The sequence below is a fragment of the Moschus berezovskii genome, chromosome 6 (genome assembly GCF_049115385.1).
Source record: "Moschus berezovskii isolate FMDL1 chromosome 6, NW_MosBer_1.0, whole genome shotgun sequence".
In the NCBI taxonomy this organism is placed as follows: domain Eukaryota; kingdom Metazoa; phylum Chordata; class Mammalia; order Artiodactyla; family Moschidae; genus Moschus; species Moschus berezovskii.
In genome coordinates, this window is record NC_142465.1 from 114,391,161 (window position 1) to 114,462,234 (window position 71,074).

General features: G+C 50.0%; 1 protein-coding gene and 1 long non-coding RNA gene across 5 annotated transcripts; one reads left to right on the top strand and one right to left on the bottom strand.

Annotated features, from left to right (window-relative positions):
* Window positions 1-2,591: 2,591 nt before the first annotated feature.
* Window positions 2,592-23,832, bottom strand: CBX7 (chromobox 7). 3 transcript variants are annotated; one of them, XM_088837497.1, is made up of 6 exons: window positions 23,526-23,832; window positions 21,311-21,354; window positions 13,320-13,385; window positions 9,268-9,334; window positions 6,266-6,440; window positions 2,592-5,900 (listed from the first exon to the last, which is right to left on the bottom strand). In XM_088837497.1, exons 1-6 carry the CDS (start codon window positions 23,592-23,594, stop codon window positions 5,743-5,745), a joined length of 579 nt encoding a protein of 192 aa, XP_088693623.1. In that variant the 5' UTR covers window positions 23,595-23,832; the 3' UTR covers window positions 2,592-5,742. The 3 variants fall into 3 exon arrangements, with proteins under 3 accessions (XP_088693623.1, XP_055250482.2, XP_088693624.1); XM_055394507.2 differs by having other exon boundaries at window positions 6,266-6,617; window positions 23,526-23,831; XM_088837498.1 differs by having other exon boundaries at window positions 2,593-5,900; window positions 6,266-6,338; window positions 23,526-23,830.
* Window positions 17,024-38,624, top strand: LOC148777736 (uncharacterized). Of its 2 annotated transcripts, none has more exons than XR_016037714.1 (3): window positions 17,024-17,113; window positions 20,992-21,275; window positions 37,185-38,624. It is a non-coding gene; the product is annotated as an uncharacterized LOC148777736 (long non-coding RNA). The 2 variants fall into 2 exon arrangements; XR_016037713.1 differs by lacking the exon at window positions 37,185-38,624 and adding an exon at window positions 30,514-35,621.
* Window positions 38,625-71,074: the final 32,450 nt, after the last annotated feature.

A 71,074-nucleotide genomic window follows, 5' to 3' on the forward strand; every position in this document is an offset into this window, starting at 1 on the left:
CGGCATCTACCTCAGTGACATGCCTTATCTTGGCTTTTCCTCCTTCCCCGTCCCTCTCTCCTTAGTCCTTACCCTGCTCCCTGGGACCGCCTCCAAAATAAAGTCTCAGACCTATACCCCAGCCTAGTCTCAGACTCTGTTCTCATAGATACAGTTTTCAGGAGCTGCTCTAACAAAGTTTTAAGACTGAATGGCTTAATGGTGATTGCAGCCATGAAATTAAAAGACGCTTACTCCTTGGAAGGAAAGTTATGACCAACCTTGATAGTATATTAAAAAGCAGAGACATTACTTTGCCAACCAAGGTCCGTCTAGTCAAGGCTATGGTTTTTCCTGTGGTCATGTATGGATGTGAGAGTTGGACTGTGAAGAAAGCTGATCGCCGAAGAATTGATGCTTTTGAACTGTGGTGTTGGAGAAGACTCTTGAGAGTCCCTTGGACTGCAAGGAGATCCAACCAGTCCATTCTAAAGGAGATCAATCCTGGGTGTTCTTTGGAAGGACTGATGCTAAATCTGAAACTCCAATACTTTGGCCACCTCATGCAACAAGTTGACTCACTGGAAAAGACTCTGATGCTGGGAAAGGTTGGGGGTGGGAGGAGAAGGGGACGACCGAGAATGAGATGGCTGGATGGCATCACCGACTCTGTGGACGTGAGTTTGAGTGAACTCTGGGGGTTGGTGATGGACAGGGAGGCCTGGCGTGCTGTGATTCATGGGGTTGCGGAGAGTCGGACACAACTGAGCGATTGAACTGAACTGAACTGAACTGAACTCTGTCAGTTTGGAGGCTGGAAGTCTGAGATCAAGGTGTTGGCAGGGCTGGTTCTTTCTGAGGCTGAGTTCCAAGCCTCTCTCCTCAGTTGGTAGATGGCCACTTTCTCCCCGTGTCTGTTCTTATCACCTCCCCTCTTTGTCTCGGGCCCAAATTTCCTACCAGTCAAATTGGATTAGGGTCCAGGCTAATGTATCATTTACATTTGATTATCTCTGTAAAGACTCAATCTCCAAATAAAGTCATACTCTGAAGCCCTGGAAGTTGGGACTTCAACCTATGGATTCATGGAGGTGAGGGGTGTGCGGCTGGTTCTGGAAACACAATTCCACCCTTAAGAGAAATGGAAGCTAAGAGAGGGTCATGGACATGGACCTCAGAGGCAGATCCATAGGGTGGGATGTGGAAACGGGTCCCCTTCATTCAGACCTCTGTGACAATCCCTGATTATGCTGTGCGGTGGGACGGGCGACAGAGATGAAGCAATGGATACAAGATGGGTCACCCTGAATGCGGAGTTGGCTCAGTGTGAAAGCTTGAACAAAGAATTGGCAGGCCCAGGTCAGCCCACTCTCACCTTGGGCTTTCTAGGTTTTTTCCATTTTTAATATTTATTTAGCCACGTCAGGTCTTAGTTGCAGCCCATGGGCTCTTTGTTGCGGAACTTGGACTTCTCTAGCTGTGGTTCTCGGGCTCAGTAGTTGCCCCGCAGCATATGGGATCTTAGTTCTGAGCTCAGGTATTGAACTCTCGTACCCAGCACTGGAAGGTAGATTCTTAACCACTGGACCACCAGGGAGGTCTCTCTTCTAGATGGTTTTTTTTTTGGAAAGCATAGTTATTTTTCATAGATGTGTGTGAGTGGTGTGTGTTCCAAGTCCCTTCAGTAGTGTCTGACTTTGCAACCTGTCAACTGTAGCCCACCAGGCTCCTCTGTCCATGGGATTCTCCAGGCAAGAATACTGGACTGGGTTGCCATTTCTTTCTCCAGGGGATCTTCCCAACCCAGGGACTGAACCCACATCTCTTATGTCTCCTGCATTTACCACTAGCACCACCTGGGAAGCTCCTCATGTATGTAAATGAATCATATTTTTTGCATTTATGACAGTGTTTAAAGGGCCCCTGACGTTCCACAGCCATCAGACATATCCTGCGGGCCGTGGGGCCCAATATTTAGTCGTAACAGAGGCAGAGCTGCAAAGGAGACTAAACGAACAGCCTCACAGGCCTCTTATGCTAAGCTGGGGGCCAACAGGAAGGACTCAGAACCCGAAGCCCTGGGATGAAAACATTAGGGATAAAGGATCTAAGAACCTTGCCCACGAATCCCCTGAACCCTCTGGCTGGCATTGTTAGCCTATGGACCACCTGGTGCCCATGTGAGGGCCCCACCGGAGGCAGATACCCCTCAAGATAACTCTTTTCCTTCTCAATTCACCGTCATCTCCCCTCCTCATCCCACCATTGACCAGAGACAGCTCACTCCTTCCCAGGAGGAAATGCCTTACCCGCCTGAAGAACTGCAAGGCCCACTGACACACACATAAGCAGGAGTGCTGAGACCACGTGTGGGGCTGCTTGAGAGTCTGCAACTTCGAGGGGAAATTAACCAGACAGGGAGAATGCAGATACGAGAGCACCTCCAGACCTCAAGATTAACAAGCTGACACAGACGCCTGGCACCGGCCCAGTGTTATCGCCAAGATGATCTGGGGTGGGGATGGGTCTGACAGGCCTGCAGGGCTCACCCCAGGGCTGCAGCTCTTACCCTGGCACGGCTGTGACACCATCGCAAGCAATGATCAGGCGTCCAAGAGCTTTTTTTCTAAAATCATCTTTAATGTAGTTTTAATAATTTTTTTTGCCTCATTTACCAGATAAATCATCTAAATAAATAGATGCTATACAGTCTCTTACCAACATCAGTAGAAAAATAAAACCACGCTCTGCATTTGCTCCAGCTCTCCACGCACACGCTCACTCGGAAAAGGCATGTGCTTGGAATCGACTCGCGCCCCCCCACCCCTCCCAAATACATTCATTTAGTCTGAACAAAGCTCGACGCTCATTCTGTGCAAAGGAAGCGTTCTTGTGCTGAGCCCTGGAGGCCCGGTGGGCCAGTTATAAAGCAAAGGCAAAAACCACCGGACCAGCGAAGCGCCCTCTCCCGGGGCAGGAGCCAAGGAGGAAGCTGGCGACAGGACCACCATCCTGAGAGCAGAGGTGGTCATCGAGTGGCCTGCGGCATCAGCAGTGGGGTGACCATGCCAGGGGCAGAGAACATGCCCTTTGCCCCACCCCACAGCAAAACAAAAGTACCAACCAGTCTCTACATTCAAAACAGGCAGGGCTGGGGGAAGGAAAGGCAGGTGGTCCAACTTTTTCAACGCCCCCTCCCCAAGTGAGTACTGGCCTTCTGGGGTGGCTATGGGGTGGGGAGGGAGGTCATGCCCAGCTTGTCCCCTCACCCCAAGCCCTGCTGGGATGCTCAGGGCTGCAGGAGGCCTGAAGGCCACTTCCAACCCCTCACAGAGGTCTCCATCCTGTGTCCTGGGTGGGTAGGTCCTAAGAGCTTTGGCTCCCAGAGTTCAGCCCTCCAGACAGCAGGGCACCCTGCGGGCCGTGAAGGGTTGAGTCAAGCAGTGTTCCACCACAGCAGCCACCTCATCCCACAAGAGCCCCCCACCCCAAACCAGCACATGACACAAACAGCTCTTCAAAATGAGGCTGGAGAAGGCCACCTGTCCCCAGGGATGGGGTGGGTGTGACTTCTATTGGAAGTTGCCAGCCAAGTCCAAAGCCAGGGCCAGCATCTTTCTGTCACAGCGAGGCCCCTGCCACCACCCTCCCCTCTGCCAGGAGCCCCTGACCTGGGACAGCAGCCCACTTTGGCTGCCCATCCCCTCCCCAGAGCTTTGGGCAGGAGGGTTCCCCACAGCCCTCGGTTCCCTGGTCCACCCCCACATACTCTAGACACAAACCCATAGGCTGGGGGTGAAGCAAGTCATGGGGTGGGGGTGGTGCCATCCCCCAATGGAAGCACTGAATTGATCCTGGACAACGGAGGACTGAGGAGGAAGGGGGGACCCACACGCAGGGATCTGGGATCTGGCCAGCAAGGCACCCCAAAGAAAAATGGGGTGCAGGGTGTCTTTGGTTTGGGAACTTGGGAAGAAGGGGTCTGGGGAAGAACTGCCCTATTGGAGGAGACTCAGCAGGATTCTGCCTACTTCCTGAGGACAAAGCAGAGCGTGGAGCTGGCCCTGGAGCGGCAAGGGGGCGTCGGGACCCAGTGCCTGGCCTGAGATGGGGACAGGGGAGGGAGCCAGTCTTGCACTTGCTCCCCCGGTGCCCACCTTCAACCTGGTTTCTCCCCTACAGGTCCAGGGTAGGGAAGATGTCACTCCTCACTACAGGGAGAAGCCACTAGTCCACAGGACGCGTCTGTGCAAACTAGAAACAGAGCGCCCCCTCTTCTGGCAGACACAGGCCCTGCCGGGTGGGGCGGGGTGGGGGGCAAGGGGCGGGGCTTGGACACAGCCTGACCCACCCTCCACTACAGCCCGATCACAGGAAGACATGGCAGAGATCCCCCCACGGGGAAACAAGGTTAGTCCCAGCTGCAGCATTGAGGGTGGATGCGGAGGAGACCCAGAACAGGAGGAGAAAGGGTGTCAGGAGTCAAGGGCTGCCCTGAGACGGTGGTGGGACGCTCTCTCCCTCCGTGACCACCCACGCCCACGTCTGGTTGGCTGAGTTGGAGGGGGGCGGGCAGAAAAAGAGAGGAGAAGGGCTGGAAAGTCACCTGAGTCAGAGAGAACAGGGGGCCCGGAGGGGAGGGGGTGCGCAGGAGAGGAATGGAATCCAACCGCCTCAGAGCCTGCGCTGCTGCAGGGCACACACGCACACACCTGCACGCCTGTGACTGCGCTGCTGCAGGGCACACACGCACACACCTGTGACTGGCCAGGTGAAACCACAAGAGGGCATCCCACACTTGGAGCACTGCAGGCCATCTGGCCGCCCCGCCTCTCCAGCCGGACCCCTGCCCTCCACTGCAAACACGCTGATTAGACAGATCCTGTCAGGTGAAGCGCTGGGAGAGTGGGGTGAGTGGAGGTTGCCTATGGCAAGCTCTTTTGTGCTGTGATTCACCCCCCATTCACCCATTCACCTGATCAGGGTTTCTAAACAGGAAGTTTCTAAGACCCGCTGCACATGGCTACGGACATGTGCGTGCAGTCACGAGGGGCAGTGCACACACCTTTGAGGCCAGGTGCGCACGCGACTGGTTTTCACAGGCCAGGTGGGGGGCGGTGTGGGAGGGGAGTAGCTCTCAGCGGAAGGGGCTTATTAGCTGGCAACCACCCCACCCGGGGAAGGAAGAGACCTTTCTGGGTTGTGCCCAGCCACCTCCAACCCTTCCCGGCGGCCCCTAAGCACTCAGACCCTGTCGCTTTTGCTCAAAGCCAGTCTCATCTCCCCCGAAGAGCTGGAGTGGAAAGTTAAAAGGAAAGACCCCTCCCCAAACACACACACAGAAGGGAAAAGGGGTAACCAACCAGGAAGGCGGGGGCAGGATGCTCGGGGGGAGGGTTCAGGTCTTCCCGTCCTCCTTTAGTCCCGGGACCAGTTGCTGTCTCTCCGGAGAAGGGAGCCAGAGGGGTCCGGGGGAGGCTGGCCCTGTCCCCATCCTGCCCTGGGGACGGCGCCCCAAGTGACAGAGCAGTGCCAGGCCTCCCCAGGCCCCACCCCACCCCAGCTCTGTAAACGCCCGTCTGTCCGTCCACGCAGAGAAAGGGGCAGGTGGGCGGGACAGTGTTGGGAGCATCACCCCTTCTCCTGGTCAGTGTTTTTGTTTTTTTTTTAAATAAAATAATTATCCCGCCCTAACCCCCTCCTCAACGCCAGAAGTCCCCACCCCAAGCCCGAAAGAAAACAGTTTGAGTTAAAAATGGCGGATCAGAACTTCCCGCTGCGGTCTCGGAAGAAGCCCTCAGCAGCCTGGGCCTCGCGAAAGGTGACGGTGATGGAGTTGGCGGTGATGTCGGTCACTGTCACTTCACTTGAGGGGAGCGTGGGTGTCCAAGAAGGCGGCCCCTCGCCCAGGTCTGCCTCTGCTGCAGCAGTGGAACAGATGGATAGACAGACAGACGGGGGAGGGGGGGGTCGGGCAGCGTTGGCAACAAGGTAGGGAAGGTGGGTGTGGGTTGCCGCGTGTGAACCCCCCTTCCACCCTACCCCGACATATTCCTCTGAGTCTCCAGCCAAGTCAGAGCCTAGTTCGAGGCTGGCCACACGGGGAGAGCATTTATCTTCCCTGGCTGGACACGCGCTCCTTCCGAGTGGGACCACGGAAAGAGCTCTGGGCTAGGTGCCAGGGTCCCCCGCAGGCTGAGGGGACCCTCTCTGGGCCCTGACAACTCGAGGGGCCTTGCCAGCTCTGAGGGTCCCTGGGTCTGTGCCGGGGGCCGGGCTGCCTTACCCTCCTCTTCGGGGGGCTGTTCGGCAGGCTCCCACTCGCTGGCTGCCTGCAGGGCGTCCTGGGCCGGTGACTCCTGCAGGAAGAGCTCCCGTCGATGGCTGTGACTCTCCACGTTGGGCCCGCGGGGCGGGAACTTCTTGCGTGAGAGCCGCAGGTACTTGTGGGCCTTGCGGGGCTTGCGGAGCGGGAAGGGCAGGGTGGGCACCAAGGGGCCCTTGTCCGCCAGCTCGGGCGCCCCCGCCTTGACCACCCCCTCGGGGCTCCCGCTGCCGAGTGGGCGCGTCAGGGAGAAGCAGAGCTTCTCCTTGCCCTTGGCCTTGTGGGAGCTCCGCAGGTCCATGCTGTACAGCCGCTGCGGGGGCAAGCCAGGGCACGGCGGGTCAGCCCCACCCTCCCGCCTGCTGCCGCGCCTTGGCTCATGCCGTCCCTCCCGCCCGGGGTCCCTTCCCCAAGTTTCAGGGCTCAGAACCAGCCCGCACCCCACCAGCACCCCAGCCTCCAAGCCAGGCCCAGCTCGGCCTTCATCTTGGCCCCCAAGGCATGGCCTCATCTGAGGGGCCAGGGCTGCAGGGTGCGTTCCTTCGGTGGATGGCGGAGGAGCAGACAAGAGGTACAGATGGAAAACTGACCGACAGAAAACACACCTGGGTTTCTGCAGCCAATAAATTAAGGAGCTATTCTTCATCATAGGAAAGGAATCTTTGTTTCTAACAGGCCCCAAAGCTGAAACGGTCAGCTGCCAGGGAGACAGGGGGAGGCACAGGGCTCTGAAGTTTCTTGGAGAAAGTTAACACAGCACTGGGGTGCACTGTGTCACCCACCTACAGGGACGGCGCGCTGCTGGCAGGCCGCAGACGCCCCTTGATTCCCCAGGGCCCTCCTCGGCTTGAGCTGCAGGGAGGGGTCTTGTCTGGGTCCAGACCCCTGTCCATGTCCTGTCTCATGCATGTTAAAAGGGGCTGGAGGGCACGTGCTTCCATCATTCAAAGGCTGAAGCTTTAAAAATTTGTGCATCTGTCTTACTGACTCCTGGGGGAAATTTATACAAATCCAAGAAAGATCCTCGGTGCTAAGATGCTGAGGGCCTGGGCCATTCTGGGACAGGAGCTCCTCTGCTGTCACCAGAGGCCAAGAGTTCCCAGAAGATAGTGAGGCCCACAGATTGGACCCGCATTTTTAAACATCTCAAGCTGGGAACAGAGGTCATCACAGGTGCAAGCTACATGCTCCAGTCCCACCTGCTAATCCCCATCACTTGGCATGGCATGCAGACTGTCATGACAATGGGAAGAGGGCTGAACTGGGAGGAGACTGTGAAGCTACTGCAATGCCTCAGCACTGCAGGGCTTATCCCATATGCAGCTTTATCAGAAATCACTCCTTCAACCTGGCTCACAGGCCGAGTAAACTCTCGTACAGTTCTGCTCTTCTCTACCTCCCCATGAGAGAATTATGGTTACTAATGGGTCTGGGAGTGCCAGGAGTCAGATCTGGGTTTTAGTCCAGTTGTATGACTTGGTACTGGCCTCCCTGAGTCTCAGTTTCTTCCACCAATGAAATGAAGAAACTACAGCAGCCAGCCTCCAAGATGGTCCAAATATCTGCCTCTGGGAATTCACACCTGTGTGGAGTCCCCTCTACACTGAATACTGCAGTGTGGGACTTCTGAGGCTAAGTCACTAAGGACACGGTGCTTTGTTCTTGCTCTCTCTGTTCACCCACCCTGGGAGAGGCTAGTGGCCCTACTATGAGGCCAGCCAGCAGCCCTATGGAGAGGCCCAGTGCTGAGGAACCAGGCCTCCTGTCAACATCCAGCACTGATCCACCAGGCACATGGGTAGCCATGTTAGGAGCAGATCCTCCAGCCCCAATCAAGCCTTCAGATGAGTGGATTTCCAGCTGACATCATGACTGTAACCTGAGCCAGAATCACTATGGAACCAGCTAAGGTACTCCCTGATTCCTGACTCACTGAGATGGTGTGGTGTTAAGTGTTTACTGCCTTAAGTTGCTCAGTTAAGGGTTAGTTTGTTACACAGCAATAGATGACCGATACACCTTCCCCGTGGGTTTGGTGTACAGATAAACTGTGTTCATCTGTGAAGAGCATGGAGCACAGAGCTCAGCATGGAGATGTCTGACATGCTATCTCTTTCTAGGACCCAATTAACACCAAACCCCAGGGATCACACCCACTGCAGGAAGGGATACCCACCTAATCTGGCAAAAGCCTCATGTGATCCGCAATTTAGAGTGGACAGGAGGCTGGACATGGCTTACACTGCACATGGACCAAGATGCCTGATGTTTTGGCTTTAAAGTCCCAGGTGGGCCTTATTAAATTAAGGACAGCAGGTATTGTTATCATCTGCGTTTTGTAGAAGAGAAAACTTGAGCTCAGAGATGTGCCTTGAATCACTGAACTACATCACTCTAGCCTACATCCTCTTTTCAGTGCAAACCAGCGAAGGGTAGCAGAGTGCACTCAAGACCTCAAGCAGAGGGTTTCTTCTCAAAGTGACACATTTCTAGGACATTCCAAGGCTATGATTCCAAAATGCTATGAATCTCCTTTTCTTAGATTCAAACATTCCAGACTCCCCTTGTTTCCTCAACTCTCAAGTTTATGCTCCTAAGGTTCTCAAATACTACAGCTTTGTATTTTGGGGACTCTGAGCATCAAAGAGGCTTATTTACAAGATTCTAAGCTTTCAAAATTCTAGGATCCCATGAGCCATACACCCACCCTCCCTCCCTCCATCGGATCTCCCACCCATGCTGTCTTCCCCTGGGCACTAGCCCAAATTCTGACTTTTCCCAACTCCACCCACTGAAACTTACCCACTAAGTGCCCCACCCACCCCACCCTCCACAGTGCCCTGGATGGAGCCAGAGGAGGGTTAGTGGTTTAGCAGAACTAGCTGGTGCAAAGGCACAGATGGTAGGGGCGGAGGGGAGGAGCAAGGGGCCCAAAGGGTGGGCACCAGAGCTGGTGGGGTTACCTGCAGCAGAAGCCGCTTGGGTTTCGGACCTCTCTTCCTATACCCCGATGCTCGGTCTCTCTCCTCCCTGGGGTGCAAAGCAGATGGCAGAAGAAAAGGAAAACACTGGTGACATTTAGGGTAAGTAAGGCGTCCACTCCACCTGGCCCTCTGCTGTCTACGGGGGAGGGGGGCACCCACCACAGACTACCACCCATCCTGGGGTCGGGCTCCTCCCATTGCTCTCTTTAGGCCATGACAGTGGGGTGGAGTGTTCAACTCCCAGGGCTCCCTCTTCTCAACTGACTAAAGGTGAAGGCACAGCCACTGGTCCCAACTGCTGAGGTGGGACTCAGGGGGCATCTCCAAAAATATGTGGGTCTTCATGGCCCCAAGGTCAGGTCAGACCTCTGATCTCCATGCACTGGGAACAACCCCCAGAACAATTTCCAGTTTCCACTCTTAGGAGACTTGTATAGAAACCTCTCAATCAAATTTGCCTTGAATGGGCCCAGGGGAGCTGAGGAGAATGGCGGACGAGTCCTTCTGCACGTGAGGCTCTGCCCAGAACTCCCCGCCAATTTGGCATCTGCACGAACCTGGTGGGGAAGACAGGCTCCTGTTGCCTGTATCATCTGGCTGGGGACGGGAAGAAAAACTAGCTTGTATTCAGTCCCCAGCAGATGCCAGACTCTCTGCCGGATGCCCTCCTCACTTCACACACATGCAAGGCACAGCCTGAGGACGCATACAAAGACACACACGACACAGCACGCCAGACACCCCGACCACGCGCTGGAAGCGGTGGGACGATTTAAAGTCATTGTGCTTGACTGCATCCCACTCACGCTTTCTGAGGCCTTAGGCCAGTCTCTCAGTCTGAGCCCAGTTAAGCCAGTGGGTCCATGGCTCCTGTTTCCCTCCTCGAGGGAGTGGCTGCCACCTGCTTCCAGGCATCAGACTCCAGGGGCGCTGGGGGCGGAGCTGTCCCTCCCACCCTGTGAAGCTGGCTTCAGCAGGTCTGCCCTGGGGTCCCAGAACCAGTGTTTGAGAGAAGCACCAAGGGCATGCGATACCCAGACCAATCAGGCCTCTCGGATCCTGGAGAGTGAGAATCTAATCTCAGAGCCCGGTGCTGGGAGCCTTGGTCACCCCTACCTGACCCAGGGGACACCCTGGCTGGTCACTCTCCCTCTCTGGGCCTCAGTGTCCTGGTCTGGAGCACGAGCTTCCCTTCTCAGCTGGGCCCTGGGGCTCCTGGGGGGAGCGAGAGGTCCCTGACATTTCTCAAAGCGGGGGTGGGGGGGGCGGAGGTAGAAAGACTAAGATCATAGAGAGGAAGAGAGAGGGAAAAAAAGAGGAAGAGGAGAAGGAAATGGAGGGGAGGAAAGGGCCTTGAGAGAAAAGAAGAAGATGTCTATTATATTTGTGAACGTGTTGTTCATTATTATACTTATTACCATGTCCTGGGCACTCTGTACGAGGCACTGTTCTCAATGCTGGAAATCACCCTATGAGGGAGGCACAGTTTCTATCCTCATTTTACAACTGAGGCACAGAGATTAAGTCACTTAACCGATGCCACCTTCTGACAACTTTCACTACTGGTGAAGATGCTGAGCTCTGGGCACTGGGCCTGGAGAGGTCAAGCCTGGGAGCCCAGTCAGAGCTAGTGGGGGCAGGCCTGCAGCCTAGGCCACATGACCGGGCTTCCCACCTGTAGTGCCCAAGTTTCCACCCTGTAACTGTGGGTGTGGGGGGAGCAGGAGGGCGAGGTGGCGGCTTCCACTCTGTCAATCCTGACCTACCCAGGGACCAGGCTCTGTCAACCCCGGAACCCTTGGTCCTTCAGTATCCAGGGCTGTGGGGATCATGGCCCCAGCCAGGCCCCAGTGTCCCCTTGGCCCCTCTCAGGATGCAGGGACTCCCTGACCAGACTCCTTCTGAGTCCCTTAAAAACACTACAAAGCAGGTGTTAGAATGCTCATCTCCCCGCTTCCACTTCCTTCTCACCAAGACCCAGAGAGGAGGAGGAAGTCAAGCCACACAGTGGGTCTGCAGGTCTCAGGCAGTGGGTCTCATCTGTCCCTTAACTACTGACTTTTATGACTCAAAGGAACATCCAAACCCTCTCTACCAGGACTCACAGGTAGTCTGAGCTGCGCCCCACTCCTTCAGCTGCCCATGCCCACTCCGCAATGCCCCACCCCTGCCCAGCCAGCCCCGCCCAGAGCCCCGCTCGCCTCCGCGCCGCTCCTCCAGGGTCTCTGCAGCAGTGTGCTCTCTCCCTGGATGGTCTTCCGTAACATGCCTACTGGGCTCCTTCCCTCCCTCCCTCAGCTCAGGTCTCTGGTCAAACGCCAGCACCCAACCACCGAGCTGAAAGCAGCACCCCCGCCCCACCTCACCCCTGTGTGAACAGCAGCCACACGTCTGCATCTATACTAGCACTGGCCTACTTTTCACTGCGGGCCTCCACGCTGGACCGTGAGCCCCGCGAGGGCAGGGACACTTGTTGGTTTTGTGCCTTGCTGTGCCCCAGTACCTGGAACAGTGCCCAGCACACAAGACGATCTCAATAAATACTGGTTGAACAAATGAGAGTGCGAGCTAGGTGACCCCCAGTTACCAAGAGGAAGACATCTGCACGTGAGTGTCCACACTTAATGGCTCGTGACGTGCTTTCACCACCTTTGCTCCCCACGAGAGCCCACGAGGTCAGCACTGTTCTCCCCATTTCACAGACAGGGAATCTGAGGCTCAGAGAGGAAAAAGGCCCTGGCCAGCACCTCACGGCTGGGGAGTGGCCAAGCCAGGATGCTGATCCAGGCCCTTGATGCCTGCCCAATGGTCTTACCACAATCCAGGACATTCCACAGGGTTCTCCCAGTGTCACAACCCTTTTGGATCAAGGTCCCACCAGCACTCGGGAAACAGAAAGAAGCTGTGGGACAGGAACACTGTGATTTTTAAAGGAAAGACCAGTGGGAACATTTCCTTTGAACCAGCAGCAGGAGACCTCCTGGGGGAGAAGCGATCAGAAAGCGGTGGGGAGGGGCAAAGGAACAGCATCACTGGGAGTCAGGAGGCCCACCCCGATAAGCCCCAGTTGGACTGTCTCCCAGCTGTGAGGCTCCTGGACAAGTCCCTTAGCTCTTCAGAGCCTCGGTCTCCTCATCTGTCAAACAAGACCCTCATTCCTGTCTCAAAGAGATTACTAAAAGGAACCAAACAAAAATGACTTTATAAAATGGTCCTGTACTCTACAGGGGAGATGGGTTGGGGAGAGGCAGAAAGATTGGGCAGTCTGCTGGCAGGGAGGCCAGTAACACCAAGGGTCATCAGAAGGGAATGCCTAGATTATGCTCAAAAAGCCCTCCAACCAGGAGAAAAGACATTTTCGGCAAAAGCTCTCCATTAAAGGTGTGCTCTCACGGCCCATCGGAGGAGCTGCCAGTCACTAACCCACCCTGAGAACTGCAGCAGAGCCCTGGTAGACACGGGAGACTGAGACTTGGGGGCAACTTTGTCCATGGCCACCCAGCTAGGAGGGGGCCAAGCAGGAGCGACTGCAACCCAGCTGTCCTGGCTCTAAAGTCATACCCCCAACCCCAGACCTTTCTTGAGCTTCATCAGACTCGGTGAGACGGTCTCTTAGGGGAACTCTCTCTCTGGTCCATCGCTGGGCTTGACAGGGCAATACTGACACTGCCACCCCTCACATGCAGGGCGTCTCTATGCCCATATTCACCTTCTTCATGGCAACTGAAACCCCTACCTTCTGGGAAATTCAAGGCAGGTGTGGTTGGGGGTGGCCGACAATGGCCAAGAGACTGAGGTTTGGGGTGGTTAGCAGAGTGGCTGACATCACCCAGCAGCAGGAAATGGACAGGACCCTCGGCTGCCCTGGGACCCAGTATCCACTACCTTTCCCCAGCTGCAGCTGTCCCTGCCAGAACCCTGTCCCCCTGGGCCCATGACCCTTGTTCAGAGTCAAGCTGGCAACAGTTCCCCATGAAACCTCAGAGCCTGCCGTCCGCCCCCCCAGCCCCGGGGCCGGCTGAGCCCCTTACTTCTCCTCGTAGGCCATGACCAGGCGGGGGTCCAGGATGTGTTCCTCCGGCTCCCACGTGCTGTACCTGGGGAGACAAACAAGTGGTCAGAGCTGCCCCGCCTCCAACCCCGCCTTGCATTCAAAAGCCACAGCTGTCCTGGGCAGGACTTGCCCCTTCTTGATCCAGCCCGTTCAGTTCAGTTCAGTTCAGTCGCTCAGTCGTGTCCGACTCTTTGCGACCCCATGAATCACAGCATGCCAGGCCTCCCTGTCCATCACCAACTCCCGGAGTACACTCAAACTCATGTCCACAGAGTCGGTGATGCCATCCAGCCATCTCATTCTCTGTCGTCCCCTTCTCCTCCCGCCCCCAACCTTTCCCAGCATCAGAGTCTTTTCCAGTGAGTCAACTCGTCGCATGAGGTGGCCAAAGTATTGCAGTTTCAGCTTCAGCATCAGTCCTTCCAATGAACACCCAGGATTGATCTCCCTTAGAATGGACTGGTTGGATCTCCTTGCAGTATAAGTGACTCTCAAGAGTCTTCTCCAACACCACAGTTCAAAAGCATCGATTCTTCGGCGATCAGCTTTCTTCACAGTCCAACTCTCACATCCATACATGACCATGGGAAAATTCAATATTACAGTAATCCAGGCCTATGCCCCAAGCAGTAATGCTGAAGAAGCTGCAGTTAATCGGTTCTATGAAGACCTACAAGACCTTTTAGAACTAACACCCAAAAAAGATGTCCTTTTCATTATAGGGGACTGGAATGTAAAAGTCGGAAGTCAAGAAACACCTGGAGTAACAGGCAAATTTGGCCTTGGAGCACGGAATGAAGCAGGACAAAGGCTAATAGAGTTTTGTCAGGAGAATGCACTGGTCATAGCAAACACCCTCTTCCAACAACACAAGAGAAGACTCTACACATGGACATCACCAGATGGTCAACACCGAAATCAGATTGATTATATTCTTTGCAACCAAAGATGGAGAAGCTGTATACCGTTAGCAAAAACAAGACCAGAAGCTGACTGTGGCTCAGATCATGAACTCTTTATTGCCAAATTCAGACTTAAATTGAAGAAAGTAGGGAAAACCACTAGACCATTCAGATATGACCTCAATCAAATCCCTTATGATTATACAGTGGAAGTGAGAAATAGATTTAAGGGACTAGATCTGATTGATAGAGTGCCTGATGAACTCTGGACAGAGGTTCGTGACATTGTACAGGAGACAGGGACCAAGACCATCCCCATGGAAAAGAAAATGCAGAAGAGCTAAATGGCTGTCTGAGGAGGCCTTACAAATAGCTGTGAAAAGAAGAGAGGCGAAAAGCAAAAGAGAAAAGGAAAGATAGAAGCATCTGAATGCAGAGTTCCAAAGAATAGCAAGGAGAGATCCAGCCTGTAACTATCACTTAATCCTATAAATTGTCCCTAGCCCACCAGACTAGGTTGGGAGCCTTCTGGGGGCTTCAACACCAGAACTCCCCTCATCCTGATCACATCACCCTAAAAATGACTTCATCCAGCTCCCGACTAGATCCCCATGTTCACCTCAGGGTCGCAAAGAGTCGGACATGACTGAGCAACTAAAGTGAAAAAGGGCAGGCCCCATACATCCCTGGATTTCCTTCCCATGAGAGGCAAGAGCATGTGGTGAAGAACAGGGGTTCCGGAGCCAGACTGCCTGAGTTCAAACCCCAGCTCTGCCCTGGCTGGCAATACAACTGTGAACAGTGGCTCAATGTCTCTGTGCTGATTTCCCCATCCTTCAATACTTTTGAACTGTGGTGTTGGAGAAGACTCTTGAGAGTCCCTAGGACTGCATGGAGATCCAACCAGTCCATCCTAAAGGAAATTGGCCCCGAATATTCACTGGAAGGACGGATACTGAAGCTAAAACTCCAATACTTTGGCCACCTGATGAGAAGAACTGACTCATCTGAAAAGACCCTGATGCTGGGAAAGACTGAAGGCGGGAGGAGAAGGGGACGACAGAGGATGAGATGGTTGGATGGCATCACCAATTCCATGGACATGAGTTTGAGTGAACTCTGGGAGTTGGTAATGGACAGAGCGGCCTGGCATGCTGCAGTCCATGGGGTCGCAAAGAGTCGGACACAACTGAGCAACTGAACTGAACCGAAAGGTCTCTTGCGCTAAATGCATTCATGTGTTTAAGGCGGCCGGTGCACAGGAAGTGCTCTGTGCTTGTTACTGTTGCTGTCCCTAGCCCCCTGACGTCCCAGCCCCAGTGTGGGCTCTGCCTGACCCAGCTGCTCCCTCCCTCCTCAACACACACCTGCATCATCAAGACCAGCTCTGAAGGTCCCATGTCACATAGCAGGAAATATGGTAAATGCTCAGAGTCTGTCTGGTGCAGTGATCCTACAGCAGGCCCCTAGGTCTTTCCACAAGGGACCTTCCACCACTCCCAGGCCAGACAGCATTCCAGCCAGCCAGGACAGACCTGGGTAATTCCAGAGCTCAGCCATCCTTCTTCCAGCTGCATGATTATTTACCTAGTATCTGCCTTTAACTTAGCTTGCTATTTTATTTGAATAATTTTAAAAAGTAAACTTTAAACAACTTCCAAAAGTGGGGGGGGGAGGATTCATCATAAATAGATGCTAGTACATAAAAAATGTAAGTTGAAAACATTTATGTATGTATACAAATATGCATACAAATGTATATGGGCATGTTAAAAAAAAAAAAAACAACCAAAGCAACAGGCTGTGATTCTGGCCAAGGCTGCCCCCAGCACTGCTGGATAAGAAGGGAGGTGAGTAGGTATTAGGGAGGTATTAGAAGGCAGAGAGAGGCTAGGCCCTGCCCCTGCCATCTTCTAACCAGCCACGCTAAAACCTTCATTTTCAACTGTGCTGGTTACTGTGAAACCTAACAGTAGTCCCCCTAGATCTGAATGACAAGCTGCCCGACAGACCTTTCCTGCTTTCACTGACACTTCTGCACACTCACTGTGTGTGAGGCCACATGAACCCAGCCGTGAAGGTCTACGCCCTGAGTGTGACATGCCCAGCACCGTCCCAGCTCTTGTCCTTTGCCCTTGCTGTGCTCTCCTTCTGGGGGGCCTCTTCCTCCAGTGACCTCCTCATCCTTTAAGAGGCAGGGTCCTGCAGTTTTCCCTGACATCCTCTCCAAGTACAATGAACCCTCCCCTCAGCTGGTCTCCAGGGCCTTATTGCTGCCCTTGGCACCTGCCATACATATTGATGAATCAAGCTGGTGTCCTGGCTGGCAGGTTGTGACCTCTCCCCAGCTTGCCCAGCCTGGCCCTATCCCCCATGTGTTCTGGGAATGGCTGTAGAAGTCACTGCAGAGTTCCACTCATTCTGAAGAACTGCGAAAGTGAAACTGAGATTTATATCAAGTCCCTATATAGATATAGTTTGGTAAAGCCCAAACTGAAAGCAATCAGCAGCTGGCAGAGACGTCAACCCTTCCTCCCCACAAAGGCTGAATTTCCTCAATTGTACTTAGTAAGAAGAGAGGGGAAATTTTGTGTTCCTCTGTGTCCTCTGCCTGCCCTCCACCCCCATACCCTCTACATGTGGAAGTCTCTTCAGTGCTCTGGTCTCCTCCGCCCTGCCCATTTCCCCACTGCCCTGCCCATTTTTTGGTGATGTAGCTGCTGTGTGGTTCCTGGCAAGTCCCTAACCTTCTCTGTACTTCAATTTCCTCATCCTGAGAGTCACCATCACCACCGCCACCACCGTAATGGTTAGGTGCCAGAGCAGACAACCGCAGGGGTTCATCCATCGCTTCTAACGCCTTTATGAGGTAGGTTACAGACGCTCCAGAGGAAACGGGCAGAGAGGTGAAGCATCTTGCCAAGGTCACTGAACCAGTAAGCAGCCAGTCTGTGGTCGGACTCAGCTGAATCTTGGCCACCCTCTCCCTTTGGGTCCTCACATGGCGAGGTATCTGGCTACCCACCGGGTTGTGACGTGCTTGGGAGAGGGGCACGGTCTGCTTGCCCACGTCTTTGGTGTGTGACCCGGGGCCTGGCACACAGCGGGTGCAGAGAAAGGGTGAGACTTGGCAGCAGGAGGCCTGGCCCTGCTGAGGAAAGGCGGGAGGGGGGTCGCTGGACGGGCGCCTCACCCTCTCGGACACCCTCGCCCCTCCGAAAGAGGCGGTCAGCAGCAGCCCTCCGCGGTGTGGGGAGCCAGAGGCCGTGGCGAGCGTAGGTCACGCTTTCTGAACCGCCCGGGTTCAGAGAGGTGTGCGCGGCCGTTGAGACTCGGTCTCCGCGCCGCCGGTTGGGACGGAACGCAAGGAGGCCGATAGGGGGCTCCACTCCGCCGCGCCGTGGGCCCCGCCCCCAGCGGCCGGGTAGTCGCGCGGGCACACGCACGCACGCGGGCGCGCGCACGCCAGATTACCCGGCCGACCAATGAGGGGCAGGGCGGGGGCGGGGACTGCGCGCGCCGGCTCCGAGGTAAACACGGCCACGTGACCGCCACCCAGCCCCGGAGCCGGGGTAAACAGGCTCGCGGCCGCCTCGCCTGGGCCCTGCTGCGCAGGCTCCCGCAGGGCGGGGGTCTGGGCGCCCCATAGAGCCAGGCCACCCAGCACCCCCCACCCACTCCGGTTTAGAGCCACCCAAATGAGAAGCAGTGTGCCGGGCTCCCAGAGAGACTGGAGGTGGCGGCGGTGAGCAGGTGACTCACTTGCTGGGGCCTCCAGTTCTTCATCTGTGAAGCAGAGCTACCAATAGTCCATGTCTTTTAGGTGTGATGTGACAATCAGATGTTAAGCCACATACAGCACTTGTGGTACATAATAAAATGCGGTACATAATAAAAGCAAACAAGCAGTAATTAAGTCAATATCAAAAGCCTCCAGAGCGCAAACACACACTTGCCAAGACCAAACTCAGGATTCTGCTGCTGCTACTCAGCAGGGCCTTGGAGGAGAAAGAAGCGCCTCCTCTGTGTCTGGCACTGCTATGAACCCTTGTCTCAGGCTGTCGTCCATGGGGCTCCGCGAGGCTAGAGCCCCATTTTACAGCTGAGGAAATGGAGGTTCCCATAGTTCAAATCGTGTCACCTTTATGATCTGGGGGAGGGCCTTCTCTGCCGAGGGTTTCTGTCTCTTCATCTGTCCACTGGGTTGCCATTAGGCAAATTACTTAAGTGGGCCAATGCCTGATTTTAATAGGGGCTTACTGATATCAGACTGGTTATTCCTGTACCCTGATAAACTGATAATATCATTCCTAAAGCTCCATGGAGGCCGTCCTCCCCACAAATGGGGTAGCATTCACAAGTGGGTAAGAACAGAGGGAAAGTGTTCTCAAAGAGGGGCAGCAGGGTCCCCGGCAGGCTGAGATGAGAGTAGGGTATCTGAAGGTCTCTGTGGGGCTGAGAGCATATAGCTGATTATTAAGGTCCTCTGCCCTGTGCCCCCAGCCCCTCCCTGTGCCATTTGCTGTTCTTTCCAGAACAAGCAGCACAGCTCCTCTACCCCATCTGCTGGGGAGGAAGGGCAGTTATTCCTCTCCTGTTGCATTGACAAAACAGGCAAAGCACCCAAAAGCTTAACAGGGGCCCGGCAGAGTGAGCGCTAGTTTACATCGTGGTTTCTGTATTAATAGAAGGCTCCCTGCCCAGGATGGGAAGGGTGCTGGAAGCAGGAGAGTTTGACTCGCCCTCCCACCCAGGCTGGCACTGTGCGAGCCAAGGCTCCCAGGCCTGCAGGGAACAGCTAGTCCAACTACTCCACTCCCCCCCACCCACCCTCTTACTCAGCCTCTTCTTCAAGCAAGGCCCCCTGAGGAGGGAGACTAAAGTGGGTGATAAGGAAGCCCTGGTTCTCCTCCTTCTTTTTGTGACTGAATCTTTTGTTCCCCAAGTGAAGTGGGGTGGCAGTGGTTGGCATAAAGTGGGTACCATGCTGCACTGTGTTGGCATTTATATTACTGTAGTGACCTCTCCTCTCTGGGCCCTGGTTTCCTCATTTGAAACATGAGAGGACTGATCTAAATGAGGGCTAAGGCTACTTTAGATGGGAGTAGAATCCCCCAAGACCCTTCTCCTGGCTGGTGAGAGACCTAGGAGCCCAGCTGTGTAACTCACTAATAGCAAACATTTACTAAGTGCCTTGTCTGGGTTAAGCATGCACTAGGTACTCTGTATCTATCATCTAATCCTCACATCACTGCTGTGTTGGAGGATTCATTCCAATTTGGAGATGAGGAAGCAGAGATTCTGCTCTGCTGGGGACCTGTCCAAGGGATCCAGTTGTTTAGCTGTGAACAAGGACCAAAGTGTGAGGAAGTTGGATATGCTCCAGGTCTTCTGGCCAAACAGGACTCCCTGAACTCCCGTGGGGGGGTCACAAAAGGTAGTCATGAGGGCCCATCTGGTGGTCTCAGTTTGTTAAGGAACAAGTGGACCCCAGGGGAATGGGCATAGGCCAGCAGAACTATGCAGGGACCGCTCTTGGAATGCCAGGTCCTTCCCGTGACCGAAGCTCTGATGGGCAGACATACTCATTCAGGATAAATAGAAGTGGGGGAAGGAACTTGAAATAGACAAATACATCTGTTTAGAGAAGAGAGTCTACACAGCAGGAAAAATAGCCAACAATGCCTTGAAGGCCAACAGGCTAGTGTTCACAGTCCAATGCAATGTCTTTTGGTGCAGAAGTTAAGAGGGGAGTGAGTACCCAGGGAGTATGCCCACTCTGAGCACCTTCCTTTTCTAGTTTTCCCCCCCTCTTACTGCCCCTTCACCCAGACTAGAAGCTCACCTCTCTTTTGCCTAGTGGAGGAGGGGATTATCCTTCATCTCTCAGGGTGTTTGGGAAAGGGCAGCAGGAATGAGTGCATTACCTGGTTGGCCAGCCACCAGCCCTAATCAACAGGATGCCTGCAGGCCATCTGGGACACACCCCAGACCTTTCACCCCACAAAGTGAAGAAGCCTGTGAGAGGAGAGCTGGGCCTGGACTACTGAACCCATTTTGCAGAGAGGGAAGCTGAGGCAGCATGGCTGTTTTCCCCTCTGCTGTGTCTCTCACCACCGCATGTCCAAGACACTCCCAGGACCCAAACGTCAGGTCACCCCCAACAGCAACACAGCAGAAAGCCCCTGGCACAGATAGCAGGGGCTCTGGAACCAGGGGGGATTCCAGGAGTATCTCTAGGAAGTCAGGCAGGGAGGTGGGAGGCCCACAGACCAATGGGGAGGCCCCACGACCTGCTCATTCCCTCCCCTCCCCCACCAACTCCTGCTGGGAGGTGATTGGTTGGTGAGAAGGTTCCTGATTCGGCCTCAGCGGGAGAGGCGGGGCAACTGGGAGAGGTCCTAGACCCAAGTTGGCCCGCCTCCCCACTGGGAGATGGAGGAGGCACAGAAGAGGGGCTGACTTCAAGCCCCAACTCTGCCTCCCCTTGCTGTGTGACCTAAGGCAAGCTGCTTACCTTCTCTGAACCTGTTTCCTCATCTTTAGAGACGAGGACCACAGCTGTCTCACAAGTCTGTAGGGGAGTCTGCTCTGTAGACTGGAGAGTGCTATCCAAAGGTGGCTCTGTCCCCAGCTCTATGGCACTGAAGACTCATGCCCCACTGGCCAAACTTGTCTTGCTCAATGCCACAAACTCCCACCTGGCACTGGTACATGCTGCAGCTTGAGGGACCCTCTACCTCGCAGGTGGCCATTTCTGAAGCCAAGATGCTGGGTCTTCACCCGCTGAATGCCAGGAGAGGCCAGAAGCAGGGGAGCAGAGGCTCCAACCAGAAGACGGAGCACAACTCTGAAGAGAAGCTGGCACCCACCTTGACCCTCATAAGCTCCAAATCCCTCAGCTGGCAGAAGGGAAACTGAGGCCTAGAGAAGAGGACGATTCAATCAAGGTCAGCTGGCCAATTACTAGAGCAGCTGGAGTGAAAAGCGAGGCAGGAGAGCGGGGAAAAGGCAGATGGAAGTATGTACAGGTAGGCAGACAGACACACACACAAAGGAGCCTTACTTTGGGGGCCATCCTTTCCACTTCACCAAGTATTCAACTTTACCCTGGGGAAAAAGAGAGAAGGAGACACAGTGAGATACACAGATGCCCCGAGGACCACTTGCAGGGTTGAAGGCCCAATCCCCTCTGCAGACAGAAGTCCCCCAACACATATACACAAGATCCCCATCAACCAGAGATCCTCAAACTTTGGCTGCTCCATGTCCATCCCAGACCATCCTCCTGCTAGAGCACAGGAGTGCACTGGGCCCTACACACCTCAGGGGTACCTGTGGTACAAGCTTGGAGCCCATGTCACGTGTGGGGAATGTGCATGGCCAAAGATCCAGTGTCCAGTGTGCCAGTGCAAAGACCATAATTCTCTTTTTTAAATTAGAAGACTCCAAGTCCTAGAAAACTCCTCGTTGGGAAGTCCCCAGGCCTCTAGTCCCATCAGCCCCATCCCTGTGAGACAGTGCCTCTGGCCCAGAGTGGACAGGATAGTGATTCCAAGACACTCAACTTACTCTCAAGTCAAAAGACCCTGGCAGGGCCCCAGAGAAGGCAGGCAGTCCTCACTGTGAGAAAGGGTGCTCATCCCTCCCTCCAGGAGTGAGAAAATAAGAGCCAGGTTTCTCCCTTCTGCACAGGTGACCAGGGCCTTTAAAAGTTCCCAGTCCAACCCCATCTGACAGGTGATACCCCTCCACACTAGAACTTTAAGACCAAGATAATGTCATCTCCTCAAAGAGGGCTGCCTGGCCACCCTCCCTTCCACCTTAGTTCTCTTTTGGTGTGGCACACAACCCCCAGGGAAAGCATCTGTTTACTTCCTCTTTTGCTGCCTGTCTCCTCTACAAGAATGCCAGCTCCACAGAAGCTGGAGATCCCTCCCCTGGCACTTAGACTGGTGCCTGGTGTATAAGAGGTCCTCAGAATTTTGAATGAATGTGAAAGGAACAATGCTTCTCACTCTCTGGCACTACCTCCTCGGGCCCTGCATAGAAAGGGGTAATTAATGTACGTGCTTGGGCTACACTGCAGGGGAAGCACTGGGTTTTGAGGAACAAATTCAAATTGAGGAAACCCTGAGGGAAGGGAGGAGGAGAAGGGGCAGCCGCGACCTGAAGACAAAACTCAACCCCATTGGAGTTGGGGGAAGAAAAGAAAAGGTCATGGCCCACCTTGACCCGGTCACCCTTAGCCCAAGATACCAGGGCTGTTTTCTCCCTTGAAAGATGAGTTGGCAATCAGCCAACTTGAACTCCTGCTCTGCACTCATCTCTAATTTACTGTGTGACCTTGATCAGGTCATTTCCCCAGCCCGGACCTCAGTTTGTGTCTCCGTCAAATGGGAGGAGATGAACAGCCGCCCTGCCGCTAGAGCCTCCCAAGGGGCGGCAGGGAGGAGATAAAACGACAGTGGTTTTAAAGGTTGGGACGGGGAATTTCCCCAAAGCCTTCCAGTCCCAACTTCCAGCCTGGGGCCAGACTACTTTGCAAACGTGTGCACCGGAAATGGGCACGGCCAAAGTCCAGGCCCGAGGCGCGGGGACCGAACCCAGCAGAACAGATACCTCCTTAAATCGCTGGGTGTATGTTTTGGAGGCGAAGGCAAAGGGGGAGGAGCTTTGAGGATGCCGAAGCGCCGTGGGCAGCTTCGCCGAGCCGCCGGGCGGGGCTGGGAGTCAGGAGGGGAAGACTGAGGGGGTGTGCACTGGAAGTGGGGGAGACGCGGAGGTGGGGGTGTAGAGGGGATCGGAAAAGGTCGGAGTCCAGCAGTTAAACTTAAGAGGCGGGAGGAGGCTTTTCCAAAGCTCCGCCTCCAACTTCTAAGGACTTGGCACCAAGAGTAGAGTCCTGAGTTCGAGACCCAGCTCCGATGCGAACACACGAGGCAAGCCGTTTCTTCAAGTTGGGCCTCAGTCTCCCCATATTTAATGAGAGGCGGATGAGAAACGATAGCGTTCGAGGTCCCTCCAGTCCGATCCTAATCTTCAGCTCTGGCTGGCTCAGCTGCCCCCAGCATCCTGGGGCGACAACTTTTAATTCTACTCTCCCTACAAGGTGGCGGGGGAAACTGAGGCATGGGCTGGGGATACGGGCCCGGCAGCGCGGGGCTGCCTGGGTCCCCCCGCCCCCACTTTCTCCTTCGCCTCCAGGGTAGAGGGGACAGTACTGGGGACAGAAGGGGACCCCACAGGGGTCCTGGGAGCCGCCCCCCGGGCAGCCTCACCTTCCGCACGCGCTTCTTCCGGATGCTCTCTACGGCGAACACCTGCTCGCCGATGGCTGACAGCTCCATGCGGGGCGGCGGGCGAGCGGGCCCGGGGCCGGGCCGGGCCGGGGGCGGAGCTGCGGGGCCGCGGCTGCGGCGCGCGATGCTCGGGCCGGCGGGGTCCCCGTCACCCTCGCCCGGGCGCGCACGCGCACGCGCACGCGCGCACACCCCCTCGCGCTCCCTCACGCCGCCGACGTTCCATTTTTGAACCTGCGCAACGTTTTCCTCGGCGCGAGCGAGCCGGCGGGCGAGCGCGCCGGGCGGGGGCGGGGCGGGGCGGGGCGGAGCGGGGGCTCGGCTCTCGTCTAGCCGGCCACGCCCCTCCATGGCTCCGCCCCCCGCTCGGGCCCGCCCCCTCTGGAGGTCCGCCCCCGGGCCTCGCGCGCGGCGTCTCTCTCCAAAGTCGGCGTCCCACGGGACTTGTTTGGCGCGGGCTCCGCTAGGCGAGGGTGGAGGACGAGATATTAATACCCAGGAGTGTTTTCTAAAGTCCTCCCGGTGACTCTGAGGGTCTGGGAACGGCCTGGCCCCGGTTGGGCATATGAGGGCACGGGGGAGATCGGTGTGGCGGTTTGCCTCGCCTCTCACAAAGAACAGACGAGGTCGCGGCGCGGACCCTCGGGCGTCAGGAGGGCGGGGACGGCCAAGGTTTCATAACCTGTCAGGGCGTCTCAATACCACGGTCTCTCTGGATCCGGGCTCGGGAGCGGTGTGGTTTGCCAGTCCTGAGCAGGCGCCTCCGTGTCCATCCTTAACGTCCGTCTGTCCGCCCGGGCGGTTGTGCTGAGACGCCCGGTCCCCACGCGGCCGCTGCCTCAAGGGGCCCCGCTAGGCAATACTTGGCGGCAGGTATGGCCGTGGCGAATCTAAGGTGCGCCGCGGGACGGGTTTTGACGCCACGCAGCCCCAAGTCCCCAGTCACACGCACTTAACACTGCACGTAGTAGGGGTTCGCCTCTATGGAATGAATGGATCTTGAGATCTCAGACAAACCCATTCATTATCCCCATCCACTCCAACAAGGTTCTGTCTGTCCTACGGCGCCAGCTTTCCGTCCTCACTAGGAACCCGAGTCATCCGTGCCCCTTGGGCTCCCAACCGCCTGCCTGCACTGACCCCCCAAGTGCTGCCTCTCCGACCTCCTCCCCTCCACTCCCCTTGTCGTCTCTCTGGACTGCAGCAACCGCCTTCTCACTTCTCAATGCCCTCCGAGTCCAGTGCCAGAGTGCGCTTTCTAAGATGCAGATCTGACTGGAGCACCCTAGTGCTTTAAAACCTTCCATAGCTCCCTGTGCCCCTCAGAATAAAGTCCAGGCGCCTCTGCCTGGCGTCCGGGGTAGAAAAAGGGGGGAAAAATGAAATGATTTGCACGGACTTTTTATCAGGAGCAACGGCAGCCCGAAGGCAGTACAATGATACATCCACTGAAAGAAAATAACCCTCACCTTAGAAACAGTGAAACTTTATTTCCAGATTTATGTACCCAGTGAAAATGTCTCTCCAGAACAAGGGGAAATAATAACATTCACAAATACAAAAACTAAGACTTTGCCAGTAGCAGACCCTCCCTAAAGGAAATTCCAACGGAAGAACTTCAGGCTGGAGGAAGATGATCACAGACAGAGGTCTGATGCAACAGAGAATAAAGAACAATGAAGAACATTGATAATACAATAACAATGTCTTCTGGATAAAAACAGAATTAAAATACACAACAATGGCATAGAACTTGGGTGAATGGATTAAAGTGTTCCTGAGATCTTTCTATTCCTCAGGAGGAAAACGAAAATAGATAGCAAATAAACTCTAATGAGTTTAAGTTGACAACTGTAAGTTGTCATTAACAGGGTAAACAGAAAGAATGGAAATGCAGTATATAGTATTTAGTCAAATTATTAGAGGGGGAAAGCAGAATAAGAAAATCGCTCCAATCAATCCTAAAACAAGAATGGAGAGAAAAATATAAGATAGGTGGGACAAATAAATAACAGTTATAAATTCAAATGTACTATAAAACAATGCAAGGGGACTAAATGTTGTAGTTAAAATAGGAAGATTACCAGGCAGGATAAAAATCTAACTACCTGTAATTTACAAGAGGCATCCACAAGAAACATTTCCAAAACATAAGGACACTGAAAGGGTGAAAGGAAATGCATGGTAAAAAAAAAAAAAAAAAAATCTTATAATACAAAGGCTAAGGAAAAGAAGCCTGGTGCAGTTATTTTAGTATCAGAAAAAAATCACTAGAGATAAAGAAGGTCATTTCATAATGAAAATGGTCCAACTGACCAGAAAGAAAGAACAATTTCAAATTCATATGTAAATCATAGTCTTAAAATATAAAAAAACGAAGAAGAGAACTATACAGAGAAATAGACAAACCCACAATTACAGTGGGAGATTTAAAAACACATCCTTCTGTAATCAACAGAACAAGCAGAAATATATTTAATGAAGATAATATTAAGAAATTTGACTAAGGGACTTTTACAGAACAGTGTAGCTACAAGTGCAGAGTACTCTCAAGACATAGGAGATATTCACAAAAGCAGCAAAGTTAAGGGCAGAAAATAATCAGCAAAAGCAAAAGTTATTTCTATGAAAACACTAGTTGTATTGAATTTTCCCATGGACAGAGGAGCCTGGTGGGCTACAGTCCATAGGGTTGCAAAGAGTAGGACACAACTGAAACGGCAGGCAGGCATACCTCAACTTGAAAATCCTGGGGAACATGCTACCACTCATTAGCAATAAACAATGCAAATCAAAAGAAAAAAAATCAGTTAACGTAATTCACCATTAGTTAAGGAAGAAAGACATATTGTTATCACAAAAGGTACAAGGAACGTTCAAGATCTTTTTATGTTTTAAAACCTGTAGCAAATTAGGAATACAAGGGAATGACTTTATCCTGGTAAAACTATCTACAAAAATCCTACAGCAAATATCCTAATTAAATATTCTAATTAATAGTGAAATGTTGAGATTAGTAAAAAGGCAAGGATGATTGCAATCCCCGTTTCCATTAAACATGGCACAGAATATTCTAGACCTGTGTTATCCAATATGGTAGCCACTAGCCCCCTATGACTACTGAGATCTTGAAATGTGACTAGTCTGAGTTGATGTGTAAGAGTAAAGTTAAATACATGTTGAATTTTAAATAGTACCCCAAAATACCCATACCATAAAATGGTCTCAGTAATAATTGTATATTGATTACATATTGAGTATTTTAACACATTGGGTTACATGAACTATTTTACAAAAATTCATCTGCTTTTTAACATTTTTAGCATGGCTATTAATTTTAATTTTAAAATATACCTGTGGTCTGCATTTATGACTTTCATTAGATTTCTTCTGAACAGTGTTGACTAGACAGTAAGATAATAAATGAAACTAAGGGGAAAGGATTAGAAATAAACAAAACTGTCATTATTTTCTGGTTTTGTGTAGAAAATCCAAAAGTTTCTTCAAAATATTATTAGAATTGAAAAGAAAAGTTAGCAAATTGTTGGATTAAAAAAGTCAGTATACAAAAATCTGTTGTGTTTTGTATTCCTCTATGCAGCAGTAAATAATTAGAAAATATCACTTTTAGTATAATAAAAATATGTAAAGGACCTAGAAATAAATCTACTGATTTATACATCTAGGTCCTTATGGAATAAAATCATAAAATTTCACTGTGAGACATTAAAGACTATCTAAAAATGGAGAGATAAACCCTGCTCATGGATTGAAAGACTTAGTCCTGGAACCATGACGATTCTCCCCAAATCGGTCTAAGAGTCAAGGCAAGCCTGATCAAACTCACTGCAGGAATTTTGGGGGGAACTGGATAAACTGAATGTAAAATTTGTATGGAAGTGCAAAGGGCTAGGATAAGTCAAGGTGCCCTCGAAGGAGCTGAAGAGAGAGAGGCTGGTGGTGATGAGATCACCCCTAGCAGATACCAAGACATTATAAAGCGAAATCAAATAAGACAGTGAACTGTTGACACAAGAAGAGATAAATAGGACAGTGAAACCAAAATGAAAGCGCAGAGGACTATAACCACAGACAAATCAATCTATCTAGAGAGAAGGAGCAAGAGGCTGAAACTGCTGGTCAGTGGGTATGAACTTTTCAGTAAAGGGTAACTGGGATTATCAATTCTCCATATTGGAGGGGCGGTGAAATTAGACCTCCCCCTTCCCCAGATTAACTCCAAGCCTCAATGTGAAAGGCAAAACTCTGAAATTTTTAGCAAATAATATTTTAAAATATATTTATTAACATGAGGTAGAAGCTAATTTCTTACACGAGAAATAGAGTGTAAGTCACATTGAAAACAGTTGATAACTTCAGCTACATTCAAATTATGAACGTTCTTTTTCAAAAGACTGTATGTAGAGAGTGAAAAGAGAAGTCAGTATTTAAAACACTGTAAATGGACAAAGGAGAATATGTAAGGAATTCCTGTGAACCTGTAGGAGGATAGACAACAAATTAGAACAGAAATCCAGGAGCAGGGAAGGTGGGCAAAGGTTGGACCAGGCACTTGTAAAGAGGAAACACAAGTGATCAGTCAAATGAAAAGGCATTCACCCTCAAGTGATGCAAATACAAAGCCTCAATGAGATATAGCTTCACTCCGACTTGCTAAGCAAGGATTGTAAAGGCTGATAATGGCAAGTCCCGACAAGAACTCTCAGATACTTTCTGGTGAGAAGAGAAGTGGACTCAACCACTTTGGAAATCAGTTTAGCGCGACCGAGTAAATGGAAACCTGCACATCGCCTGGGAGCCAGCAGTTTGTCTCCCAGGGACACATGTGAGGAGGATTTTTGCACATGCGCAGCAGAAAACCCATTTTAAAATGTTCACAGGAAGGACATGTGCAAAAACTTGAACCTGGAAAGAGCCCCAGAATCCACTAGGCTGGGCAAGTCTGGAATATTCACACACTGGATTATTACCCAGCATTGAAATTGAGTAAACTACATACAGTGATACACATCAGGGTGAATGAGTCTTTCAAAATAATGTTAAGCAAAAGAAGTAAGGATATAAACCATACAGTGCCACTTACACAGAGTTCAAAACAAGGCAAAGCTAAATACTACTTTGTACAGGGATGCAGGTGTGGATGGTAAAAACTAACAAGGGAATAAGAAAATTATGATTGCAGACAGTCAAACAGTGGTTTTCTTTTGGGGAGAGATGTGAAAGTGGATGCAAGGGAACACACCGTCCTGGTGATGTCCCCTTTTCTGATTTGAAAGCTGTTCATGTGGATGTCAGCTTTATTATTCTTCTTTGAATGTCCATAAGTTTTATACACTCTTGTGGTGTGTCACAATCCAAAAATTAAATTTAAAAGAAATCTTTCTTAAACTATAGTTCGGGACCAGACTCCACAGGGCATTTTAGACTGTGTTAAGGATTTTTGTCTTTATCTTAAAAAGTACTAGATTGTTGAGGAAAAATTGCAGCTGAAAGAGCAATACAAAGGACAATAGAAAAACTGACTCAAAATAATTCAGGGTATAAGATAACTTTGGGATTAAACCTCTTCAGAGATATTTTTAGGAGATCCCACATGTGAAAAGTAGAAACAAGCTGCTTTGAGAAGGTAGCAATCAGAAAATAAGAAAGAATTCTTGAACATAAAAAACCGCTGAAATTTAAAAAATGAACAGAGGAGTTAGCGGATTCTAGAATATAGAACCAAAAAAAAAAAAAAAAAAAGAATATGAAAGAAAAGACAAAAGCTAAAAGGAATCTATGGGGTCTGACATCTGTATCAGGAGTTCCAGAAAGAGAAGGCAGGGAAGGCAAAGGGGAGGAAATGACCAAATAGAAAAGAATTTCCCAGACGTGAGTAGAGAAACGGCCATCGCGTTGAAAGGATTTATCAAGTGATGAGCAGGGTAGACACACACTAACAAATGTCTGAACATCAGGATAAAAAGAACATTAATATAAAAGCTCTCTGTTTAAAAAACGATTGCAAAGAAAAGAATACGAATCAGTCTGGCATTACCAGTAACAGGGGCCAGAAGACAGCAGAGAAAAGTCTTTGAATTCAAAAGGAAAATTACTTTGAATCTAAAAGTATATGCCTTCTGGGCCAGTTTCAAATGTTCTCTTCAACAGAAATTATGACTTACAGTGCTATAAACAAATAAGAGGCTACTCTTCTCATCTAACCAGATGAGGAAGCATTGCTTGCTTGTTCAGTAGATCAGAGACATCAGGGACAGCATCTCTGTGATTCCACAGGCTTTAGCTTATATTTGTTGCCATCTGGTGATAAGATGACTGCTTCAGCTCCAGACAACACACCCGTGTTCCTTTCAAGAAGGAGGGTAGAGGATGGTGCCATGTGCCTATGTTCCCTTTTATCCTGATTTTAGCAGGAAAACAAAGCTTACCCAGAGAAACTGCTTGTGGTTCAGTTGCCAGAAATGTGTTGCAGAGCTTCTCTCAGTTGCCAGAGATTCTGAGAAAATGGGTATTCAGCCAAATTACATTGCTGCCTCATACACAAAAAAGGGGCAAGAAATAAGTAAGGGAATGGATACCAGGTAGGGAACTAACAGGTTAGCATCACTAGCCAAACTCAAATGTGAGGGCTAAATAAGACAATTTTCAGACATGCAAGAACTCTGAAAATTTAATTCCTGAGCATCCGTCATTAGGAAATTGTTTGAGTATCTACTTCATCAAGAATGGCAAGTTATTACTCAGGGTAAGTAAGGCTAGCTATTAGACCAACACACACACACACAGAGTCTCAGTAGTTAAATACACAAGGATTCATTTCTTGACCACCTTGGAGCCAGTGATGGTTACTGAGGCCAGGGAGGGGCTAGAGGAGGCTAGGGGCTGGGGGAGTCTGCTCTACATATTCATTTAGGACCCAGACTTCTTCCATCTGTGTTCTCCACAGGGACATCAAGCCAGATGACAAGGGAAGAGAGTAAATAAGACATAGTATCTTCAGTTCAGTTCAGTTCAGTTCAGTCGCTCAGTCGTGTCCGACTCTCCGCGACCCCATGAATCACAGCACTCCAGGTCTCCCTGTCCATCACCAACTCCCTGAGTTCACTCAAACTCATGTCCACAGAGTCGGTGATACCATCCAGCCATCTCATTCTCGGTCGTCCCCTTCTCCTCCAGCCCCCAACCTTTCCCAGCATCAGAGTCTTTTCCAGTGAGTCAACTCGTCGCACGGAGAAGGCAATGGCAAGCCACTCCAGTACTCTTGCCTAGAAAATCCCATGGATGGAGGAGCCTGGTAGGCTGCGGTCCATGGGGTCGCTAAGGGTCGGATACGACTGAGCGAATTCACTTTCACTTTTCACTTTCACACATTGGAGAAGGAGGTGGCAACCCACTCCTGTGTTCTTGCCTGGAGAATCCCAAGGACGGGGGAGCCTGGTGGGCTTCCGTCTATGGGGTCACACAGAGTCAGACACGACTGAAGTGACTTAGCAGCAGCAGCAGCAACTCGTCGCATGAGATGGCCAAAGTATTGCAGTTTCAGCTTTAGCATCAGTCCTTCCAATGAACACCCAGGATCGATCTCCCTTAGAATGGACTGGTTGGATCTCCTTGCAGTACAAGGGACTCTCAAGAGTCTTCTCCAACACCACAGTTCAAAAGCATCAATTCTTCGGCGATCAGCTTTCTTCACAGTCCAACTCTCACATCCATACATGACCACGGGAAAGACCATAACCTTGACTAGACGGACCTTTGTTGGCAAAGTAATGTCTCTGCTTTTTAATATATTATCAAGGTTGGTCATAACTTTCCTTCCAAGGAGTAAGCGTCTTTTAATTTCATGGCTGCAATCAGCATCTTCACAGAAGTCTAATAAACCTCCCAAGCACATTCCATCAGCAAGAACTAACTATGCACGTGACCCAGTGCAGATGGAAAGAAGTGGGTCATCACCAGGTGCCAAGGAAGCAGAGGAGCTGGTGGGCTTTGGTGAGGAGCTGCAGTCTCTGTACAGGGTGGATACTGAGAGGAAGCTGTAGGAGATGAAGCAAAGAGATTTATCTAGGAGTCCAGTGGAAAGCTTCCTTGGACAGCAAAGAGATCAAACCAGTCAATCCTAAAGGAAATCAACCCTGAATATTCATTGGAGGGACTGGCGCTGAAGCTCCAATACTTTGGCCACCTGATGTGAAGAACCAACTCTTTGGAAAATCCCCTGATGCTGGGAAAGATTGAGAGCAGGAGGAGAAGGGGGCAACAGAGAATGAGACGGTTGGATGGCATCACCGACTCCATGGACATGAGTTTGAGCGAACTCCAGGAGATAGTGAAGGATAGGAAGCCTGGCATGCTGCAGTTCATAGAGTCGCCAAGAGTGGGACATGACTGAGCAACTGAACGACAACCAGTGGAAAGAAATTTCAGGAAAATACCTGTTGCAGCAAGCCTAGAAAGCAATTTTCATGTCGCATGGGTAGAAACCTAGGAGTGGAATCACTGGAGTGTAAATGGCAACTTTCTAAGAACCTGTCAAATTGTTTTCTACAATGCCTGGACTGTTTGACATTCCCATCAACACCCAGAGATCCATTGCTTCACGTCCTTGCCAACACTTGCAAAAGATCATCAATCTTTTCTATTTCAGCTATTTATTGCAGGTATACTGATAGAGAATTTGCATTTCTCTAATGACTATTGATATTGAGCATCTTTTCATATGTTTATTTGCATAGCTCAGTTGGTAAAGAATCTTCCTGTAATGCAGGAGACTCTGATTCAATTCCTGGGTTGGGAAGAACCTCTGGAGAAGGGATAGGCTACCCACTCCAGTATTCTAGGGCTTTCCTTGTGGTTCAGCTGGTAAAGAATCTGCCTGGAATGTGGGAGACCTGGGTTTGATCCCTCGGTTGGGAAGATCCCCTGGAGAAGGGAAAGACTACCCAATCCAGTATTCTGACATGGAGAATTTCATGGCCTGTATATAGTCCATGGGTTTGCAAAAAGTCGGACACGACTGAGCAACTTTCACTTTCACATCCGCTTTGGTAAAATGTGTCTTCAAATATTTTGTCCATTTTGCAAATCAGGTTCTTTGTCTTATTTTCAGTTTATAAGAATTATTTTAATATTCCAAATCCTTCATGAGATATATGTTTTGCAAATATTTCCTCCCAGACAGGTTTGTCTTTTCATTTTCTTAATGGTGTCTTTCAAAGAACAGAAGCTTTTACCTTTAGATATGTGATTCATTATGAGTTACTTTTTGTATGTGATATGACATGAGGATCGGGTTCATTTTTTTCCACGTGGTTGTCCCTCGGTCTTCGTTGCTGCATGGGCTTCTCCCTAGTTGAGATGAGTGGGGGCTACACTCTGCCTGTGGCTGGGGGGCTTCTCATTGAGGTGGCTTCTCTTGTTGCAGAGCTCAGGCTTTAGGGCGAGTGGGCTTCGGTAGCTGCAGGACCTGGTTTTGGTAGTTGCAGCTCCCGGGCTCCAGAGCACAGGCTCAATAGTTGTGGCACACAAGCTTGGTTGCTCCACAGCCTGTGGAATCTTCCTGGATCAGGGATCTCCTGCATTGGCAGGCAGATTCTTTACCACTGAGCCACCAGGAAAGCCCCAAGCTGACATCTTATTATTGAATTTTCCAATCCATGAAAATGTTATGACTCTCCATTCAATAGCACTGAACATTTAGTTTTCGTTTGATTTTTTTCAAAAATGTCAAAATTGTCAGCAACGCTCTGTAGTTTCAAGGATAGTTTCTGTAGCAGTTGCTACACATCTTTGTCAGAGGTATCCTTAAGTGTTTCATGCTGTTCCCAGTGGTTTAAAATTTTAGTTTCCAATTGTTCATGACTAGTATATACAACTAAATTTGATATTTTGTATTGACCTGTATCATACAACATTGCTAGGCTCATTTATTCCATTAGCTTTTTTTGTAAATCCCATCCAGTTTTCTCTGTAGGTAATCTTGTCTGTGAATAAAGAAATTTCCTTCACATCCAGTCTGTATGCATTTCTTTTTCTTGCCTCCTTGCACTGGCTAAGACATCCAACGCAGTGCTGACTAGAAGCATAGAGGGCAGACATCTTTGCATTTTTCCTGATCTTTGGGAGAAAGCACTCAGGTTTTTATGATATTAGTTACAAATTTTTTGGAAGACACCCTTTATTAGATTAGAAGAGCTTTCTTCAATTCCCAGTTTGCTGAGAGTTTTTGTTATAACAGTGTTGAATATTGTCAAATACCTTTTCCTACATCTACTGGGATGAGCCTATGGCTTTCCTTGTTCATTAATAGGGTGAATTAACATTTGAATTCTAAATCAATAATAAAGTTAAATATATTTTTAAGTTTTATTTTTTAGTATTAAAATAGATACTCTCAGGCCCTGAGGGGTGTCTCAGACTCTCTTTCTGACTCACTTCTGACTCATCTCTCAATTCCATCCTTTTCTCCCAACCCTTGTGGTCACCACCACTACCACCACCCTCTCAGACCAAGCCACCAGAACCTCGCACTTCAGTCCTTGCCATCTCTTTCATCTGGCACTGTAGTCAGAGTAACCATATCCTTCCCTACTAACCACTTGTGATATTGTGATTCTAACAGAAATAGCAATTTGGTTTCCCCATTTCTGACACAGAGCTCCTAAAACCCTTGGAATTTCCTAAGTGATAAGAGTGATAAAGGTGTCCTGATATTTATAACGAACTTCTTTCAGTCACATCTGAGTTTATGTTCATACGGTGACTTCTGGAAAGTGACTAAAGGTAGGGACTGGTTGCCAAGGAAACTAACCAGAGGCTTAGAGGGTCAGAGCTTTTAGCTCCAAGAAAAGAAGGGCTGAAGGTTGAATCAATAGCCAGTGGCCACTGATTTAACCAATCATGCCTATGTAATGAAGCCTTCATAAAACCCCAAAACCATGGGGTTCAGAAATCTCTGGATTGGTGAATACCTGGAGGTCTTGGGTGAATAGTGCACCCAAAGAGAGCATGGAAGCTCCACACCTCTTCCCCATACTTTGCCCTGTGCATCTCTTCCACCTGGCTGTTCCTGAGTTGTATGCTTTTATAATAAATTGGTTATCCAGTGGGTAAGCTGTTTTCCTTAATTCTGTGAACTGCTCTAGCAAAGTAATCAGTCCAGAAATAAGGGGCTATGGGAATCTCCGACTTATGGCTGGTGGTACAGAAGCATAGCTGACAACCTGGACTTACTATTGGCTTCGGAAATGGGGGATGGGGTGGGGACGGCTGGCCTTGTGGGACTGAGCCCTTGACCTGTGGGATTTGACACTGTCTCAGGGTAGAATTGTTCACTGTTTGGTGGTGCTGGAAAAACACACAGGATCACCATTCAGTGGCTCTCAGCTCAGGGCCTCTATACATACGCTGTTCCCTTGGTGACATTTTCCCCGTCCCTCCTCTGATTGCTAAGGGCCTAAGCCAGTCACTATTGTTTCCATCCTTCAAAATGAATCTCAAACATTTCCTCCTTCGTGAAGCCTCCTGGGCTACTCTTTCCTGCCCCCAGCAAAACCTGGGCTTCGCTTGGTGACAGCTGTGATCCTGCTGTCTGTCAGTGTGTACCCTCCATCGGACTGGGAGCTCCTCCTGGAGGACAGGGACCATGTTTGATTCAGCTCACCATCCTGGTGCTCTGCCCAGGGCCAGGCTAACAAGAGGGGCTTTGCATTTGTTGAGTGGATAAATACATGCTCAGTGAGAGGCTGGCCTTCCGCAAAGCCAGGGGAAGAAGGCACTAAATGGGGGCTTTGCAGCAGGAGGTAGGAAGGCTATTGAAGAGTCAGCCTCGGGGCTTTCCTGGTGATCTTGTGGCTAAGACTCTGTGCTTCCAATGCAGAGGGCCCTGGTTTGATCCCTGGTCAGGAAACTAGATCCCCACGCCAAAACTGAAAGTCTCAGAGGCCTCAATGAAGATCGAAAATCCTGTGTGCTGCAACGAAGACCCCATGCAGCCAAATAAATGAATACATTTTTTAAAAAAGACTGGCACAATCATTTTTTTAAAAAAGGGTAGGGGGGTGGAGGGAAGTGGCCCTGTCGATTGCATAGGGAAGGCTACAGGATGTCAGGTGTCCTCTTAAGCCTGGGAACATAGCAAGATGCGCTCTGACCACCAGGTGGCGCCAGGCGCCCAGGTGTCTGACTGCCCAACACATGTTCCTCGACTTCCTTCATAGGACAGACACCCAAGAAGGCCAGAGCCAGAATCTGCGGGACCCACAGCGGCAACACAAGAGGGTTCCTCTAGGCCAGACCTTGGTGTCACCTCAGGTCCTCAAGGGGTCCTGCCCATCTGCTTTTCTGTCCCTGAGTTCCCACCTACTGGAGTTGGAATGGCTCTGCTACACTGCAATCCCCCAGCTCCTCCCCGACAGCCCAGGGAGGAGCGCCTCGGATGGTGCGTGTGTCACCAGAACAGCGGAAGAGAATGGGACATGGATCCAGGGTCCCTGGGTTCAAATCTCCACTCTGACACTTACTGGTCGTGTGCCAGTTACCCAGCACTGAAGCTGGGTCTTGCTATGAGCAGGCACATTATGAGTACTTTACCTGTGTTACTCCATTAATCCCTCCATCACGCTATGGTGTAGAAACCACCATTAGCCCCGTTTTACAGATGAGGAAACTGAGGCACAGAGAAGCTAAGTAGCTAAAGATTACACAGCCAGGAGGTAGGTCCTGCCAGGGAGGGATTAGGCATGGATGCAATGCCCGGGGCTGGGAGGAGAGAAGAGGGTGGGCGTGGAGGCGTAGGAAGGAGGCCAGAGGGTCCGGGCTATCAGGGGAGGCCCACCAGACTGAGGAGGGGCTGCCCAGGGGTCAGAGGAGAATGGCTGGCGGGGGACACGTGGAAGATGCTGAAGGCTGATGAGAGATGTATCAGGCTAAAGAGTGACCGTGAAGGTGGAGAGGTGGTGTGGACAAAAGGAACAGGGGAGAGGCATAGGTAGGAGCTGGGGGTCCAGGGGCTTGTCTGTTTTCAGGGCAGACACTTGAGGGTGTGTCTGGGCTGTAGGGGAGGGAAGCAGAGCAGGGAGGAACCAGTAGAGAGGGGGCCGCTGGTGGGAGGCACGGAGCTGATGGCTCTGTAAGTCAGGGGAAAGGAACAGCATCGGGAGCACCTCCCGGGTGCAGGGTGAGCAGCCCACATCGATGATGTCCCTGATTCTCACGCTTCCAGCTCTCACTCTACAAGGAGCACACGCAGGCTTTCACCGACTCACTGAGAACCCCAGGCCGTGCACTCTCTTCCCAGGCCCCAGTGCCTCCCAGGGACTCCTGTTGTGTGCCAAGCCCCCACCCAGTCCAGGGAGAGAGGCCATGGAGCAGGACCCAAGGGCTGGACCCCACCCACGATGCCTGTGATCAAGGCCAGGAGGCCGAGGCTGAAGGGGATGGTTCTGACCTCTGGGTCAGACAGTTTCCCAGTTTCTCGTTTCTCCTCGGCCTGTTGCCCTCTGTCCTCAGGGCCAGGCTGGGCACAGAGCCCAGAAATGGAGTTGTCTTGGGGATCCCCACTTAGAAAGCATCTTAGGATGGTTTCTAGGCACTTACAACCATATCCTGTCTTCATAGGCGTGTTACTTCTCTGGTCCTCCAGCACCCCCGGAGGCCCGCCCTGTTACAACCCTCTTCTGGCAGGTGGGAAACAGCACAGAGATGTTGAGCATCTTGTCCAAGCCACACAGTGAACAAACGATGGAGCCAGAACGTCCCACACTGCAGACCACGTCGGATTCTGTGTTATTAAAGCTTCCCACCCTTGGGTCTATCTGGTGTGGCTGCACAGGCAGCACTGAGCCCCGCTGGTCCAGAGGCCGACACACTCTGAACTGCTAGGCCAGCCTCCTGTCTCTCCAGAGAAAAAGAGCCCCCATTTCACAGATGGGGAAACTGAGGCCCAGAGGGGAACAACTCGACAGAGACCCCACCCCTGGGGTAGAACAGGACTCTTGACCACCTGCGATGACCCTCTGCCACTTTCTGTCCTGGGAGACCCATCCCATTCCCCCCGGGCCTCTCCCTGCACCGCCCAGCCCTTCTCCTCTCTCTTGCAGGAACAAACCACCCACAGACAGCCTGTATCCCTTTTCCTGTGGCTCATTCAGCAGCCCCCAGGAGGATTTCCCGGGGCAGGTGCATGTGGGGCACCGGATGAGGAGGCACAGGACAGGTGTGGGCAGGCCAGTCCTTTCCGAGTCCCACCTGAGGGCCTCAGGTGCAGCCCCAAAGCCCAGACGCTGCTATGTCTGGGGCCGAGCTTCTGGCTGAGCGAGCCCAGGGCCCGAAGGCCAGGCTCTGGGACTCAGATTCATTTCCTCCCGGGCCCTGGGCGCACCTGCTCCCGCCCCTCACCACATCTGCTTCTTCTTCCTCCACCCCCAGCCCTGGTCTCGGTTCCTTTTCCTGCGGGGACACCCCGCGGTGCTCTGATCTCTTCTCCTCCATTTCAGTCTTCCCTCCTCCCACCTGGGCCTGGGGCAGCCGCTCTGCCCTCCCTGGTGACCATCTGGTTCCTGCGTCCTCGAGGCTGGGGGTGGGAGACCTTGGAGGGCCCTTGGCCTTCCTCCACCGCCCCTCAGTCTACGGCTGGGAAAGCTGAGGCCACCAACCCAGGGCCTCCTCAGAGGCATGGCAGGGGCTTGACATCTGAGTGTTCCCGTGGGCTGGCATGGGGCCAGCATAGGAGCAAGTAGTGCAGTGTGGCATGTCTGAGATGGCAGGTGGGTCAGCTAAGTTGGAATCCAGTTCCACCATGCCATGCTGTGCAGCCTGGGGCAAGATTCTCAACCTCTCTGAGCCTCCTTTTTTTTTCATTTGTAAACTAGGAAGAACAAGACTTACTTCACAGGGCTGTAGTGAGAATGAACAAAACAATGTGTGCAAGATAAATATCTCAGTGTAAGGTGGCTATAATTCATTCATTCAATAAATATTGACTGAACACTTATGCATCATTCTCAGTTCAAAAGAAAAGAAACCAAGTCAGCAGTGCCCAGGTTCCCTGATCTCCCATCCTCTTCTTTCCTGATATGTCCCCCGCCCACCATTCCTAATCTGTCTAGAGCGAGCAAGCAAGCTTAGTTGCTCAGCCATGATCGACTTTTGCGACCCTTTGAACCATAGCCTGCCAGGCTCCTCTGTGCTTGGGATTTTCCAGGTAAGAATACTGGAGTGGGTTGCCATTTCCTTCCTCAGGGGATCTTCCCAAACCAGGGATCGAACCCGCATCTCTTGTGTCTCCTGCATTGCAGACAGATTTATTTACCCACCGAGCCACTGGAGAAGCCCCTGTCCAAAGATGTCTCCCTAAATTATCCAACTGCAGATATTCCTGCCACTCTCAGAAGCCACCAGTGGCCCTTTGGTGCCTAGAGTATCAGACCCCAGCTCCTAGGTCTGATAGCCCTGGGATAGCCCTCTGATAGCCCTCAAGGTCATTCCTGATCCGGCTCTCACCTCTCTTTCCCACGAGGTCTCCCCTTATTTTGTGACACCTCTGAGTGTCCCGTGGCCCTGGGTAGAACAGCGACCCTCTTCATCATTGCCAATAAACTCCTATTAATTTTTTTGGCCTGTTTCCTCCAGCGGCCCCCACTGCCTGCATGGGGGTGGCTGTGAAGCTCAGTCAGCCTCTTCATCTAAGCATCCATCTCACCCCAACCACTGCCTCCCCCCCCACACACACACCGCTTCCTTCCATCACCAGCTTTGGCAGGAACTGCTGGGCCTCTCACACATACTGGGGCGATCAATGCAGAGGGTGACCTGCACTCTGTCACCATCCAGCCAGTGTCATTCACCTTCATCACGTTCCCAAGGCCTTGGATGCTGGCCCCTCTGCCCCTGAGCCTTCACTTCATCCGAGGTCCTGGTCCCCTTCCAGGTAATGTGCACAGTGCCTCCAGCTGCCTTCCAGAACTGTCAGGGCCTAGGGGCCAGACTGTATCATTCAGGCAGAGCCCTCAACACGTGGGAGGGAGAGAGCCCAGAGGAATCTTCACCCCCCATCCCCCCACCCTAGGGCTCAGTCCTCTCCCTAGGATCCTACCAAGTCTTCCCAACCTCTGCTTGCCCACCTGCCTTGACAGCGCTGCCCCTCACAGGGCTGCCTGTCCGTCTCCGACTCTCAGTTCATTCTGAGCGGAAAACTGCCTCCATGGACCTCTGCCGATTCATTCATTCCTTCACGAGTTCACGCAACACGTGCCGCGCATCTACGCGCATGCGCCAATCAGCGAGGCGGGAGAAAGAGGCTGACGTGGCGATGACAGCGAGGATGGAAAGGAGGAAACTGAGGCTGGAAAGAGACGGGTCACCACACAGGGTCTCCCAGCGGGGGTGGGAGGTGGGGGCGGCCAGGACTTGTTTCCATCTCAGAGCCCCAGGCCTCTGCCCTTTCTTTCCCCTGAATTAGATGTTCCCCTCGCAGGACTTGGGCAGTAATATATACCTGGCTTGGGGGTGGAGAACTAGCCCATCTGCTCCCCAGAATTTGGGGGGGCTCAACAGAGGGGCCACTGGAAGGATCCCAACCCCCCCCTGCCAGGAGCCTCCTTCTGAGAAGGAAATATTATTTAACCGACATTGTGTTGGGAGGGGAAACACGGGGTCCCTGGAGCTCAGCCAGCCTCCTGCCTTCAGGCTGTTTGGCTTTATTTGTTTTTTCGACCCTTTTTTTTTTTTCCTTTTTCTTTGGGCTAATTGTTCTCATTAAATCTTTTTGTCCTGTTTTGCTTTTTACCGCGACTGACAATGCTGCGCGGTGCTCAGCGCCGCTTCCTGTGTTTCTGCCCCAGCTCAGGCCTCCACAGGGGCCTTGCTTCCTGTTGTGAGCGGTTGCCATGGCGACTCGAGCCCCCCCCCCCGCAGTGGGCTCCACAGGGTGGGGGGTGGGCAGAGGGGGAGACAGGGTTGACATCATCGGTGAGGAGGCAAGGGTCCGGGGTCTGGGGCGGGGGGCGGTGAACGGAGGCTGGGCAGGCAGTGGCGGCGTTGTTGAGGGGTGACTCATAGCCTGGGAAGGGGAAGAACGCCCTCACATTCTTTCGGGAGGTAAACAAGGTCAGGGAGTGCGGCAGGGGATCCTGTTTACCTGACCCTGGCCTCCCCCTCCCCCTGGGGGGACCAGGAGCCTGTGCAGGACAACACACTGGAACAGAACCAGACAGACCTCAGGGGCCAGGGGAAGGTGGGGGCCTGGTGACTCCAGCCCAGACCCCCTTGGTGAGGGCTGGTGGGCCCCAGCTGCAAGGTGACAGCTCTGTGAACTTCCAGCAGGCCACTTGCCCCCCTGAGCCTTGGTGCCCTCTGTTTCTAATGGGTCAGTCCTCCTGTGTCAATGACCCTTTGTTCTCCCATCACCTGAGTCTGGGTCTGGGTGGGCCCGGCTCTAGGCAACCTCTGCAGCACAGCACTTTGAGATGCTGTAGTCTGTCCCCACCCACCGACAGGGCCTGATCCAGGTCAGGGATGGGAAGGCTGCACCTGTCCGGCCAGGGTGATGTCCGAGAGGGGCGGCCCAGACCCAGGGCCGGAGCAAGCAGGGAGAGATGGGTCCACAGCCTGGGGTGTGGGGGCACCTCTAGAATCTCACGGCTGGAGCCTGGTGCCCCTCACTTCTCCCGCCTCCACCCCTGAATCTCCCTTCAGCCTTCCCAGAAAGCTACCTCCTATCCCTGCCCCTCCGACAAGTGACAACCCCCCTGCCCATCACCGAGGGTCCAGAAAGAGCCCCTCCTGGATCCGGGGGGCCTGAACCCTGGTCAAACTCCTGGATTCCCTGATGCTGGGCTTCTGCAAGAATGGGTGGGTTTCAGAGCTGAGCATCAGCCCCAGTATCTCAGAGACAACCTCCCCCCTTGACCCTTTGCATATTGCCAAACAGACCAGCTGCCCATGGGGAGAAGGGTCTGCCTCTCTGCAGCATGCCCCCATATTCTGCCGGTGTCATGGTGGGACCCAGGGGACAGCTTCTAGGGACCACAGTAGAGATGAGGCCAACCGGCCTGGTGGCTAAGAGCAAGGGCCTCAACTATCAGACTGGCTTGGACCAAGTCTGCCTTTGCCATTTGCCAGCTGGTACCCTCAGGCATGTTCCCTGGCCCCTCCTGGTCTCAGTTTCCTCACCTGGGAAAGAGAACCTGATAGGGTTGGTGTGATTGAGTTGATACCAATAAATGAAGCACAAGGTACACAGTAGGTCCTCAGCAAACATCCATCCTGCACGGGCCCACTGTGTGCTCCCCCGCGGTGCCAGCCCCCCAGACTCTCCAGTACTGAGTGCCCATCCCAGGGCAGGAGCAGTGCCCACTACATGCCCTGTGGTTTTCCCATAAAGGGGATGGCCGCGGGCTTCCCTGGACAGGGAATATCCTGTTCTCGGTGTGGGGGGAGGAAGAGGAGCGGGAAGGACACAGCCGCTCCGCATTCCTGGCATTCTTGGCCGGAGCCTGTCCAGCTGCCTGGAGCAGGCGCTGCCGGGGGCGCTGGCCCAGTGCCACGCTGTCCTGGCCTGGCAGAACAGCATCCTGCTTGGGGTGCCCCTTGGACTTGAGGAGACCCCTCTCTCGTACCATCCCACTCACCCCAGGCTATCACAGAAGCAGACAAACCCCAGCCCAGAAAGGAGAGACCTGGGGGGCCAACAGGGGAGAGCGTTCCTTTTTTTTTTTTTTGTAATTGCTTCTTTATTTTTTTAAATTTATTTTTATTTGAAGGATAATTGCTTTACAGTGTTGTGTTGGTTTCTGCCAAACATCAACAGGAACCAGTCACAGGCTTACCCATGTCCCCGCCCACTTAAACATCCCTCCCTCCTCTCCCCATCCCAACCCTCTAGGTTGTTACCAGACCCTGTAGGAGTTCCTTGAGTCATACGGCAAATTCCCATTGGCTATCTATTTTACATATGGTAATATATGTTTTGTTGTCACTAGGGAAGAGGATTCTGCTTTCAGTTCTGCCTGTGGGGCTCCCCAGATTGTCCCCCATCCTCAGGGAATGGGATTTTGTCTGTCTATGGGATTTTTCAGGCACGAATACAGGAGTGGGTTGCCATTTCCTTCTCCAGGGGATCTTCCCAACACAGGGATCGAACCTTTGGCTCTTGTGTCTCCTGCATTGGCAGGCAGATTCTTTACCACTACCACCCAGGGAAGCCCTGGAGAATGGTTGGGGGGAGCAGGGGTGGCTGGGTCAGGGAAGGAGAGGGAGAGGCAGAGGGCTCCGAAATTCTAGTCTTTGGTATCTGGGATGCTTACTTTTCCTTTATGGGACTCAGTTTCTCCATCTGCAAAATGGGAGGGTTGTCTCCCTCCTTTGGGCAGTCTCTGCCTTGCTACCTGTGGTGTCCTGATCTGGTAACTGCCTCTTTGCAGAGCCTCTTACCCTGATCAAGAGCAGAAACCCAGCTCTTCTGTGCACTGAAGGGCTGGGGCAGTTTAGGGTGATTTCCACTGTTTATCTAGGCCAACTCCATTTGCAGCAATGATCTGCAGACTTCTGAGACTCAGAGAAAAGCCAGAAAAGGTGCAGTCCCAGGGTGGTCAGTCTCTAGAGTTTCCTGCGTGGGTGTGTCTTGGGGGGTCCTGGGAGGGAAATGACTTGTCCAAGACCCCACAGTCAGTCACGCTGAGCTGACTCTGGACCCCATGCATTCACTGTTCCTTCTCCAGACTGCCAAGAACTGAGTTCATTCTTTTCCATGTTTTTCTGCAAACAAAGCAGAGCAGTCTGGGAAGGAGCAGGGACAGGACAGCTCCCAGGGGTGGGCCTCAGAAACTCCTATCCTCAGGAGACCACACCCATACACAGGTGACCACAGACACGGGCCCCTGTCCACTCTGAGCTGTCCTCTGCATTGGGGGACCCGGGAGATCCCCCAGGGCTGGGTGGGGGAAGGTGGGAGGGATGTACTGGAGTGGACACATTGGACTTCAAACCTGGGGCACCAGTGTCTGGACTCCCTCCTTCTCTCGTGCAGTTCAAGAGCCACCCCAAGGCCTTCTGCCCAGTCCTAGAGACCCTCCGAGCCATCTCCCCTCCTTGCCCCTTAATGCAATTCAAAAGCTCTTTGCCGCTCTTGGGACAGAGACCAGAGGACTCTGGTCCTAGCCACATGGGGAGCCAGAAAAGTCTCTTTGCTGGAGTCAGGAGCCCTGAGAGGTCCCAGTGCTGGACCTCCGCGCCTGCATTGATGATTGGAGGGCAGAGCCTCCACGGTCCCAGGATTCTGAGGGTCGAGTGTTCCACTCTACGGTCTCCCTCTGTACACACTCGAGGGCATTAAACAGAGGAAGCCCCGTTCTGTCACCTACTCTGGCCCGCGGCTTTCCCATCAGAGCACAGCCCTGCTGCCCACTGCCCCACCTTCCCCATCCCTGACCTCCTTAAAAGCCCAGACACCCCAAAGCCATTGCATCTACTTCCCCTGACCCCTGTCTGTCTCCTGTCTGCTGTCTCTGTCTGCTGTCTGTCCCAACATCTGCCTGTCTGAGGGACAGTAAGAGGAAAAGTCTGGAACCCCACCCTGCTGGGTCCGCATGACCAGTGCACTGTTCACCCCGGGCTGGGAAATCACCTCCATTGTGAAGATGGGTAGCTGCCGGAGCGTGTGTCAGGGTGTTTATCACACAGCGTGCTGTCGGAGTGTGGGGGTGGATGGGTGGGGGTTGTGTATGTGTGTAGAGGTCAGGGGGGCAATGTGTGTGTCATGAGCCCTTGGTGAAATAAACTATGATAAACTGACACAGTGAAATATTATGCAGCCACTCAATATGATGTCTTTGGAGAATAGTGGTGACATAAGATATGGTCACAATATAAGATTTAATAAAAGAATAAACTGGGAGCCCAGAAGAAAAAGTTGAATGCTGATAATGCTTATATCTGGATACTTAGCTAGTAAATGCTAATAATGGTTATCTTTGGATTGTTAAATTAGGAGTAATTTTATCTTTTATCAGTTCAGTTCAGTCACTCAGTCGCGTCTGACTCTTTGCAACCCCATGAACCGCAGCACGCCAGGCCTCCCTGTTCATCACCAACTCCCGGAGTCCACCCAAACCCATGTCCATTGAGTCAGTGATGCCATCCAACCATCTCATCCTCTGTCGTCCCCTTCTCCTCCTGCCCTCAATCTTTCCCAGCATCAGGGTCTTTTGAAACGAGTCAGCTCTTCGCATGAGATGGCCAAAGTATTGGAGTTTCACCTTCAACATCAGTCCTTCCAATGAACACCCAGGACTGATCTTTAGGATGGACTGGTTGGATCTCCTTGCAGTCCAATGGACTCTCAAGGGTCTTCTCCAGCACCACAGTTCAAAAGCATCAATTCTTCGGTGATCAGCTTTCTTCATAGTCCAACTCTCACATCCATAATGACCACTGGAAAAACCACAGCCTTGACTAGATGGACCTTTGTTGACAAAGTAATGTCTCTGCTTTATAATATGCTATCTAGGTTGGTCATAACTTTCCTTCCAAGGAGTAAGCGTCTTTTAATTTCATGGCTGCAAACACCATCTACAGTGATTTTGGAGCCCAAAAAATAAAGTCTGACACTGTTTCCACTGTTTCCCCATCTATTTGCCATGAAGTGATGGGACTGGATGCCATGACCTTAGTTATACTCTTGCATATTTTACATGTTTTCTGCAATGAGCACGTGTCAGTTTTAAAAGTTTTAAAAAGGAGAATAAAGGTACTAAAAACACATTAAAGATAAACTAGAAAATAAAGAAATAAGACTTAAAACGAAGGCCTAGCGGAAAACGCTGAACTTAAAACTAAGCCATATGTTCAGTTTAAAGTCAGTCAACACTGAATGAGAACCTACTGGGTGCTGGGGATCCGTGGAGAGCGCAGTTACAGAAATGCTCAAGACATAACCCTCCCTGGCGAGCGCACCGTCCGCTGGGAGGGAGGGACGGTCACCAGGCACAGACAATGCTGACACAGATGGAATGTGTTCCACACGGGAAGGCACCAGAGAAAGAGAGAGATGGGTGAATCAGGAGGGCTTCAGGGAGGAGGTGACTGCTCACAGGAGGGCTTCAGGGAGGAGGTGACTGCTCACAGGAGGGCTTCAGGGAGGAGGTGACTGCTCACAGGAGGGCTTCAGGGAGGGCAAGGGGTAACAGCGAAGTGCAATAGGGTGGTGTTACGAGACCTGCCCTATGTCTGGAGCATCTTTTAACTACAGAGCAGGAGGGACACGCAGGCTGCAATTCACTAGAAGCCCGCGTGCTGGAGCTAAGTGGGCATTCAAAGGATTGGTCAGCAATTCACTCATCATTTATTCACTCAAGAAACATTCCTATTGTTAAGTATATACTATATGCCATGCACTGTTTGGGCTTCCCAGGTGGTGCTAGTGGTAAAGAACCCACCTGCCAGTGCAGGCGACATAGGAGACTAGGGTTTGACCCCTGGATCAGGAAGATCCCCTGGAGAAGGAAACGGCAACCCACTCCAATATCCTTGCCTGGAGAATCCCATGGACAGAGGAGCCTGGTGGGCTATAGTCCATGGGGTCACAGAGTTGGACGTGAGTGAAGCAACTTAGCAAGCACGCACATGTACTGTTTGGGGATCTCCAAGGGCAGCTTCTATTCAAGTGGAGGAAAACAGGCAATAGAACCATTAATGAGTAAAATGTATGAGAGGCCAGATGGTAAGAAGTGCTCTGAGAAAAGCTGAAGCTGAATGGGGAGGCAGCAGTTCATTTGCTATGAGGTGGTCAGAGAAGGTCTCACTTTAGTGTGGTATTTTGATCCCCGAGTAAAGGAAGTGAGGTGCTGGATCTGGAGAAGGAGGACTTGGGGAAGAGGCAGAGGGATGGCAGATGCAGAGCCCGAGGGGAGGGCAGGGGAGGCGAGGTCCACTTGGGGCCCATGGTAAGGACCTGCAACAGCCTGGGCTTAGGTAGGTTAGTAAGGGACTGGGGAGAGGCAGGGGCTGGACTAGGCTGGCAGCCTGGAGGTGAGGAGGATGAGGAATCTGACATGTGTTTGAAGGCAGAGCTGACACTGTTTGCCCCATCGGCTGGGGACAGGTAAAGGAAAGGGAAGGCTAACTCCAAGGTTTGTACCCCGGCTTTGGGAGGCTGGCTGGCTGGGTGGGGCAGCATCAGGATAGGTGGCAGCAGGAAGGCAGGCGCTGAGGTTGGACAGGTTGAGGCTGAGATGCCCAGCGATATATGCAAGTCATCCACGGGGAGCGGTGGAGCTGGTGTGACATTTAGGTGTCATGGACTTGTGGGTGGTAATTAACCTATGAGAGAAGATGGGATCTCCTAGAGAACGGGTGTAGGCAAGAGGTCCAGTGATTGAGCCCTGGGCTTCCCCCAACATTTAGAAGTCAGAGAAGGAAGGACGGACCAGCAGAGCAGCCTGAGAGGAATAGCCAGGGAGGTGGGGGCCCAGGAGAGCAGGGCTGGGGGCGGGGTGGTCCTCAGCCAAGGTGCTCAGCCTTTAGCAGCATGCAAGTGGATGGGGACACAAGAGATACAGTTCCTGCAGAGCGGTAGGGGCAAGCCTTTTATGAAAGAGAGGATTTGGGAAAGAATAGAGGAAAGGAATTCAAAAGGGCAAGTGAAGCCAACGCTTCTCAGGAGGGGAGTCACTGTGCCACCCGAAACCCAGACAAGAGGATCAGAGAGCCCTACGTGGGCCTCTTCCCAAGGGGTGTCCAGGGGATAGCTTTTTGCTGCATGGGTGGGGCGGAGGCAGGAGGCATTGGACAGAGCTTGGCCTGACCTGGGTGTCCACACACAGGTGCTCAGCGCCATTGAAGGTGTGGGTGGAGCCAGCGGTGAGGAAGAAGGGGGCTGGGCTGGGAACCAGGGCAAGCGCCAAGGCCAAGGCTGGTTGTCCCCTGCGACCATGTTCAAGGAGTGGGAGAGTTCTGAATCCAAACACTTCACTAAGATCAGCTTCTCAAGTAGAAAGAGTGGACAGATTTGAGTTAACAGAGAAGGCAATGGCACCCCACTCCAGTACTCTTGCCTGGAAAATCACATGGATGGCGGAGCCTGGTAGGCTGCAGTCCATGGGGTCACTTAAGAGTCAGACACGACTGAGCAGCTTTCCTTTCACTTTTCACTTTCATGCATTGGAGAAGGAAATGGCAACCCACTCCAGTGTTCTTGCCTGGAGAATCCCAGGGACGGGGGAGCCTGGTGGGCTTCCGTCTATGGGGTTGCACAGAGTCGGACACGACTGAAGTGACTTACCAGACACGTGTTTATATCATTTTGATGTTTAGACTTAGGGTATATGGGCCTCTCTCCTGTACTGTTCTACCAGGCATTGCAAATGTGAGGGCAGACCTGGCAGCAGAGAACTTGAGTGGTGGGGTTAAGACAGGGTTGTTTTAGGGTTTGACTCATTTTCTTTTTTGTTTTTAAGACAGGAGAAGAATTAGCCTTCTCTCCTGAAGAGTTTTCCTAGAAGAGAGGAAATTGATGGTGCGAGAGGGGATCAAATTGCAAGAAGGGGATAAAACCCAGGGCTCAGGTGGGCCTTAGGGAGACTCTCAGATACTCCATCCACAAGACAAGGGGGACGTCAGCGTGAGCGGGTGCGGGGCCAGGTTGTAGGAGCATGTGGGCATTGTCCCATGATTCCTTCTGTTATTTCAGAGAAAAAGCAGCAAGATCATGGGTCATAAATAAGGGAAGAGGGCCCTGGATATTTGCAGAAGGAGGAGAAGGTGAGAAAGAACCCTCTCTCATGAAGGGGAAAGCAAGCAGACCAGAAAAATGTGTCAGCATCACCCATCCACACTGGCCGATCACATTTTTCCCAAGATGGGAACATCTTCCACCCCACAAGCTCTTCTAGAACCTTCCATGCCTCCACTAAGAAATGGAGTCTAATTCTCCTCCACTTGAACCTGGGCAGGCTTGTGACTTACTCATTACTGATGGAATGGGTGGAAACAACAGCACAACCCTTCTGAAGCTACATGAGAAGAGCTTCCGTCTTGTAGGATATCCATGCTGGAGCCCTGAGCTGCCATACTGTGAGGAAGCCCAAGCTAGCCCATGAAGAGACAACCTGGAGAGTCTCTAAGTCCATGGAGGGAGAGAGATGCCCAGTCAGGGCTCAGATGTTCCAGCCTCAGCCACTCAGTGCGACTCTGAGCAACACAGATGAGACCCTCCCAAATCCATGACCCACAGAATCCTTGTGAGATAATCAAATGTTGTCTTAAGCTTTTATTTAATGATGCAGAAATAGTTAGTTGGAACAAATACCAAAAGCCTAGAGATTCATGGTCATGACTTTAAAGTGATGCAACCCGTCGGCTCAGTGATATCCGACAGATTTTTGCAGGGACAAGGCCTGAACATTGGTGACAGGTTTCCCCTCCTTGGCTCAAGGGAGGAGTAGAGAGGATGAAGAAGGAAAAAGAGATGGGGTTGGGTCTCAGATGTCAGGATAAAGTCTTGGCCTTGACCCTGTAAATTACTGAGAGTACGCCGGTAAGAGCTGTTTACATTCTGTGCGCATGCCAGGCCCACTGTGGTGACAGCAAAATAGAATACAGCCCACCTCCTCAGAGGACCTGGAGTTGGGGATGGAGAGGCCTGGGGACTCAGCCTGGCTGCACACTCAGTTACTCCCATCTATCTGAGGCCTCCAGCAAGAAGTCAGTAGATAGGAAAAGGGGTGAGGAGTGATGAGCCTCAATGCTCCCATCTGAAAAAGGGGATCCCTGGACTTAAGGCCTGTAAATGTTCTTCTGGCTCTGAGCCTAAGGATGGGACAGGGAAATTTTTGGTGCTGGGCTGGATCCTGGGCTCCATCCTGTGAGTGGGACATGCAGGAAAAGGACTTGAGGCCTGGCCCTCATCATTCTACAGGCCTTATTCAGGATTTCTGGGTTCCAAGGAAGAGAAAACCCAACATATAGGGGCAATGTAAGTTGACGCTTCAATACTTTGGCCACCTGATGCAAAGAACTGACTCATTGGAAAAGACCCTGATGTTGAGAAAGATTGAAGGCAGAAGGAGAAGAGGGCAACAGAAGATGAAACGGTTGGATGGCATCACTGATTCAATGGACATGAACTTGGGCAAACTCCAGGAGATGGTGAGGGACAGGGAAGCCTCGAGTGCTGCAGTCCGTGGGGTAGCAAAGAGTCAGACACGACTTGGCAACTGGACAACAATGGGGGTTTTAAAGACTAAAATCTATGGGCTATATGGTAACCCAAAAGCACAGGGGCTTTTGAGGTTTCAAGCAAAGCTTGATCCAGTCAGGCAAACAAGGTGACAGGACCTGGTTTCTCTGCCTCCATCTCGTGGCTCTACGTGGTCACATTTGCTCCTTTCCCAGGCTGTCTCTCCCCTGGGGATCTCAGTGTGTCCTCCACTCAGGTCTGGGTCTACTTGCTTCTCTTCAGTTCCAATAGAGAGAAAGTCTACCTCCTGGAGACCTCAAGGAGAGGCGGTTGCTGTGATTGGCCCGACCTAAGTCAGGTGTCTATCGCTGAACCAATCGCAACAACCACAGATGAGATGTAGTAACTGGCTTAAACCAATGAGGGCCTATTTGGAGCTGGGATGGGGTCTACCCCATCCAGCCATGAGCTGGGGACCAGCGGGTGCTGTCAGGACGGAGGCAAGGGACTCAGTGCTAAGGAGAAAAAAGTGAAAAGTGAAAGTATTAATCATTCAGTCGTGTCCGACTCTTTGCGACCCCATGTACTATAGTCTGCCAGGCTCCTCTTTTCATGGAATTCAGCAGGCAAGAATACTGGAGTGGGTAGCCATTCCCTTCTTCAGGGAATCTTCCTGACCCAGGGATGGAACCTGGGTCTCCTGCATTGCAGGCAGATTCTTTATCATCTGAGCCACCAGGGAAGCCCCAGGGGTGCCAAGGAGGAGCCCCCCCTCCCCCTGCAGTGTCTGCTACTACAGGACACTGGAGAACAACAGACAAGGGCCCAGCCCATGTCCCTCAGTCCCCGCAGCAGAATCTTCTAGAGACTGTGTGCTCTGTCAGAGAGGAAGTGGTTGAGCACCGGAAAGGGGGGGAATCTCCTATCAAGGCCATTTCCAGTACCAGCTGCCCATCCGGCCGGCCTGGAGCCCTGGGATGGGGACGGCCACTGTTGGCCGGAACCCAAGGTTTGCCTGGGACACTTGGGCAGCTGGAGACTGATTAAGCTGAGAAAAAGGCAGGCTGGAGAATGCGGGGTTGGGGAAGCCATCTGACTTCCCTAATACCGAAAAAGGGAACAGGAAAGGTCAGCTTCGGCGCTGGGAAAAAGCCAAACAAGGAGCACATGATGGAAGCAGACAGACCCTTCCACCTGAGCTCAGCTCTGCAGGGGGCTGCCTTACTTGCTCTCCCAAGAACCCGGGAGCAAGGCTGCATAGGGATGACCTCGTTGCTCAGATGGGGAGGTGGAGGCCCCGAGAAAAGTGACTCACCTTGCAAGGTAGGGCAAAGCCTGGGTATAAACCTGAGCCCTCCCAGGACTCCCGTCCTCCCGTAGTACAGATAAGTCATGCCCATTCCCACGCACAGAGTCACGTGATGGTGAGGCCACAGGGTGGGAGGACATCCAAATCCCCCTACACCCCCACTGTTCCAAAGGCCCAGCAGAGATAGGAAGGGGGCTGCAGGGTCCAAGTGGCCCAAGTTCAAATCTGGCCTCTGCGCCTCTGGCTGTGTGAACTTGGGCAAGTCAGGGTCCACATTTATAAAATGTACCAAATACTTTGCTGAGAGGTCGTTGGGAGGAGTGATTGACATCACACATGCAAAGCCGTTGACACAGTGCAGCACATGGTGAACGTTCCATGCCTCGTGGAACAGAAGGAGAGTTTGTCAGGTTTAATTACCATATCACCGCAGAACGCTGTGATCTGCTGAACCCAGTGCAGCAAGCTGCAGAGGGTGGGGGAGGAGCTATCCCAAGTAAACCCTGAGAAACAAGAGTGGGGGTGGGGCGTTGTTAAGAAATTCACCAGGACGAGAGATGCGGGTGTCCTGGCTTTCTGGGAGGGATTCAGAGCGCTGTTCCCGCTGCTTATCGGAAGCCAGACACTGCAGGATCTGTTTCTCCTCTTTCCTCGGGGATTGGACTAGGACCCTCATCCCCTGAGCCTGGGCTTACCAGGGGTGAGAAGGTTGCAGACAGGGGGTCATTGTCCACTCTGACTGGGCCCAGATCTTGCAGCTGCCAACCCTTCAGGGGCACAGGGTCTTCATGGACCAGCCCAGCCATGTGTGTGTGGGTTGAGGGGTGTTTATCCCCCAGTTGCCATGGGAGACCAGATTCTACACTGGGCACTCTCTCCAATGTCCTGACGGTGACCCCAGCGCATCTCTGACCAGCAGGCCTGGGTGGGGCCTGGGAGGACAAAGCTGCCTTTGGCTGCCGGCGGGCGGGTGGGCAGAATGCGTCAGCTTGTTGGCCAGCCAGAGAGACCTGGAAGCCAGCCTTGACATCCCCTCTCTTTGTCACCACGCATATCTTGTTTTTGTCATGACATGACATGACAGATGTTGCTTGCCACTGCTGCCACTGAAGTTGTTCTAGACTCCGGCCCCACCGTCTAAGCCACAAGCTGCTGCCCTTGGTCACCTCACCACTGCACCCCTTCCTCCCCATTTCACAGTCAGCCTGCCCTGCATCCACAGCCAGGGGAGCTTTGAGAAACACGGTTCAACCACATCAGTCCCTGGTATTGAGTGCTTCAGTGAGTATTGACAAAACATGGACCCAAAAAAGGATGCATAACCAGAATATACAAAGAACTTCTACAAATCGATCAGAAAAAGAGAGGCAACCAGTGGAGAATGGGCAAGAGACTGAACAGGTCTATCTCAAAAGAGGTTCTCCAAAGGGCTTGTAAACACATGAAAACATTATTAGTCATCAGGAGAATGCAAAATAAAGGCTCAACGAGATACCACTACACACCTGCCAAAATGGCTAAAATAAAAATCATAGAAAATATCGAGTGTTGGTGAGGATGTGGAGCAACTGGAACTCTCAGAACACTGCTGCTGCAGGGACCATATTTGGGACAACCACTCTTTGGTCTTATCTCACTGAAACTTGACAGATGCTCACCCTGAATCCAGCAATTTCACTCCTGGGCACAGGTCCAACAGAAATGCATGCATATGTTTGTGGAAAGACATATACAAGATGTTTTTCTTCTGCTTTACTCAGTGCAGCCACAATCCAGAAATAACGTGAATGCCCATCATCAGTAGAATGAAATGAGATTTAATGTATGTCACAGTGTTGAGAGGAAGAAGCCGGTCACAAAGAAGCATATGCTGTGTGATTCCATTTATGTGAGCTTCGAAAACACCAAAGTCAGGCCAGTGATATCGTTGGGGAAAAAGGAATGAGAGGAGACGCGAAGAGGATTTCTGGGGTGCTGGTAATGTCTTGTCTCTTGACCTGGGCACCGGTTACACAGGTGGGTTTAACTTGTGAAAATTCATCCCGATAAATGCTTATGATGGAAGCACTTTTCTTTACATATATTGCTCTTCAGTAAAAAGTTTAAAGAAAAATCCTCCACCTACATTGCCCAAAGTCCTCTGTGGTGGTCCCCACCAGCTTATCCATGGCTCCCTGGACATGCCATGTAGTTCTCTCCACCCGTAATTCCTGACTCCAGTTGGTAAACATTCTGTCGGGGGTCACCACCACCACTAGGAAGCCCTCCTTTCTGGCCCCAGACAGAGAGGGTTTCTCCCTTCTCTAAAAAGCCATAGGTAACTTCATTTCAGCCCTTATTCATCTGACAGTCATGTGGCTTCCCTGGTGGCTCAGAGGGTAAAGTGTCTGCCTGCAACGCGGGAGACCTGGGTTCGATCCCTGGGATGGGAAGATCACCTGGTGAAGGAAATGGCAACCCACTCCAGTACTCTTGCCTGGAAAATTCCATGGATGGAGGAGCCTGGTAGGCTACAGTCCACGGGGTCGCAGAGTTGGACACAACTGAGCGACTTCACTTCACTTCACTTCAATGTGCCAGGCACCTACATGTGTGCATGAGTGCTAAGTCGCTTCAGTTTGTGTCCAACTCTATGTGACTCTATGGACTGTAGCCCTCCAGGCTCCTGTGACCATGAGGATTCTCCAGGCAAGAACACCAGAGTTGGGTGCCATGCCCTCCTCCAGGGGATCTTCTCAACCCAGGGATCAAACCTGTGTCCCTTATGTCTCCTGCATTGGCAGGCAGGTTCTTTACCACTGGCGCCACCAGGAAAGCCCGCCAGGCACTTACACTTGTGAATCAGAGTCCTAATTTAGCAGGTTAGATTTTTTAAAAAATTTAATACTTGCAGAAATAAATAGACATGGACAAATTGCAATAAATGCCCCCAAATGGAAGTTCAGACAAGCAGTGGAGAAAAATGCAGGGGATGAGGGAGTGGGATGGGGTTGGTTTACCCTGGATGATCAGGGGAGGGTCTCCAGTGCAGAGGCTGAGATATCAAAGGGAAGCCAGGCCAAGATCACTTGAGAAGAGTCTCTGGGCTGAGGGCACTACACTGATGAAGAACGTTAACCTTTGAGTGTCCTGGAGCTGGCACTGTTGGCCTGTTAGGTGTCTGTGAGTATTCATGAATGAATGAATGGAGGCTGAGAGAGACAGGCAGGGAGATCATAGATAAGGGTTTGGTGGCCCCGAGGATACAGGTTGTCCCTTTCCAAGTGTGCACCTCCAGCCGGCATGGCCAAAGTAGGAAATAAAATCTGAGGTTCCCAGAAGTGTAGACCCCCTGCTCCCAGCAAATGTGCAGAGACACAGGCCAATAGCTCCCTCATTTATTCATTTATTGTGCCAGGCCCTATACTAGGGACTGTCCCCTTTGCCTCCCATTCATGCCAAATCTCCAGAGGTTATTTTAACTTCTGGGATCTCTGAGGATTCAAGTCTCGCCCTGTTTCAAAATGTTTCCCCACCTCAAACTTCAGTCCCGTTCCATTGCCCAGGCAGGACTCTCCCCTGATCACCAGAGGAAATCCAGGGGAAACTTGTGTTACGCCACCTAGTTATTTACAAGCCCAAACATGATTTAGGGGGCAGCGCTCACCTTGCCAAAATAATGTCTGCTTCACCAAAGAATTCTCAAAGCTATTTTAGTTTTCCCAACAGGACTTCTCAGACGCTGTTGACAAGAGCAAAAACAGATACTGCCCTCCCAGCATATGCCAGGACTTGGAACAATTATGACAGCATGCGCCTGTAACCTAGCCACCCTCACCTCTGTGTAAACCTTGGAGCACTTTCCACCCAGGTCTAGAGGGGACACGCCCAGTGTATCCCTAGCAACACTTGCAGCAGCTGTGAAGCAGAGGCAAGCCAGATTTCCCCAACTAAAGAACAGGTAAGTAGATGTTATGGACTTCCCAGGTGGCACTAGTGGTAAAGAACCCACCTGCCAATGTAAGAGATGTAAGAGACACAGGTTTGATCCCTGGGTCGGGAAGATCCCCTGGAGGGGGGCATGGCAACCCATTCCAGTATTCTTGCCTGGAGAATCCCCATGGACAGAGGAGCCTGGTGGGCTACAGTCCATAGGGTGGCACAGAGTTGGACATGACTGAAACGACTTAGCACGCAAGTAAAAGGTGGTGGATGCACGTGGTGGTGAAGTAGCTCACCTGTAGAACAACATGGGTCAAACCAAGAAGACCTATTTGGGAAAAAGGGAAATAAATAAAATGGGATGTCTGACATGTTGTTGTTCAGTCCCTATGTCGTGTCCAACTCTTTGAGACCCCGTGGACTGCAGCACATAAGGCTCCTCTGTCCTCCAGTATATCCTGGAGTTTGCTCAAATTCTTGTTTACTGAGTCAGCGATGCTAACCAACCATCTCATCCTCTGTGCCCTCCTTTTCCTTTCGCCTTCAATCTTTCCCAGCATCAGGGTCTTTTGCAATGAGTCAGCTCTTTGCATCAGGTGGCCAAATTATTGGAGTTTCAGCTTCAACCTCAGTCTTTTCAATTAATAGTCAGGGTTGATTTCTTCTAGGATTGACTGGTTTGATCCCCTTGCAGTCCAAGGGACTCTCCAGAGTCTTCTCCAGCACCACAGTTTGAAAGCATCATCTGACATGTTACCATTTGTGTAAACACACACACACACACACACATACAAAGACACACAAAGCTGTATCCTCTGGGGCTGCATACATACTTAAGGACACACATTGAGAACTCTAGGTATGGAGCCTTTGGAGGGAGGGGAATAGGAGTTGGTTCATGGATGAGGGGAGATTTTTTTATACACACACACACAAATACAAGTGTATACTTTATGTAAAACAGGAGAGAGCCTTGCACGGACATTGGAAGTGTACTAAGAACAAAGGATTTTAATTAATTCAATCATCTCCCCTTGAGGTAAACATAACATTTAAATTTTAAATGTTTACATCTTCTGGGAAGATGCAGGAGGCTCACTTCTTTCCTTGTTCCTCCCTCTAAGTACAGCTAGAAACCTAGACAAAATATACAAAACAGGCACAGAGAGACTGTCAGCGGAGGGGAGAAGAGGGCAGATTAGCTCGGGATCAAAGAACCCAAGGAACAAACACACTGACCAGTTTTCTGGTTGTCGTTTTCCTTCTTTCTTTTCATTTGTCTCATACATCCCAGACTTGAAGCTGAAGAAGTTAGCGACCTGGAATTGCCAAGAGCCTAGACAATAAAAGCAACCCTTCCTCAAAAAAAAAAAAAAAAAAAAAGCCTATTCTCTCTACTCAAAAAAGAAAAAACAGAAAAGAGGCCGCCTAGCAAAATGGAAAAATTTTAGACATGAATTAATTGCTCTGCTCCAGTCAAACACCTCAGAAAAATCTGTAGCCCCACCATGCCAGCAAAGAGCAAGTTTGGAAAGTACACGTCCACCCTCAACAGGTTACAGTGAGTGCTCCAATTTTCCCACTAGGGTGAAGGCCAAGTAGGAACCTGGGACTTCCACTCCCACCCAGGCTGTAACAAGGAGCCTCATCGCCTCCTGTATCAGTAGAGGTCAAGTGGGGAACTTGGACTTGTAACCCTATCCAGCAGCAATGGGGCAGCAGCCTCCTCACTTGCCCTGATGGAGCAGCATTAGAGGAAACCAGCTAAAGAGAAGGTTTAATAAGATAGGGTCTTATAACACAAAACATAAAATGTCCAGGTTTTAACAGAATATTTCTCATTGTGCCAAGAACCAGGAAGATCTCAAACTTCCTGAAAAAAAGACAATCAAGTGCCAAGACTGAGGTAATAGAAATGTTATGAACATACTTGAAACAAGTGAAAAAAGCCAAACGCCTCAGCAAAGAAATAGAAGGTATAGAGAAAAATGTTAGGACTTTCCTGGTGGTCCAGTGGTTAAGAATCCATCTTCTAATGCAGGGGATGTGGGTTTGATCCCTGGTTGGGGAACTAAGATTCCCACATGCCACCAGGCAACTAAGCCCACGTACCACAACGAAGAGCCCAGATGTGCAATGAAAGATCCCACATGCCACAGCTGAGACCCCACACAGTCAAATAAATACTTAAAAAAAAAAAAGAATGTCAACCACAGAATGGAGGAGGTAAAGAATTAGTGAAAACCAGACCTTCCTTGACTTATGATGGGGTTATGTCCCAGCAAACCCATTGCAAGTTGAAAATATTAAAAGTCAAAATGTATTTAATACATCTCATCTACCAAATATCATAACTTAGCCGAGCCTACCTTAAATGTACTCAGAACACTTACATTAGCCTACAGTTGGGCAAAACCATCTAACACAAAGCCTGTTTTATAATAAAGCACTATCTCATGTAATGTATCAAGCACTGAACTGAAAGTGAAAAACCGAACGGTCTGCGTCCAGAGAAGGGTTGTGAACGTGTCAGTTGTTCACCCGTGTGATCTCATGACTGACTGGGACCTGTGGTTTGCTGCCACTGCCCAGCATCACGAGAGAATATTGTACTGCATATTGTAAGCCCTGGGAAAGAACAAAATTCAAAATATGGTTTCTACCAATATTATTTTAGCACCATCATAAAGTCAAAAAGTCATAAATTGAACCATCATAGGTTACAGACTATATGTACAGAATAATAGAAATTACCTAACTTGAACAACAGAGAGAAAGTAGAACAAAAGGAACAAGGTCTCAGGGAGCTGTGGGACTAAAGATCTAATGTTCACATCCCTGGAGTCCCGGAAGGAGAAGAGAAAGAAGGCAGGGCTAAAAAGGCACTCAAAGAAATAAGGGCTGACAATTTGACCCCAGATGTAGGCCTATAGATTCAAGAGGCTGAGTAAATCCCAAACAGGAAAAACCCAAAGAAATCCACACAAAGATATCACAGTCAAACTTATTCTGAACACTAGAAACAAAGAAAAAATCTTTAAGGCAGCAGGAGAGAAATGACATGTTACTTATAGAAGAAAAAAAAAAACTTGAAAGACAGTGGATTTTCTTTCAGAAACTACAGAGTTCAGGAGGTGGTGGCACAAAATTTTTCAAGTGCTGAAAGAAAAGAATTTTCAACCCAGAATCCTATATCCAGAGAAAATACATTTTAGAAATCAAGGGGAAATCAAGCCCTTCTTGGGTGAAGGAAAACCAAGAGAATTGTCACCATCAATCCCAGTCTAAAGGAACAGCTAAGAAAAAAGTTATTGAAACAGAGGAAATGATTTTTAAAAAAGTAATCTTGGAACACAAGGAAGGAAAAAGAACATTGCAAACAAAAAATATGGGTAAGCACATTAGAATTTCCTTCTTGGATTCAAGAGTTGAAGCAAAAAAAATTTTAACACTATTTGACATGCCTCTAAATGTATCTAGAGAAAATATTTAAGACAATTATAAATAGGAGAAAGCAAAGGGACTTAAGGGGAGGGATGATTTCTATACTTCACTGAAAGTTGTAAAATAATGACACCAGTATACTGTGATATATTATGTACATAGACTACTCAGAGAAGCTACTGAAAAGCAATACAAAGATATACACTTAAAAATACCATAGATAAATCACAATGGAATTCTTAAGAATATTCAAGTAACCCACAGGAATGCAGGAAAAGAAAACAGAAGAATTTAAAACAGAACACAGAGAAGACAAAACAAAACAAAATAACAAAATTAAGCCCTAACACATTAATAATTACATTAAACACTAATGGAATAAGAACACTAATTAAAGACAGAGATTGGCAGAGTGGATTAAAAAACATGATCCAGCTGTATGATATCTACAAGAAATTCACTTCCAATATAATGATACAGGCAGGTTGAAAGTAAAAGGATTGTAAAAGATGTATCATGCAAACATTAATCAAAAGAAAGCAAATGTGACTATATTAACATCAGGTCAAATAGACTTCAAAGCAGAGAAAATTACCAGAGGCAGAGAGAAACATTTTGTGATGATAAAAGTGTCAATCTACAAAGAAGTCATAGCAATCCTAAGCATGTATGCGCCAAACAGTAAACTGCAAGGTATGTGAAGAAAAACCCTATAGAACTAAAAGGAGAAAATAGACAAATCCCTAATTACAATTGGAAATTTCAACATCATTTCTCATAAGTGATGCAACAAAGAGAAAATCAGCAAAGATATAGAAGAACTCAACAACACCATCAATCAACAGATCAACATTTGTAGAACACACCACTCAACAATGGCTGAATACACATTCAAGTACTTTCAGAACACTTATGAATGTGAGAGTTGGACCATAAAGAAGGTTGAGTGGAGCAGATTTGATGCTTTTGAACTGTGGTGCTGGAAAAGACTCTTGGGAGTCTCTTGGACAGCAAGGAGATCAAGCCAGTCAATCTTAAAGGAAATCAACCCTGAATTTTCATTGGAAGGACTCATGCTGAAGTTCCAATACTTTGGCCACCTGTTGCAGAGAGCCGACTCATTGGAACAGACCCTGATGCTGGGAAAGATTGAAGGCAAAAGGAGAAGGGGGCGACAAAGGATGAGATGGTTGGTTAGCATCACTGACTCAATAGACAAGAATGTGAGCAAACTCCAGGATATAGTGGAGGACAGAGGAGCCTGATGTGCTGCAGTCCACAGGTCTCAAAGGTTGGACACGACTTAGCAACTGAACAACGACAACAACTTTAGAACATGTACCAAGATAGATCATTTTTTCTAAACTCAGTAAATTTAAAATAAATGAAATAATGCAAAGTTGTTCTCTGACTACAGTGGAATCAAACTAGAAATCAGTAACAGAAGTATAATGGGAAAATCTCCAAACACTTAGAAATTAGATAAAACACTTCTAAATAATTCACAGCTCAAAGAGGAAGTCCCAAAGGAATTCCAAAAATATATTGAACTGAGTGAAAATGAAAATACAACATAACAAAATATGGGACACAGCTAAAGTCCTACTGAAAGGGAAAATTATAGCACTAAGCACACATATTAGAAAAGAGGAAAAGTATCCCATCTCGAGAATCTAGGAAAAGAAGAATATAATAAACCCAAAACAATCAAGGAAAGAAATAATAGAGATAAAAGTAGAAATCAATGAAACTGAAAACAAAAATGATGGAGAAAATCAATGAAACAGAGAGCTGGTTCTTTGAAAAGATCAATAAAACTGAGACGTCTCCAGCAAGACTGACAAAGAGGAAAAAAGAAAGAATACAAATTATCAATATCAGGAACAAAACAGGAGATTTCACTACAGACACCATAGACACCAAAATGATTATAAGGAAATGCTACAAACAACTTTACACACATAAATTTGACAATTTAGATGAAATACACCCATTTCTAGAAAAATACAAACACCACAACTTACACAATATAAAACCGATAATTTGAAAAATTCTGTAACTATCAAAGAAATTGAATTTGTAATTTTTAAAACTCATCCCCCTACTAAAAGTCTCCAGGCCCAGATAGTTTCACAGAGAATTCTACCACATGTTTTTTTTTTTTTTAATTTTTGTTGGAGGCTAATTATTTTACAATATTATATTGGTTGGTTTTGCCATACATTGACATGAATCCGCCCTGGGTGTACATGAGTTCCCCCTCCCGAACCCCCCTCCCACCTCCCTCCTCCCCTTATCCTCCCTCTGGGTCATCCCCACAAACCAGCCCCAAGCATCCTGTAACATGCATCGACCCTGAACTGGCGATTCGTTTCACATATGATAATATACATGTTTCAGTGCCATTCTCCCAAACCATCCCACCCTCACCCTCTCCCACAGAGTCCCAAAGACTGTTCTATACATCCGTGTCTCTTGCTGTCTCGTATACAGGGTTCTCATTTGCATCTTTCTAAATTCCATGTATATGCGTTAGTATATTGTATTGGTGTTTTTCTTTCTGGCTTACTTCACTCTGTATAATAGGTTCTAGTTTCATCCATCTCATTAGAACTGGTTCAAATGCATTCTTTTTAATGGCTGAATAATACTCCATTGTGTATATGTACCAAAGCTTTCTTATCCATTCGTCTGTAGATGGACATCTAGGTTGCTTCCATGTCCTGGCTATTATAAACAGTGCTGCAGTGAACATTGGAGTACATGTGTCTCTTTCAATTCTGGTTTTCTCAGTGTATATGCCCAGGAGTGTGATTGCTGGATCATATGGCAGTTCTATTTCCAGTTTTTTTTAACACCAACTTTACATGATCTCGTCCAGGGAATGAAAGAGGAGAAAACACTACCCAATTCATTTTATAAAACTAGTATTATCCCAGTATCAAAACCAGACAAAGACAGTACAGAACAAGGAACCAATTTCCTTCATGAATGTAGGTGCAAAGAACCTTAGCAAAATATCAGCAAATATAATTAAACAGCATATAAAAATATTTATACATCATGATCAAGTGGGATTTATTCCAGGGATGCAAGAATAGTTTGATTTTTGAAAAGCTATCAATGCAATCCACTCTACTAACAGGCTAAAGAAAAAAAAAATCACATGATCATATCAATTGATGTAGAAAAAACATTTGACATGATAATTCATGATAAAAACACTCAGAAAAATAAAAATAGAGGGGGGACTTCCTTAACTTGATAAAGTATCTATAAAACTCCTACAGATAACATTATACTTAAAAATGAAAGACTAAATGCCCTTCCCCTAAGATCAGAAACAAAAGACGTATATCTCCTCTCACACTTTTATTCAGCATAGTGCTGGAAGTTCTAGCCTATGCAAGAAAGCAAGAAAGATAAATAATATACAGATCAGAAAAGAAGAAATGAAACTGTCCCTCTTCATAGATGACATCATTGTTTATATAGAAAATCCCAAAGAATCTACCAAAAATCTCCTAGAATTAATAAGTGAATTCAGCAAGGTAGCAGGATACAAGATATATGTTCAAAAATCAATAGTATTTCTATATCATAGAAACAAGCATGCAGGCACCAAATTTTAAATACCATTTATAATCTCTCAAAATAAATAAATAAAATGCTTAGATGTAAATCTAACAAAATATATATACAGGATTCATGTGCTGAAAACTATATGCTGATCACATAAAGCAGAGATAAATAAATGGAGCGATATATCATATTCATTAATTGAAAGACTCAACACAGTAAAGATGTCAGTTCTCCCCAGCTGACATACAGATTTAACACAGTTCCCTTAAACATTCCAGCGAGACTTTTTGTAGCTACAGACAAGATGATTCTAAAATTTACATGAAGAAGTAAAGGACTTGACTCATTTAAACAACTTTGCTTTTTTCTTAATATATATATTTTATTGAAGTATGGTTGACCTACAATGTTTCAGGTGCACAGCAAAGTGATTCAGTCATTTAACAACTTTGGGGAAAAAAAGAACAAAATGAGAGGAATTGGTCTACGTGATTTAGTATAAACTTCTATAAAGCATAAAAGATTTATTGTACACCTACTGCAGTCAGGGCTGTTGCATTGGCTGCGTGACTAACACATAGATCAGTGGAACAAACCACACAAATATTCCTGATGGATTTTTTTTATAAGAACACAAAAGCAATTCAATGGAGGAAAGACAGACTCTTAATAAGTGGTGTCAGAGCAACTGGATATCCATAGAGAAAAAAAAAGCCCAAAAAATAAAACCAAAAACCCTTCAACCTAAGTCTCGTACCTTTTACAAAAAATTAATTCAAAATGGACCATAGGCTTAAATGCAAAATGTAAAACTATAAAACTTTCTAAAAATGCAGGAGAAAAACTTTGGGATCTAAGGCTAGGTGAATAGCTTTCACACTTGACACCAAAACATAATCCATAAAAGGAAAGATTGATACATTGGACACCATCAGAATTTAGAACTTTTCCTTTGTGAAAGAAACTGTTAAGAAGATGAAAAGACAAACTACAGAATTGAAAAAAATATTTGTAAACCACTTATCTCACAAAGAAGGGATTCCCAGGTGGCTCAGACTGTGAAGAATGATCCTGCAATGTAGGAGACCTGGGTTTGATTTCCTGGAGAAGGAAATGGCTACCCACTCCAGTATTCTTGCCTGGAGAATTCCATGGACAGAGAAGCCTGGTGGGCTACAGTCCATGGGGCCACAAAGAAATGGACACAAACAAGCAACTAACACTATCTGACAAAGGACCAGTATCTAGGACACGTAAAGAACTCTCAAAAGTCAACAGCAAAGAAAGAAAATATCTAATTAGAAAACACATAAAGAGACACTTTACCAAAGAGGATATTCAGATGGAAGGTAAGTATGTGAAAATATGTTCAACATCATTAACTGTAAGTGAAATGCAAATTAAACCACACTGAGCTATGGTTACATACCTCTCAGAATGGCTAAAATAAAAAATAGTGACAACATCAAATGTTGGTGAGGATGCAGAGAAACTCAGTTCAGTTCAGTTGCTCAGTCGTGTCCGACTCTTTGAGACCCCATGGACTGCAGCACACCAGGCTTCCCTGTCCATCACCAACTCCTGGAGCTTACTCAAACTCATGTCCATCGAGTCAGTGATGCCATCCAACCATCCCATCCTCTGTCGTCCCCTTCTCCTCCTGCCTTCAGTCTTTCCCAACATCAGGGTCTTTTCCAATGAGTCAGTTCTTTGCATCAGGTGGCCAAAGCATTGGAGTTTCAGCTTCAGCATCAGTCCTTCCAATGAATATTCAGGACTGATTCCCTTTAGGATGGACTGGTTGGCTCTCCTTGCAGTCCAAGGGACCCTCCAATACCACATGTCAGAAGTATCAATCCTTCAGCGCTCAGCTTTCTTTATAGCTCAACTCTTACATCCATACATGACTACTGGAAAAACCATACCTTTGACTAGACGGACCTTTGTTGACAAAGTAATGTCTCTGCTTTTTAATATGCTATCTAGGTTGGTCATAGCTTTTCTTCCAAGGAGCAAGTGTCTTTTAATTTCATGGCTGCCGTCACCATCTGCAATGATTTTGGAGCCCCCCAAAATAAAGTCTGTCACTGTTTCCATTGTTTCCCCATCTACTTGCCATGAAGTGATGGGACCCGATGCCATGATCTTAGTTTTCTGAATGTTGAATTTTAAGCCACCTTTTTCACTTTCATCAAGAGGTTCTTTAGTTCTTTGATTTCTGCCATAAGGGTGGTGTCATCTGCATATCTGAGGTTATTGATATTTCTCCTGGCAATCTTGATTCCAGCTTGTGCTTCATCCAGCCTGGCATTTCTCATGATGTACTCTGCATAGAAGTTAAATTAGCAGGGTGACAACATACAGCCTTGACGTACTCTGTTCCCAACTTGGAACCAGTCTGTTGTTCCATCTCCAGTTCTAACTGTCACTTCTTGAACTGCATACAGATTTCTCAGGAGGCAGGTCAGGTGGTCTGGTATTCCCATCTCTTTATATTGCTGGTGGGAACATAAAATGGTATAGCCCCTCTAGAAAACAGTGTGGCAATTTCTTTAAAAATTAAACATGCAACTCTATATGATCCAGTAATTGCACTCCTGGGCATTTATCCCAGAGAAATGAAAACTTATGCTCACAAACAAACCTGTACTTGGATGTCTATGGCAACTTTATTCATAATAGCCAAAACTGGGAACAACCCAGATGTCCTTCAGTGAATGAATGGTTAAACAGACTGGGGGACATCCACACTGTGGAAAACTACTCAGTGACAATAGGAAGGGAACCATTCATGTCCACAACAACCTGGATGACTCTCCGGAGAATCACGCCGAGTTAGAAAAGCCGACCCCAAAAGGTTACATACTGTATGATTCCATTTATATAACATTCTTGAAATAACAAAAGCATGCTTGCCAGGGTTTAAGGAAGGATAGGGATTAGAGGGAAGTGGGTGTGGCTGTAAAAGGGCGAGGGGGGATATTTGTGGGGATGGAAATGTTCATTATCTTGACTGTATCCAGTCTTAACTGTATCCTATCTTAACTGTATCTTGTTAGCATCCTGATTGTGATGTTGTCCTACAGTTTTGCAAGATGTTCTCATTGGGGGATACTAGGCAAAGGGTACATGGATCTCTGTGCTATTTCTTAAAACTGTGTGTGAATCTACAATTACCTGAAAATGAAAAGTTTAATTAAAAAAAAGACTTTAGCTGGTATCACTCCCTCTTTCCCTCCCTCTTCCCCTAGTCCAGGAGGGCTGATGCTATTTCTGCAGACCAGCTGTGGCTGGCAAGCCAGGGTGTCAGAACCGCTGCCACCATCTTTGAGGAACCTTAGAGAATGGGACTGAAGCCAGATGCTAAAGGCAGGCAAATGTGGTTTCACATGAAACGAGGGGAAACGATACCAGAAGGCCTAAACCGGAGGGCTGGACATAAGCCCTGGTGGGTGAGGACTAAGTGGGATACCTAAATCGTGGGAACTGAAGTGGGTTCTTCCAACAAAATGGAAGTTTTTAGGCCTCTCTGGACCTGCGTGAGGTCCAGGTCACCAACTCCCTCTTAGTCTGGCCCCAGCCTGCCCATCCACGGCCCCCTGTCCCTCCTGTGCACTCTTTTCTGGGATGGAAAGAATTTTAGCCCAAGAGCAAGAGGGCTAGTGTTCAAGTCCTGGCTCCATCAGTTACTTGTGAGACTTTAAGTCCATTCCTGCCCCCTATGGCCTCAGTTTCCCCATCTGTCATATGGGAGCAGAGGGGTAACCTCAGTGGTTCCCTCCAACACCAACTCCATGAGCTCCCCAGCCAGACTTCAACCCCCAAGGTCTGACTCCCCCCAACTCATGCCCCTGAGCGGCACACAGTAGGTCTTCAGAAAATGGGTGCAGGACACAGAGTTCCCAAGTCACCTTACCTATGGCTGTCTGGGCCCAGTCATAGAACAAGTTGCAGTTCTCTGGGAACTCTGTCACCTTCACAGTTCCCTAACCAGGATGCCTGAACCACAGGCAGGAGCTGGGTGAACACATCTCACAGCCGAGGTGCAGGGTCTGCCACAAGATTCACAGGGCAAGCACCTTCCTGAACTGGCCCAGAGTTTCCCTGCCAAACATTCTTCCATTCTTGTCTCTCAAAACACAGTCCCTGATCAAGGCCTCCCCTGGGAATTTGTTAGAATGCAGAGTCTCAGACCCCACCTAGTCCTGCTGATGCGGAATCTGCCTTCTGACAAGACCCCCAGGGGATTATTTTGCCCAGTAATGTTTGAGAAGTGCCGTCTTATAGCATAGACCCCTAAATCTCTCTGTGTGGCCCATTCATACTTGTTCAATCAATCAAATGTTGTGGAGTTTTGGGGGGCTGATTTTTGTTTGTTTTTTTTCTTGGCTGCCCTGATATCTTTATTGCAGCACACGGGTCTCTCTAGTTTTGGCACGTGGGCTTCTCTTGTTGTGGCCTGCAGGCTTAGGTGCCCCTCAGCATGAGGGATCTTAGTTCCCTGACCAGGGATTGAACCTGCATCTCCTGCATTGGAAGGCAGATTCTTAATCCCTGGACTACCAGGGAAGTCCCTGTGTTTTGTTTTGTTTCTAGCAAAATATTTGTTAAGTGAATTCTAGCACCTTTTATTGCTAGGGCCTCCCTTTGGGGACAAATTCAATGTTTCCCAGGCAACCATCCAAGAAGCCACTGGGCTCCCACGTACACAGGGTCAGCCCCTGTCTGGTGGAAACAGACCAGTACCCAGGCCTTACCCATCTGCTGAGGTGACCATCCTGTCCTGTGATCAAGTGACCCTCCAAGTGGCGGTCTGGCTGCAATAACGTTAACGATTTTAAAGGTGAGAATCCAAGGCATGTCCCCTTCCCACCCCCAGCAGAGGTTCCTCCCCTTAACACGTGAACACACACACTTACACACATATGCAAACACACTTGCACTGGTGCGCACACACATTTGCCCGACTGCATGAACACACACATACACACGCCCCTCCCAGGCCCTGGTGTGCCTGTGTGAGTCATGGGGTGACTCACAGGCATATCCCCCTCCCTGACTGGGAAAAGGAGAGGGAGAAGAGGTAACTCAGAGCCAAACGTGAGAAAGTGACTTTGGACACGCCTGGCAAGGGATTGCCAGGGTCAGGGCTGGGACTTGGTCCCAAGGGGTCCCGCCTGGGAAACCAGGCAAGTCATCGAGTCAGCAAGTCCTTCTCTCCCGCACAAGCCCACAGGACAGTGTGGAGACAGTTATACACACACACACACACACACACACACAGCATCAGGACCAGGCCCCATCCTTGGGCCTCCCAGTGGCTCCTACGGGTGAGAGCCATTATGACGGGTGGCCAACCATCACCAATAGCCCCCTAGGCCCCCGCCCACCCTGCCCTTGGTTACAATCCTCACACTTCCAGGGCCAACATCCCTCTCCAGGGAGGTGTGCAGACAGGGCAGGGAGTCACCCGTGTCACGGATGAGGGGCAGAGGCCTGGACCACACTGATCTGGAGGATCCTGTTATCTGCCGCCCCCTCCTCAGGACGGAAAGCTTCATGAGTGACAGGATCAGGGGTGCAGTGGGCTGGGAGGATGTGGGGCCTGGGGGCAACGCAGAGGCTAGGAGGACCAGCCACCCCCTTGAGACCTCGGGCCACCTCAGTTTCCCGATTTGGGTGATTTCCTGCCATCACTGACTCTTCTGAGACTCTATCTTCCCTCAACTCAGAAAAGACATGGGGGAGGAGGGCAGGTTGTGCGGGGGGGGGGGGGGGGGGAGGGGGCTCACTTCGGGGCGGGAGTGGGGATGGGGGACCTTGGGGAGATGAACACTTCCGTTCCCTGCCCCGCCCCTCCCCGCTGCTGGGGCCCCAAGTCCGGCTCCGCGACTCAACACCCGCTCCGTGTGTGGGATCGTCCTGCGGGCTGAACCCTTGACCCCCTCTCCCACCTACCCTGGGGGGAGTGGAAGCAGGCGAGAGGTGTCTGAGCCGCGGGGAGGCAGGGGTGGGCGGCGGAGTCACCCTGGGGCTGGGAGCTTCTCACTTGCGACGCCCAACTGTTTCCCAGGCCCCAAACAGGTGGCCACGGAGCAGGGCTGGGGGGTGGGTGGCGATCCGACGGCCCCCACGCCCCTGCTTTCCGCCTTGATTAGCAGAAACATTCCTACATCTGTCATGGGAAGACAGCCTGCTCCCCGGCGTCGTCAATCACCCAGGAAATGCAAACACATTCTGGCTGCTCTCAGACCTTCTTCCCACAAAGTCGTGGGCACCCTGGGGGCCCCCCACCCCCACCCCGGAGCAGGCATGTGAGAGAAACCCCCTTCCCCCCACCTCAGATCTCAGCTTCTGCCACAGCGGGGGAAGGTCTGAGTCACACACCTCCCTCCTTACACACACACACACACACACATACGCACTCTCTCTCTCTCTCTCTCTCAGGAATACATAGAACTGCCAGCAAAATATGGATGCACTCAAAGCCATGCCCACGGACAGCTGTGCAAATACACGCAGACACACAGGCGAGGGAGTGCAAACGCACTCTCGGTTTAGTGCCCCAGCAGGGCTCTCTCTCCCCCGTAGCCAGCACACAGTAGCGCACAGTAGGTCTACACCCAGTGGCCCTTCAGCTCTCCCCACCTCCAGCGTAATGTCCCTGTTTCTTCCACCTGCTTCCACTGCTGTCCACTCCCCCACCCCACTGGGATGTGAGCTCTGTATGGGCAGGATCTTTCTCCCATTCACAGCATCCCAGCACCCAGCACAGAGCTTGGCATGCAGTAGGAACCAAATCTAGTCGACTCTCAGACTGGTCAGGGAGATGTGCACTCTCAGTGCCCTGTACCACTGAGTCTGGTGTTTGTTACCCGGTGTTAACATGTCAGTTGCTGACTGAAACAGCTGAACTCACGTGTACTTTTTCACTTGATTCACTAAGCTTATCTGGCTCACCATTATTATTACTTCTGTTTTTCAAATGAGAGAACTGAGACAGAGAGGCTACCACAACCCTAAGGGAGGGGCAGAGGCAGCGAGATTTCAGAACTTGAGTACTTAACCCCCCATCACTCTCAGCAATCAAATTCCTACCCCAGAAACAGGGGTGAGGCCACCCACCGGCTGGGTCAGACTCTGCCTGTTCTCTTGTTCCTTTTTTAACTTGTTCCTCATGCAGGGAGCCCTGGTCTCCAGGAGAGAAGCCTGCAGCAGCCCTCCTTCCCAGCTGAAGCCTTCACAGTCTACAGAGTAATTTCACAGCCTGTGTCTCATTTAATACTTACAAGAGTCTGGGGAGACAGATGTCTCTACCTTCAGCTTATACATGATGAGACGTGCAGAGAACTGTACACCTTGCCCAAGAATGGAAAAGAATATGAGGGCAGATAAAAGCTAACATATGTGATAGTATATTCTATAAAAATAAATTCAGTTGTAAGCAAACAAAAGAAATATCCAGTTCATATCAGCTAAGGGAAGAGAAACAGGGATTTAATTTTTTTTCGTCATAAGAAATCAAGAAATAACAACAGTAATCCTGGCATTGTCCCATAACTTGACAGGGTCAGAGCTGGAGTTCTTACTGTTTCCTTGACCTTGTTATCATGCACATCACCTCATTACTGCAAAATGGCTGCTGACCCTCCAAGCACTGCATCTGCATTCAAAGCAGGAAGGGAGAATAGAGAAGAACGACCTCCCTGGAAGTCTCTGTCTTTTTATTGCCGAAGAGCCTCCATTGTCACCCTTCCTCTATACCCAACAGACTTCCTCTTACATCTCAGTAGTCAAAATAGGCCACACTTAGCCCAGCCACTGGTCCAGGGGAATCAGAGGTCCATGACTGGGTTTGACCAATCACAGTTCATCTTCTGGCACTGAGATCACAGCATTTCTGCTGACTTCATAAGCAGATCAGTGTTCTGTTTTTCGGGAAAAAGGAGGATGGCCACTGGTCAGGTGAGGCGACAGACACACCACCAATCTGTTTCCATCCATCATGTCACTTGGTCCTCATACAGCACGAAGCCAGGACTGTTTTATGTCAACTTCGCAAACGAAGTAACGAAGCTGGAGAGCTGGAGAGCTGCTCCATGTTCTTAACTATTCTTCCAGACTGCAGGGCATGGAGGGAATCACATGCCAGCAAAGCAGGAGACTGCGATGCGACTGTGTCAGGCCCGCTTACCACAAACACCTCACCACACACCTGCCCTCCCTTGGCTCCAACTGTGCAGGGTCCGAGTACCTTGGTACCCAAGTATGACAGGTGACTGCACCCATGTCTGGGAGCGGGGCTGCCCACAAAACTCACTGCAGCCACTGTACTTTAGCCAGAGGCATGGGCTGAGCCACTCTCCCCCCACCCCTCCCCTTGTGGAGAGACCTTGCTGCCAGGCTCTCCTACTTCAAAGAAATCTTGGGTAGAATGATTAAGGGATTCAGAGAAAAATGTGCTCACTTCTGACCACAGGGACAGTCCTTTTTTTCCCAGTTTTTCTTTTTTTTTAAAATTATGGTAAAATGGGCTTCACTGGTGGCTCAGATGGTAAAAGAATCTGCCTGCAATGCAGAAGATCTGGGTTCGATCCCTGGGTCAGGAAGATCTCCTGGAGGAGGAAATGGCTACCCACTCCAGTATTTTTGCCTGGAGAAATCCATGGACAGAGGAGCCTGGCAGGCTACAGTCCATGGGGTCGCAAAGAGTTGGACACAACTCTAGTTAGTTAGTGAGTGATTAACACTCACAAAATGCACATAATATTAAAGTTACCATCTTAATCATTTTTACGCATACAATTCAGTGATTTTAGATACATTCTGATTGTTGTACTATCAGCACCACCATCCACCTCCAGGACATTTTCATCTGGCAAAACTGAAGCTATAGAGCCATTAAACACTAACTCCCTATTCCTCCTTCCCCATCCCCTGGCAACCGTGACTCTGATTTCTGTCTCTATGAATTTGACTCCCCTAGGGACCTCACTGAAGTGGAATCATACAGTTTTTGTATTTTTGTAACTGACTTATTTGACTTAGCAGAATGTCCTCAAGATTCACCCATGTTGT

Excerpts from the sequence above, each read along its gene's own strand:
- CBX7 (XM_055394507.2), bottom strand. The coding sequence starts at position 23,594 with ATGGAGCTGTCAGCCATCGGCGAGCAGGTGTTCGCCGTAGAGAGCATC. Across the intron at positions 13,386-21,310 it reads TGGAAAGGATGGCCCCCAAA|GTACAGCACGTGGGAGCCGG; the intron begins GTAAGGCTCCTT and ends TTGTCTCCCCAG. Across the intron at positions 9,335-13,319 it reads GTCATGGCCTACGAGGAGAA|GGAGGAGAGAGACCGAGCAT; the intron begins GTAAGGGGCTCA and ends TTTGCACCCCAG.